Below are 72,089 nucleotides of genomic sequence, written 5' to 3' on the forward strand. Positions count from 1 at the left end.
CGAAATGGGCCGATGGATAGTGTGATATGTCTCCAACCAGCTTCCAACCTTATCAAGCCTCCAAGTTACTATAACAGGAAAAATAAACAAAGTAAGCTTTAAAGTTTAGTAAGTTTGTATAACATTGATTTTAACTTACCAATTAATTCACATTTAAGGTAAGCAAATAAACATGCTCAAACCAATTTGGCCAATTGCCTAGCACATATCCTCATCAAGCATGTTAGTTATGTAATTCAAATAAATACTAAGAAACATGAATGAGCTCATCAATATTCAATTTCCACGTACATGTATTTATCACTTCAAGTGTCCATGAACATGTACATATTATACCTTTGTATTTCAAGTATTTCTCATAGTAATTCATCTTGAATTCATATCATCTCATATCAAAACTTTACCCGTTGAATCATTTAAAATATCGATGGATACAAGGGTAGTACACATGAAGTGTACAAAACTGTAAACCGTCAATTCATATTCGGGAATGCTCATACGAGCACATAAACGGAAAGCTCTCTCTCGAGCCATATAACAGGAAGCTCATGTAAGCTGTATAACGGGAAGCTTATCCAGGTTGTATAACGGGAAGCTCATAAGAGTCATATTCAAGAAGCTCATGCGAGCTAATAATAGGTACCTCTGCAAAGCCATTAATCAAGAAGTTCCGAATAGTCATATATCGGGAAGTTCAAGCGAGCCATATCGGAAGCTCCGGAGAGCCATTAATTAGGAAGCTCACAAAGAGCCTTTAATCAGGAAACTCACGAAGAGCCATATATCGGGACGCTCATAAGAGTTGCGGTGTGGCCACAACACATGTAGGATCACAACCGATCGGGGCTCCAAAAAGCTATTAACGGAAAGCTCGCAAGAACCATATAACAGGAAGCGAGGTATAATATTGGAACTCTCCTTCGAGCTGTGATGTGTCCGCAACATGTGCAGGACTACAACCAATTCGGGAACCCTGTATCCATTGAAATTTCATCAATTCAAACGGAACTTAACATTTATTAGGATTTATCGGATATGTAATTAATTTCATATAAACAGAATTTATATAATTCACATATACAACATTAAATTTAAACATATAAATATACATAATTTAGTTACACGACCTTACCTTGACAAGTTTCGTGTAAGCAAAATATACAAATTCGACACTTTTTCTTTTCCGTGATCTAACTTCGTATTTGAGTTCTCTGGATCTATACGAATAAATTTAACATCAATTCATGTTCATTTCAATTTAGTTCAGTTCAGTTCACCTCTTTGGAAAAATTACCATTTTGCCCCTATATTTTTAATTAATTACAATTTCATCCCTAAGCTCAGAAAATGAAATTCATGTAATTTAATTCTTATTCCAAGCCTAACCGATTTTTACATATCACAATAGCAGTCCATGTATTTCATAAAATTAAGAATTTTTCCATGAATTTTACAACTTTTCAATTTAGTCCCTAAATCATAATTTTTTTAAAATTCTCTTTACAAAAGTTGTTTATCTATCAACAACCTTTCATTTTCTACCATAAAACTTCATAACTCAACTATATTCATCCATGACAAAACCCTAGTACTTTGATAACTTTGCAAATTAATCCCTGAGATAGCTAAATAAAGCTATTACGATCTCAGAAATATAAAAATTACTAAAAACGGGACAAGAATTCATACCTAATTAAGCCAAATAAGCTTGCTTGAGTTCAGTTCTCTTAGCTAGGGTTTCCATGTCTTTATTTGGGAAAGATGATGATAAATGATGGTATTTTTATTATTTAATCCATTTATTATCTTTTCATTTTTCCTTTCCAATTTAGTCATTTCCTTTATTTTATTTTCCGTGGATGAATCATCATATTTATCTATTAACTCCTCTTAATGGTCTATTTGTCATATAAGGACCTCCAATTTTGAATTCCATAGCTATTTAATCCTTTTAGCTACTAGAATTCAACTTTTGCATTTTATGCAATTTGGTCCTTTTTATCAGATTAGACATAAAATCGGTAAAATTTCTTTATGAAATTTTCATACGAAATTTCTACCATAATGCAAACCATGAAATAATATTAAAATAATTTTCTTACGGACTCGAATTTGTGGTCCCAAAACCACTGTTCTGATTTCACTAAAAACGGGTTGTTACAAAAATATCTTAAGAGCTTTAGCCTTAATTTAGTATTAGCTTTGACTACTCGCACAAGTCCGAATCCCTACTCAAAATTTGAGAGGGTATGAGAAAAAATATTAGGTCTGAAAAATAGGCTTAGGCAAAAAAAAAAATTTAACTCGTTTAGAGTATGGGTCAACCTCGACTTGAACATTCAAAGCTCGAGCTCATTTTCTATTTTTCAAATATTTATATCATGTTATTTTATATATTATATAATTTATAATACAAAAAATTAAATATAGAGTAATATATAATTCTTAATGTAACATTGAAAAAAAATGCTAAGTTGTCTATATATAAAATTTTAATAAAATATAAAATTATCAAATTGTAAATAAAATATATATATAAATATTTTTTAAAATTTTTAAAAATAATATGGTCGTGCCTAAAATGGCTTGTGTTAGCCATTTATAAATATGGGCGATCTTGTGTAAAATTTTAGGCTCATATTTCAGGTCCGATTGAGCTTGAGCAAGCATAAAGTTTGTCAACTGTTCTTTTCAAATATGTGGGGGATTATTAGAAATGAAGGGTATTTCAAAATTGCTTACCCAACATCACTTAGATAAACCTTTCGCCTTCGTTTATAAGTCATACTGAGTTATTGGTCTTGTAAGAGCTAATAGAAAGAAGCACTTATGTGCACTAGAACTAGGCTTGAAAGTTCAGTGTAGTGCAAATCGATGGATTCCTCCCTTACGTGTGAGAATATGGAGAAGCCCTCTTTTTATTTCTTAGAGTAAATTTATTTTTTACAATCTAGGAGACTTACTTTGAAAAGCCTATTTTTTTTCTCAATAATGTTTAAACTACCTTAATTTTATCTGGAAGTTCAATGACAATAACACTCTATACTCGACCTGATCGCCGGATCTGAGTTACGGGATGCCGCATCTGTTGCTGAAGCAACTACAATCGATTATACATAATGTAACCATTTACACATGCATATAAGTATATTACATATTCATAATATGATACAAAATCATTTTCAAGTCTTATACGAGATTACGAAAGCTAATTTTCTTAAGAAGGGAACAAATCTAATTTCGAAGATTGAATTGTTGCACCCTAACTCACTGAGTGTGGTAATTTATTTCTGCAAAATGAGTACATCTTGCTATTCAATTTGGTTTATTCAAATTTAAAATTTAAAAGGATCGTATTTTTAAAATCTTTTTAAAATTTCCACTCTAAGACATAAAACAATCAATTCGGTACCAATTTTGGGCGTTACGAGGGTGCTAACCCTTCCTCGTACGTAACCGACTCCCGAACTTACTTTCTCGTATTTTGCAGACCAATTTTTTTATAGTGAATCGGTCACACCTTAATAAAATATCGATGGCGACTCCTATTTTATTTTTAAAATTAATCCCCATTTTTAAAATAAAAAATGGTTTTGACAGCTTGGCAACTCCACTGGGGAGATGTAGAGAGTCAAGCTGTAAAATTGATTGTTTTTTTTGTCTTATTGTCGAAAATTGAAAATTTGATTTGAAAAATTATGATCTCATTTATGCATTTGTTTGTATGATTATTGTTTTATACCTTGGCATCATATTGCATAAAGATTATTTAGTCTTACCCCTTTCAAGTGGGAGTGAGAAGCTACTCCTTCGTGAGGTTTTCACCCCCGTGCAAGATAGTGGATCACTTTCGGGATACATCCGTACCTATGTCTTCGTGAGATCTTCATCTCCGTGCAGCCATAGGGAAATGTATTCCCCTAAACCGAACTCGGTCTAAATGAGCCTATAATGGGTGAGGATCGAGGAATCTGCTGGTTCAGGTACCTCAACTATTAGAACCAAATCACATATAGACAGCCTAGGAGCCCAACCTAGGTAGAATTCCCCCAAACCCTAGAGATTGCCCGTATAAATGTTTGGTTCTCTCGTATTTGCTACGAATTTTGTTTTTATGTTATAATGACTTATGGTGTTTTATTGCTATGTTTGCATGTCATTTCATATTCGAAAAAGTGTCGATTCAAGTTCGATTGCTAAATTAGGAAGTTTGTCATGGAGAACGACTTTCTTGATAAGGTGGAGGACAATGTCGTTGTCCGTATATGGTCAGAAGGAACACAATTAGAGAAGGGAGATAGTCTAGCTCAGGGGTACATGTCAGAATTATAGGACTACACCTGTATCAGCATGACGTAGAACAACCTTCAGGAGTTGAAAGTGATATGAGATTAGTGGAGTGATGAGATTAAGCAGTTGTTTTACTCTAATTATGGGGATTTGTCGTACTTATTCAATGTCAAGGTGGATGAACAGTTATTCCGGGCCCTTGCTCAATATTGAAACCCTGCATATAGTTGTTTTACTTTTGGGAAGGTTGATTTAGTGCCCATGGTGGAAGAATATACAGCTCTACTACGTTGCCCGAGGTTTCAGGTCGATAAAGCTTATTCTAGAGCATCATATGTCACAGCTTTTTGGAAGAAATTGATGAACATTATAGGAATGAGCGAATAGTGGATTACGGCCAGAATCAAGCAAAAAGGAGAATGTAAATATATTCCATAGAAGAATTTACGAGACTTGATTTTAGCACATCCAGATGGGAAAAAGAAGGTCGATGTGTTTGCCTTGAGTATCTACGGGTTGGTGATTTTCCCTAGGGCATTAGGGTATGTTGATGAGGCGGTCTCGGATCTTTTTGATCGGCTCGATAAAGGGGTCGCGCCTGTTCCTGCAATCTTGGCCGAGACGTTTAGATCTTTGAATGCATGCAGATGAGCTGGCGAGGGCAAATTTTTAGGATGTGCACAGTTGTTGTTAGTTTGGTTTCATAGTCATTTTTGGAAGGTGGATAGGATTTCATATCGAGTTTTCTCCGAAACGTATTCCCCGTTGAAAGAGTTAGTAGCCACACCAAAAAGAGATAATATATCAGAGAAAAATTGGATAGCACTTCTCCAAAACCTCCATGAGGAGAATACCAAATGGAGGGCTCCTTGGTTGATTCCTGATAGAATTCTCTACCGATGTGGGAGCTTTGACTTGGTCCCTTTGCTTGGAATTTGGGAGCCGTTGGATATGCACCTTTTCTTGTACTAAGATAATACAGTTCAAGGCAATTTGTACGGACGACACATAGGTTAGCACAGTGTGAATTCTCATACCAAAGAGATAATTATAAGAAAAAGGTAAAGGAAATTTCTCAAGCTCGAAATCAGGCTCGTAGGATGAAAAAGCTAGCTGTGGGCTCAATGACGACTCCTGAGTACAGTGAGTGGCGGAGCAAGAGAATTAATTATAATATTCTGAAATCAAATTTAGAAGATGCTTGACCAACAGAAGAGTACTTGCAAGTAATCCCGTCAGAATTAGAAATTATAAAGAAATACTTCGAAAGAAAAAATTAGGAGCTTGAAAAGAAGATAGGAAAGTTGGAAGAAAAAAAGATGCATTTGAGGTTAGATGCTGATGTTCAAAAGTTAGAGGCTAAAAAATTAAGAAAGGGAAAGAGTAAAGCCGAGGAAGACCTAAATAGCTTAAAAACGAATTATAAGAAGTTGCGTTTATCAATGAGAACAGTTGGGCTAGGGAAGACTTCAGAATAGTGGCGACAGGAGATTCGAGAAGAAAAGGGCAAGGCTGATAGATGGGAAAAGAAATGCCAAGAGACTCAATTGCAAAACGATGTCTTAGAGAGGAATCTGTTAGAAAGCTGGAGTGAAACGGATGAATTAAAGGCAAGAAAAGTTGAACTTGAAAGGTCTCTTCATCGTTACCGAAATCGTAATACCGCGGTGGAGCTAAGAGCGAGCTTGAGCAGGATTGAGGAGATAAAGAAAAGAGTAGAAGAATTAGAGGCGACATTACAAGACTATGAGATGCGAGTTGAATTTTTTGAAGCAAATGAAGAATGTCAGAAAGAGTAACTTCACTATTATTAGAGCAAAGTTAGAGACAAAGATCACATTAGAAGAGAAGCCGTGGCCCAGATACGGGAGGTAGCCGATTACTTACAGACCTTGGCAGTACAGGTTGACACTCTGAGCGTAAAATACGAGTTGGAATCAGACCGGGGAAAAGAGCTTGCTTTGCTATTTAGAAAAATTAAAGTTCTGAGTATTAGGGCAAAACTGTATATGTAATCTATTTTATGTAAAGAATTTTATTTTCTAAATGAAGCTTTCTAAATGGAATTGAATTAGAATCGATGCCTTTTTTATGTTCATGCATTGCATTACATTACATCATATGCATTAAAGTCCACCGAAAATACCCTAATTGGTTAAAATCATTACAGTTAATCTGGAAACCGACAAAAGCTCACCAATTAAGCATCGATACGGTACCCGTTAGAAAACTAAGAAAATGGACCAAAGATTAGAGAAACTGGAGGAAATGCAAAAGGATATGCAAGAACGGTTACAAGTGCAAATGCAAGAGCTGCTAGATAAAATCCAAGAAAACATAATGGAAAAATTGATCAAAGCTCAAAAAGATGCGATGGCTGAATTGACCCATCTACTGACGGGAGGAGTAGATAAAGGAAAGGGCCGTATGGCCAATCCTAGAGAAGGTAATGAGGATTCGTTATATCCTCTGGGTTTTACTCCACCAAATGTACAAACCCAAGCTAAAACATACCCAAGAAGACCGTCTGTCACAATTAGGCCGCAACAATTACAAACTAATGTCACGATCCCCATAATTTTCTAGGGAGGATTAAGTTTAAGCTCGGGAGATAACCCAATTAATCTTATCATTCCCGATTTTGATGAAGCAGCTGAAGAAGGAAAGGCGAACGCGGAATTGCCAAAACAGCGGGAAGATAGGTATAAGTGGTTGGAGGAAAAATTCAAAGCCTTGGAAAGCGATGATAGTAATTAGGGAATCGACGCTAAAGATCTAAGCTTAGTCCCAGACTTACTACTTCCTCCCATGTTTAAAATGCCTGAATTTAAAAAATACAATGGAACTAGCTGCCCCGAGGCTCACATCACCATGTTCTGTAGAAGGATGATTGGCTACGTTAACAATGATCAGCTGCTAATACACTGCTTTCAAGACAGTTTGGTAGGGGCAGCGTCTAAATGGTACAATCAATTGAGTCGTACCAAGATTGGTTCATGGAGGGAACTGGCACTAGCATTCATGAAACAGTACAGCTATGTAACGGATATGAACCCCGATAGAATTACATTACAAAATATGGAAAGAAACTGAATGAGAGTTTCAGGCAGTACGCACAAAGATAGAGGGAAGTTGCTATCCAAGTCCAACCGCCGCTCCTAGAAAGAGAAACTACGATGCTCTTTATCAATACCTTAAAGGCCCCGTTCATCACGCACATGCTGCGAAGTGCAACAATAAGCTTCTCAGATATAGTAATGAATGGTGAAATGATTGAGAATGCCATAAGAAATGGGAAAATAGAAGCAGGAGAGAGTAACAAAAGGTTAGCCTCGAGAAGAAAGGAAAAGGAGGTAAACAACGTGAATACGTACAACAAGTCGATTACGGTGAACCAGCCAAGAAAGGTGGTTGCTAGTCAACAAGGTTCAACAAGATGAGAATCTAGTGTAAGACAAAGTACTGAGAAGCCCCAGTTCACGCCAATTCTGATGTCGTATAAGGAGCTATATCGGAGTTTATTCAATGCACATGTTGTTTCTCCTTATTACTTGAACCCTTTACAACCCCCGTATCCTAAATGGTATGATGCGAGCGCACAATGTGACCACCATGCGGGAATTATAGGGCACTCAATAGAAAATTGTACTGCCTTCAAGAAGCTAGTTGAAAGACTCATTAGCATGGGTGTTGTCAAGCTTGATGACTCACCTAGCACAAAAAATATGATACCTAATCATACTAATAAGGGAGTGAATATGATGAGTGAAAATAGGGGAGAAGGAAGCAAGACTAACGTTGTTGAAATTAAAACTCCGTTGAAATGGGTCTGGAAAGAAATGGCAAGAAGGGGGTTAGTCATTTCGGGTTCTGAGAAAGGTTGGGAGACTGAGAATTATTGTGAATTCCATCATGAAACTGGACATGAAATCCAAATATGTGAAGAATTCAGGGCTCTGGTCCAAAGCATGATGAATAACAAAGTAATGGAGTTCTACAAAGAAGCAGAGGAAAGAGGAAGCATATGCGCGTCGGACTCAGTGACGAGAACCTCGAAAATAAATCATCCTGTGGTCATCATCTCGTGCCCTAAGAATAATGAAGCTAGGGTTCAGGTGACACCAAAGGTCATCATTCAGAAGCCTGCAACGTTCTCTTACAAGAATAGCAAGAAAGTCCCATGGAAATATGAGTGTAGCACAACCATCCCAAGAAAAGAGATTTCAACTGGTACTACAGAAAAAGATCAGGGTATAGGTTTTCATACGCGTAGTGGGAAGCGCTACGACTTGATAAACCTTTGAGCAGAACCAACGAAAGTAGGAGCTTCGACAGAAAAGAAAAAGAGAGAAGAAGCAATCGAGATTAAACCGTTGATCAATGAGCCAATAAAAGAAGAAGAAGCTAAGGAGTTCTTAAAATTTCTGAAACACAGTGAGTACAGTGTTGTGGAACAACTGCATAAACAACCAGTGAGTATATCAGTGTTAGCTTTGCTCTTGAGTTCAGAAGCACATCGAAGTGCGTTGATGAAAGTATTGAATAAGACGTATGTAGCTAATGACATTTCAGTCAATAAGTTAGATCAGTTGGTCAACAATATAAGTGCTGACAATTTTATCTTCTTCAATGATGATGAAATACCTTCTAGAGGTAGGGGCTCAACTAAAGCTTTACACATTACCACCCGTTGTAAAGGGTACACGTTACTGAGAGTTTTGATTGATCATGGGTCTGCATTGAATGTATTGCCCCTGTCCACCCTAAATAGACTACTTGTGGATAGCTCACATATGAAGGCATGTCAGAATATAGTGAGGGCATTTGATGGAACTGAAAAGAGAGTTATGGGAAGAATTGAGATACCATTGATAATTGGCCCAACCACTTATGAGGTGGACTTCTTGGTAATGGATATCAAACCTTTCTACAACTGTTTGTTGGGAAGACCTTGGATACACTCGGCAGGGGCTGTACCTTCATCACTTCATCATAAGTTGAAGTTAGTGACAGAAGGTCGATTGGTGACGATAAGTGCTGAAGAAGATATCATCGCGACAGTAACTAATGATGCCCCGTATGTGGAGACTGATGATGAGGTACTGGACTATTCTTTCCGATCCTTAGAGTTCGTGAACGTAACATTTATTACCAAGAGAGATAGAGTCCCGATACCAAGAATATCCAAGACCATAAAGATAGTCTGTAGTTGATGGTAGGAATGAGAGCATTGCCAGGAAGAGGTTTGGGAAGGCATCTGCAAGGAAGAGTTGAGGTGCCAGTACTGAAGGATAAGTTTGATCGCTTTGGTCTGGGCTACGGACCAGATATGAAACAAAAGAAGAAGGAAATAGAAAGGAGACAGGAGAGAAGAAAGGCACGTTTGAGCGGAAAAGAAGTCAAGTGGGAGCCTATGACCTTTCCCCACATATCTAAGGCCTTTGTATCGGGGGGTTTATTCATCCTGAGCGAAGAATGTCCAGAGAAGAAAGCATTGCAGAAATGTTAGGAAATGTGCATATCAATGCCCTACATGAAGACACGAGTGAAGAGGGGGTTCTGTTAGATATCCGTCCTTATGAACCTAGGAGTGTTATAAAAAATTGGACTGAATAAGAAATACCTGAAGTTTTTAGAGCTTTCTCAGAGTAATATTCAGAACATACTTGTTTTTTTAGCCTAGAGACAATAGGAAATTCTTTGTGAAACAGGTATATGTTCAAATATCATTATTCTAATGAAATACACCTTTGCAATTATTTTTTAAGGTTCTTTCGAATAATCATCTTGGATTCTTTCGTTTCTTTTCAGATCATTCTTTCATTAATTCATGCTATATAAATAAATATTCTTAAAATTCATGTTCCATTTGTATATTCCTTGGTACCTATAACAGGTCCCCAGATATTAACGACGTTAGTGACTCTGCTAAGGACGCAGAAAATCCTTTTGAACGAGACATGTATTTAGAGGGATCTCAGGACTCCAAAGATGACATAGATTGTAACTTATCTCTAGACTTGTTGAGGATGGTAGAATAGGAGGAGAAGCAGATCCTACCTCATAAGGAAATAGTGAAGATTATGACCCTAGAGGAGGGAAAAGTAGTAAAAATAGGAACGTGCATAACCGAGGAAACGAAGCGAGATTTCATCGAGTTACTTTGAGAGTTCAGAGATGTCTTCACATGGTCATACCAGGATATGCCTGGGCTAAATACCGACATTGTAGTACATCGGCTTCCTATAAAAGAGGGTTGTAAGCTAGTTCAGCAAAACTCCAAAGAATGAGGCCTGATGTTGTACTCAAAATAAAGAAGGAAGTGTAAAACCAGTTTGACGCGGGGTTTCTACAAGTAGTCAAATACTCAGAATGGGTGGCCAACATCGTACCCGTCCCTAAGAAAGATGGGAAGGTACGAATGTGTGTAGATTATAGAGATCTAAATAAGGCTAGCCCAAAATATAATTTTCCCTTGCCTCACATCGACACTCTGGTGGACAACACGGCAGGGCAGTCGCTATTTTCCTTCATGGATGGTTTTTCAGGGTATAACCAGATCAAGATGCATCCTGAGGATATGAGAAAAACCACGTTCATAACCCTATGGGGAACTTTCTGTTATAAGGTAATGCCATTTGGGTTGAAAAATGCAGGAGCCACGTACCAGAGAGCCATGGTGACCCTCTTCCACGATATGATACATAAGGAAATTGAGGTATATGTTGATGACATGATTGCAAAATCCCAGACCGAAGAAGAACATGTGCAAGTCCTGAGAAAGTTATTCTTAAGGTTAAGAAAGTTCCAACTCAAACTCAACCCGGCCAAATGTATATTTGGGCTAAATCAGGAAAGCTTTTGGGGTTTATAGTTAGTGAAAAAGGGGTCGAAATTGACCCGGATAAAGTCAAAGCTATTCAAGAATTGCCTCCCCGCGTACGCAAAAAGAAGTTAGGGGGTTTTTAGGGAGACTAAATTATATAGCACGGTTCATTTCACAATTAACTTAGAAGTGTGACCCTATATTTCATCTCCTTAAGAAGTATAACCCAGGTGTATGGGATGGAGATTGTCAGATAGCTTTTGACAAAGTGAAGCAGTATTTATCCAATAACCCAGTACTGTCACCTCCTAGTCCGGATAAACCGCTGATCTTGTATCTGACAGTGTTTGACCGCTCCATGGGATGTGTGTTGGGCCAACATGATGAGACGGGGCGAAGGGAAAAGGCCATATATTATCTCAGTAAGAAATTTACTTATTGTGAATTGAGATATTCGCCTATTGAAAAATTATGTTGTGCCCTAATCTGGACAACGCGGAGATTGAGGTAGTATATGCTTTACCATGCGACGTGGCTAATTTTAAAGTTAGACCCTTTAAAATATATGATAGAGTCAGCCGTGCTGAATGGAAGGATGGCCAGATGGTAGATTTTACTCTCTGAATTTGACATAGTATACGTAAATCAAAAGGTTGTAAAAGGGAGTGCGATAGTAGATTTTTTGGCTAGTAGAGCTCTAGAAGATTATGAGCCTTTAGACTTTGATTTCTCGAATGAGGACTTGATGAACGTGGCAACTGCTAAAGAGGATTCTCAAGAAAATCATCCTTTGAGGCTAAACTTCGACGGAGCATCAAATGTTGTAGGTAATGGGATTGGGGCAGTCCTTATATCCCCTAATGGAGATCATTACCCTTTTACCAGTAAATTGGGGTTTGATTGCACTAATAATATGGCCGAGTATGAAGCTTGCATTATGGGTATACGGGCAGCCATGGAGTAAAAAATTAAGATACTAGAGGTATACGGAGACTCGGCATTAGTGATATACCAGCTCAAAGTGGAATGGGAAACTAGAGACCCAAAATTAATTTGCTATCGGAGATTGGCTTTAGAGTTGATCAAGGAGTTTGACAGCTTCACTTTTTGTTATCTCCCGCGAGAAGAAAATCAGATGGCTGATGCTTTGGCTACCCTAGCCTCCATGATCCAAGTGAACAAAATAGAAGACATGAAGCCTATTCAAATCAACATTTATGAGACCTCAACTCGCTGCTACAGTGTTGAGGATGAGGAAAATGATGATCATCCTTGGTACCAAGGTATACTACGGTATGTGAAGAATCGTGAGTACCCTGATCAAGTAACAGAGAGCGATAAGAGGACGTTGAGGAGGCTCATCATTGACTATGTTTTCGATGGAGAGATCCTATACAAAAAGGGAAAAGATCAAGTATTATTGAGATGCGTGAGTACTGTCGAGGCCAAGAAGATTTTGGAAGAAATCCATGAGGGTATCTGTGGAACACACGCCAATGGTTTCACAATGGCCAGACAAATCATGAGATTCGGGTATTATTGGTCCACCATGGAAAGAGATTGCATCAATTATGCCAAGAAGTGCCATAAATGCCAGATCTATAAAGACAAAATACACGCACCTCCTTCACCTCTTCATCCTATGACCTCTCCATGGTTGTTCTTCATGTGGGGTATGGATGTTATTAGGCCAATATCACCGAAGGCTTCTAATGGGCATTGCTTCATCTTCGTGGTCATTGATTACTTCACCAAGTGGGTGGAAGCAGCTTCATATGCAAATGTCACGAAGTCGGCAGTTAGCAAATTCTTGAAAAAGGAGGTCATCTGTCGATATGGAATGCCTGAGAGAATAATATCCAACAATGCGTTGAATTTGAACAATAGCACAATAGCGGAGGTTTGCAACCAATTTAAGATCAGACATCATAACTCGTCACCGTATCGCCCAAAAATGAATGGTGCAGTGGAGGCGGCCAATAAAAATATTAAGAAATTGTGGGGAAGATGACTGAAACTTACAAGGATTGGCATGAGAAGTTATCACTTGCTCTCCTTGCCTATCGAACATCTGTTAGGACTTCTACTGGGGCAACACCTTATTCTTTAGTTTACGGGATGGAGGCAGTATTACCCATTGAAGTTGAGACCCCTTCTCTACGGGTGTTATCTGAACTACAGCTAGATGAAGCCGAATGGGTCCAATCGCGATATGATCAGTTGAATCTAATAGAAGAAAAGAGGTTAAGAGCTATTCGCCACGACCAGATGTACCAGAAATGAATGATGCGCGCTTATAACAAAAAGGTTTGTCCTAGAGAATTTCATGAAGGGGACTTAGTGCTAAAAAAGATCATTCCTCTATAAAAGGATTTTAGAGGGAAATGGATGCCAAATTGAGAAGGTCCTTACGTTGTAAAGAAGGCCTTTTCTGGAGGAGCATTGATTTTGAGTGAGATGGATGGTAAAAATCTGCCAAATCCTGTAAACTCAGATTCGATCAAGAAATTCTTTACCTAAAAAAAATGGAGAGGCTGAGGTGAAAACCCGTAAAGGGCGCCTTGAGACCAAAGGGGATTTTAGTTTAAAACCTGAAAAGGGCGGCTCAAATATTGATCAAAATAAGGCATGACGTGACCAGAGTCATTCAAATGTTGATCAAAATGGGGCATGCGGTGAGCCCGATACACCTGAATCAGCAAGAAAAGGTACGCGACATCTTGGGGCATCGACAGAGTAGTGTAGATCTCCTAAACACGTCAAACTTAGAATGATTTTCAGAAAGTTTGTACAGAGAAGTTTAAGCTGCGATATCTTGGGCACCTAGTCTTCATACTATTGCTTGTTCTTGAAATACTTCATTCTTTATAAAGATACGAGTCAATTACTTTTTTAGTCTCAATATCTTTGATAATGTATTCATTTTGAGCTATACTCTCAAATTAATACTATTTTATTCTTTGTTTTGTTATTTTTGCAAACGTGTTGCATTAGAATAATGATTAATGGACTAAAACTTTCACAAGGAAAGTTTTGCATATTACTCTAGAAATTTCTAAATAATACAGTAACCTGAAACAGGACTATTGTTTAGAACACACCAAGTTTAAAGGTTGAAATATCTAAAATGGAAAGGCCTAAATCAAGACTATCCCTTTGAATTTTGTTGTCAAAACATTTGATTGACAAGATGACGAGATGCTGTGTTGGTGATAAAACTTTAATGAACAAACAAGCAATGATCACCGGGTAATAAGAGGTTTTCTTAGAGAAGAAAGTTCTACAATTGTGTAGAAACATTTGGTACGACACCTTGAGAATGGTGTAAAGTTGAAGAGACTCACATTTTGTATCCTTGAATTGCAGTAGGAGAGGATTGAGAAAGAGCCAGATCTTATACTCCTAAATTACAGTGGGAAGAAGATAATTCAAATTTTATGTCCCAAAGGTTACAGTGGATTGAACCTTGAAGATTACAGTGGGGGCAATCCGATTAAGTAAGATATGAGTGTTACCAGGCAAATAAGATAACGTTTTGACGTGTTGGTAATAAGGCCTTAATGAACAACGGGCAATAACAACTCAAACATTAAGATATCATTTTCATGATATTTTTACATTTATGCATGCACATTTGGTTAGGAGGTGTTGATTCATTTCGACCATAACATCCTAATCATTAGACATAGATAGGCAATGTAAGAAATTTTACAGGTCATGTTCCTCAGAGAACAGATCGGTGAAATCACAAAGCCTTATCTCCCTGAGCAACAGTGGAGTAGGTTGAAAAATAGCAGATCTTGTCTTCTTGTATTAACAGCGAAGTAGATCGAATACCCCAATCCTATCTCCCTAAAGTTACAGTGGCGCGGATTAAAACTACAGATCTTTTCTCTCTGAAGTTACAGTAGAGCAGATTGCAACCAGTCTTATCTCCCTAAAGTTGTAGTGGAGCAGACACAAGAAACCAATCATATCTCCTTGAAGTTGCAGTGGAGCGGATTAGAACCGCAAATCCTATCTCCCTAAAGTTGCAGTGAAATGGATCAAAATGATGGATCTCATCTCTCTGAAGTTGCAGTAGAGTAGATCACATCAGACTTATCTTTAAAGTTGCAGCAGAACAAGTTGAAGCTACAAGTCTTATCTCCCTGAAGTTGCAGTGGAGCAAACCAAGTATAGAAAATTTTGTTCTTTGAGAAACTACAAGTTACAAATCCTATCTCCCCGACGTTGCGGTGGAATGGATCGAAGCAATTCCTATACCTCTAAAGATGCAGCAGGATGGAATGAGACTACTTGAAAAGAATAGCACTAAGACCCAGCACGACTGGGCAAAATTGGCCATTTTAAAGTCTTTGCTCCGTTCCCGTTACACAACAACGAGCAAAGAGGCGCAGCTGTAATACCCAATTTGCCCGGCCCAATAGATAAAAACAAAATTTATTAAAGTTCATTTACATTGGCCCAATAGCTTAAAAACCAAATAAAATAACAGTCTAAAAACAACCCAAATTACCAGCCCAATCCGGCCCACTGGCCTAAATACCCAATGACCCAAATTAGCCCAAAACACAAAACGACACATGAAAACCCTAAAGGATCCGGGTGCCGCAGCCAAGCTCTCTGTACATGACGAGCCTCCTTACACATACCCCTTCACCTCCGTACATGCCACGTCCCCAGCCCCGCATGTCGTACCTACAAATGGGAAGAAAACGCAGCAAAGAAAACAGAAAAATTGTATTCTTTTATTTATTTTTTTTCTCAGCCTATAAAACAAGGGCAAAAACCTTTCGTAATCGGTTACAAAAACACAAAAACACACACGCATATTGTATACAAAAAATATTCAGAGAAATCAAAAGGATAAAGAGTTCGAAAGGTGATTTCTCTTTATTTTTTCGGTGATAGTTCTTGTTTCCTTTTCCATATTCGTCTTCATTTTTTATTATTGTGAGAAGAAAGTAGAAAAGAAGAGAAGAGAAACTTGCCTTTAAGGTGGGAGCGCCGAATCCTAGTCCAGTCCATCGTAATCGGAGTTTGAACGGGATAAAAAGGGGTCTGAGGCAGCGCGACTTTTGAATAGAAGGAGATTAGGTTTTTTTTTAGGATTTTTTTCTTTCTGTTTAGGGTAGCTGATGTTGGTTTTAGTACTAGCTTAAGGGGAATGGTGAAACGTCACCGTTAGGGCCTAATTCAATGGCTCTGAAACGATGTCGTTTTAGGCTGCGACCCGATGACCTGACCCAGACGTGGCTAGATCCGCGTGTTCTGACATAGGAAGGGATATTTGCGCAACCAGTCCATCCCTTTTCTGGTATTTTTAAATCGGTGGTCTTCTTTCTTTCCGATTTAGCCCCGCATTCTACTTTTGTTTCATTTCAACCCAGCTTGCAACATTGCGTTTTGGGGAAGCGGGATATTTCCCAATCGGGCCCCCATGTAATACGCGTGTTGCAGCATGGTCCCCCACTTTTCTTTAATCTCAGTTGTTCCCTGTTAATTCGATTTTGTTTGTGATTTAATCTTTCTCGTTATTTAGTTTTTTTTATTAGGAAATTTATTGTTATTTTTATTATCATACTTATTCTTATTATTGTATTATTATTATTTTTTATATATTTGTTTTTTATATATATATAATTAACTTTATATTTTTATAGAAATTTAATTTCTAATAATAATACTTTATATTTTTATATATATAGGTATATAATATGGATTTTTCATAGTATACGTACGTATATATAATAATATATTATTATTTTCAAATGATATTTTCTTATGTATGAAAACCTTATTCCTTTTAAATTTGTTATTTTATTCTATTTATTTAACTTTTATACATTATTACTAGGTATATACTATTATTTCTACTAAGTTTTATTTATATAAATTAGAATGTAGATATTAATTTCAAGTTATTCACTTTTATTTTACTTCATTTTTTATTTCTTTGTGATTTTAAAATCTTTCATTAAAATTTATTTAAACCTTTTATTTAAATTTTTTTATTCCCTTACTAAATTGTATCAAATATTTGTATTATTCATCGTTATTACTGCCTTTTTTCTGTTTTTAATTGATTATGAATTTATGGGTTGCTTAATTTTTAATATGGATGTTTGCATGATATGATTAAAGTCAATGTTTAAATTTGCCTATTATTTGTTTAATTGCTTCTAGTTTAAGTTTAAGTTGTTATTTATCTTTTAAATTGTGTGTAACGTTATTTAATCATGTTCCTTTTTTAAGAGTCGAATTTTATTAAAGCTTCATAATCGTTTTATTTCATAATCCTTAAAAAGGCTTGGCGTTCATAGGTTCTCGAGAGAATTGTGCCCTAACTTACTGGGCTTCGATTCTTCTCGATGAATTTAGATAATCAAACGTCCATTCTATTAAAACCATACAATTATTAAATAAAGTTCTTAAGATTCCAAAATGTTTGATCCTAACTTACTGGATACAACATTTTGTTCTCTCGATTTCGAAATAAAGGCAATGCTTGATGTTTAAGAATTTCGAGAAATTGAACCCTAACTTACTGGATTCGGATTTCTCGATTGACTTAAATAATCAAATATCCTTCTTAAAACACATGATTTTCTTAAGAAGGGAACAAATCTAATTTCGAAAATTGAATTGTTGCACCCTAACTCACTGAGTGTAGCAATTTATTTCTGCAAAATGAGTACATCTTGGTATTCAATTTGGTTTATTCAAATTTAAAATTTAAAAGGATCGTATTTTTAAAATCTTTTCAAAATTTCCACTTTAAGACATAAAACAATCAATTCGGTACCAATTTCGGGCGTTACGAGGGTGCTAACCCTTCCTCGTACGTAACCGACTCCCGAACTTACTTTCTCGTATTTCGCAGACCAAATTTATTTATTTTATCGTGAACCGGTCACACCTTAACAAAAGATCGGTGACGACTCCTATTTTATTTTCAAAATTAATTCCCGTTTTTCAAATAAAAAATAGTTTCCACAACACTATTTTAATTTTTTTTTTATCTTTTACTTTCTTTTTGTTACCAATTCCAATGCCATTCTTTTTTGTCCCTCTCTTAGTGGATTGTGTTATCTTTTTTTATAACACAAAATGTCCTTACCGAAATAATAAAAGAAATTGAAATAAACTTGAAATGTTTTGTTAAGTGAGTTGTAAACCAAATCCAAGACTTTGTTTATGTATGCCTTAAATATGATATCAAAATCGCTTACTCTCCATTTTAATTAAGATTTATATTTGACATATTCACTGTTTATAATTTATAATTATTTCGAAAAATTTTGCTTTGATGAAATTACCTGATTTATTCATCCCATTAATTTCAATATCTTTCCTCTTTCCTTTTAACTCATTATTGAATACATTGAAATTGACAAATGTTCTTTTTTCTATTTTCAGGAAATTTAATGAGCAACGAAGCTGTTTGTTGAATCTGTTGAGCGTTGACTTGTTAGTAAACTTTTAATTTTACAAATTCGCACTCTTTTTTTTTATTGTTTTATTTGTTGATTCAACCCACAATTGTGTTAATCAAATATCACTTGTATATTTTAAAAAATAACTTACTAAGTAGGCTTAATGTTAGCTCTAAATATTTTTTTTTGTGAATTTAGTTATTATCCCTTTTAAAAAAATCGAATTTGATTATTAATTTTTAAAAAGAATCGATTTTTTTAATGAAAATAGGGATTAAAACATTACATGTTTAATCATGGTGGCTTATATGATAATCCATAAGTTTTATGACATTTTTTTTTGAATTTTTTATAATTATTTTTATTTTTTAATGTTTTTATAATTTTAAATTGTTTGTTGACATGATATATAAGACAGATAATACCATGTCAACATGAAGTACACATGGATTGTCACGGCAATATCATTAAAAATTAATATTTTAGTCAATAATTTTATTAAAAAATGATTTTAACTCTTTTAAAAGAATTAATAATTAAATTTAAATTTAAAGAAAATAAGAATTGAATTAATAAAAAAATGTAAGTATTGAGAGTGAATTTGATATTAGGCATTGAAATTTTATAGGAGCGTAATTTTTTATAGCTGTAGTTTCAAAATAAATAAATGAAATGGAATTCAAATTAAAACAATTAAATCTTAGACATTAAGGGTATCTTTGGATGTGTGGTGTGTTTATCTATGGTTAATATAAAAATAGTGGTGACGAGTGTGAGACAAAAAAAAGCTAAACACATCGCACTAGAAATAAATGCCCATCCAAAAGGGTTGTATAGATCAAATTAAATTCAATATTGAATGTGCTATTTTCCACTTGCATGAAAGTGAAAGCCACGCGCCACCGCAACTGCCACAAACTTATCCTCATTGCCCTAAAACAATCATGCGTATCTTTGGGACCGTCAAGTTACAATGGTCCATAAATTTATTTCACCGGTTGTATATCAACCGTCTGACTAAACAAATATTTGGGCCAAGACACAGACGTGGCATTCGGATCTAGCATCACCTTCGTCATCCCTTTATTCATAAGGAAAAACGAATTTTTTTTCTTAAGTTCAAGTATAATTATAAAGATTATATAGCTTTTGAATCATTACCGTAAAATTTAATCATTAAAAATATAATAATTTAACCTAAAAGAACTTTTAACACCATCCACACGCATATTTCTTTTCTTAATTCCACTTACTCACCATTTTACTATTATTAGGTAAATTATATTATTAGTTATTTAAATAAAAAATATCACAATTTGTTCATTGAATTATTCGAAAGTTTTTATTTAAGTTATTGAACTATTTAAAAGTTTTTATTTAAGTCAATGAACTGTTAAATTTTTTTTTTTAAGTTCTGATAATGAGCTCTAAGCTACAATTTGATGATCTGTACAGTGAATCAGTACCTAGCAACAAGTAAAAAAATATACCTTAAATTTAAGTCGATCTAATGGTTAATGTCAAATATTAAAGAAAAAAGTGTTTGACATTTAGTTTACAGATTTTTGACATCCACAACTATTTCGTGAAAGAAAAATAAATTGTAAAAGAGTATAAAAAAGGAATTTTGAAATGTTACAGTGAGCAATGAAATTGTAAAATTTTAATTAAGCAATACCCAGTAACGTTATTGTAATTTACAGCTTAATATTTCACCTTCATCAATACAACCAAAACTCAGCAAAAAAATATTTTGAACTTTTTCCAAGGAAAGTACAAATAGAGAACAAAGTTATATATATTTAAATTAATTAATAAAAATACTCAAAAAAATGCTTTCTCTCATTTGTCCAATCATCCTTTGAAATGTCAACCAAAATTTGACAATTCATTTAGCAGAAATCCGCATGGAACCGTTTCATATATAAATTGACTTGTTTTAACTCTGAAGGAGAGAGCTCTCATCTTCTAACACAAGAAACAAAGAAAGATCTTAAAAAAAGATTTGTGGGTATGGCAGAAGAATTTCATGCTGGGATTTGTAGAGGAACGTGGTGGAATTCGACGAAACCCATGTTAACAGGGTGTTCTCTGCCGCCTTCTACGGAGCTTGTCGACATGGGAAACTTGGGTTATGACACTGATATGGTGGATATTAGGGCAAGGACAAGGTATTATGAAGAGTCGACTAAAAACCCAGTTTATGGTGTTAGCTCCACAGTTTTCCAAGGTCATCCTCATCATCAAGCTGATTCAGATAGTGGTGTCACTAGCAGCAGTCTTTTGATTGATTCCACTTTACAAATGATGGGTTTTGGCCTTCCATCTTCGACAACTTCGGACTGGAACTTGTCTTTGCTGTAAGTTTGATTATGTGTTATACTAATAACTGGTTTTAGTATTCATTTTCTTTAGTATGATTAAGTATGAATTTTTATGGTTGAAGTTTCAAAATTCATATACAAGGACGACCTTGTAGCCCAAAGCTTCAACCACAAGTTCAAAAAAGAAGAATATTTAAGACTTTTTTTGGTTCCCTAGGTTTGGAAAAGGAAGTCAATATGAGCAATCAATTGAACACTTAATTATTAGACTAAAATTCTCTACATGTACTGAATATATACTTACTGTTTTATATATATATATCCATGATTGTTGCAGTCGGAGTAATGGGCGAACTGAGTTTTATAATTCGATTCTTCAAGAAGATATAGATTCAAGGTTGAATCATCGGCAAGAAACAGGCATGGGTTCAGCTCAAATCCTTAACTACTGGAGCCCAAAGAGCTATTCAGGCCCTGGGAAAGATTCTTCCATCACTGTTTTCGAGCCTATCGATCAAGATATTTCATTGAATTCAGTAACCAGCTCCGGTAATAGTACACCAACATGCCAGGGCTTGTCAGCTAGGTTCCCAATGGCTTCATCATCGTACGGGTACCCATCAACACTGTTACATAGTTTGTTTCAATCTGATCCTCAAACTTCAGAACAACAATCACTTTTCAATAACCGGTCAATCAACTATATGTCGTCTGCAAAATCTTCATGGCCAAAGCAGCAACCTAGTAGCTTGCGCTTCTCCAACAACACACCCTTCTGGAACGCCTCTGCCACTGGCATAAACGATGTTAAAACCGGCTTCTTACCGTCGCCAGCATCACAATTTCTAGTACAAACATTCGAAGAGAAGGCTAATTGCCCCAGCTCGACGACAAAGGTATAAATCCAACACGTTCATGCCTCGGATCCAGTGCTCTGACAAATTCGATTCATTTATTTATTAGATTTTATTGGATTGTTATTATAGACTAATTCTACAGAAGTTGGAAAGTCGGCGTCAGGGATGAAGAGGCCAAAGCTTGAATCACCATCGCCTTTACCAACTTTTAAGGTACTAGAATATAAATTTGACCATTTCTCTTTTTTTACTATGATGGGATGTTGGAGCTTTTGTCTGCAAGTTAGTGAGAAGTAGATAAATACTTGATAGCAGTACTTATGATCAGGTCCGGAAAGAGAAGCTAGGGGACCGAATCACTGCGCTCCAGCAATTGGTTTCACCTTTCGGAAAGGTGAATTTTTGGAATTTTCTTTTTTATTTTTCAAAGTGTATATTATTGAAACCCTTACTTTTTATGTTTGGCCCCTTTGGGTTAAATCTGTACCTCGCCTTTTGTTTTATCAGACGGATACCGCATCTGTTCTCCATGAAGCCATTGAATACATCAAGTTCCTCCATGATCAAGTCAATGTATGTTTAGCTTCACTACCTTCCTCTTTTTATTCCTTTTCTTTATATAAGAACCCTAACATATGCATTTACATAATTTCAGGTTCTAAGTACTCCATATATGAAACAAGCAGTAGATTCCATACAACAAGAGGTATATTAAAAATAGACAAAAGAGGACTTTTGTGATAAGTGGTTATCTTTTTCTGTCTGCTAATAGTACTATTTGAATTGTGCAGTAATTGTCATATTCTGTACTTTATTTTTTTTTCTTGCAGAATATTGATAACTTGAAAGATCCTGATGAGCCAAAACAAGACCTAAAAAGCCGGGGGCTTTGTTTGGTGCCAATATCTAGCACATTCTCAGTTACAAATGAGACCACAGCTGATATTTGGACGCCAACTTTTGGTGGAACATTGAGGTAAAAGATAAAGACAAATAATAAAGCTAAATGGAGTTGTACAGTTACCACCAGCTCCGGCCATAACTTCGAGTTCGGAGAAAAAACGAAAAGAGATGATGGAAAACGTAAAAGCTACCCAATGCTTTTCTGTATCAGTGTTGATAAAAAAAGCTAAAGAAAAAAGAAAAGGAAAGGAAATGACGGTCCAAAGATGGTCGACAGAGACAAACAAAGTGTACTGAACTGCTGGGCCAGCTGCTACAAAGAGAATGATGTAGCGCTAAAGAAAAAACAAAGAAAAGATTACCCCATTCCATGGTGTGTGTTTTTTTTCTTTGAATAACGGAAGTTTTACGTATTAGCAACGGGAACAAGTGCTAAATTCAGCGAAAATCGACATGAATTAACTCATGTTATACTTTTATTTATTTTATTGTTGCTTGCTTTGTGTTAGTACCTGAATTTAGCAGATTCTAGACCCCCTTTTGTTCCAGTTGATTATATTTGTATAAGGTAGCCACCGAGAAAATGAATAAAAAAAATTTGCATTAGAATTTCTTCGTGTTGAAGGCAAGTTTTTCGGTTTTTTTTTTTTGTTTATATATTATTAATTTTGGAATGTGGTAGCGGAAGTCAGAGGGCGGCGGCCCCACAGTTGCGTTCTTGCTTTTACGGGTTTTTCATTATTTTGATTGACAAAGAGAGGCTAAAGGGAGGAAAAAAAAATACTCGTAAGGTTTTCATTTGTGTTTGAACGTGTGGAATAAAAAATAAAATATGCATAAATCTTCGAATTTTATATTTAAACAAATTTTAATTCTACCTCTTACAAGAAAAATAAAAAAAATAAAAATGGAAAGATATGGGTTTTGTTTTTAGCTCTCCAAGTAGAAATAACCTATGACTTTTCTGATACATATCAAAGGTATACTCAGGGGAAGCCTCAAAATCAAGTTTTAGAAATTTATATTTTAAGTTAAAAAAATTAAAATTAAATATTTCATAATTAAAAGAGACTAAAGAAGATATTTTATTCCTTAATTAAGGGGGCCAAGGCCAACGCTGCTGCTTCCCTCTATAGCTACACCCCTAGATATAGTTTTGATAATTGACTGTTCCTTAAATCTTTACACTGTGTTTGGTTCGCCGTATTACCCAATCCATTACGCCCCGATTACGTGCGTATTACATTACGCCCCTATTCCGGCGTTTGGTTCGCTGTAATAGGTATTACGCGCGTAATCGGTTACGCCCCTAATCCCCAAATTCCCGTGTTTTCCAATCCCTTCCCTTTTCGCTGTATTAGCTATTACTTCCGGCCTCCCTCCCCATCTCCCTGTTTTACCCTCCCTCCCTACCCGACCCTCTCCCTAATCATTTTCGCCGTCCTTTCTCTTCATCTGGATTGAACAGCTACGAAAGATCTACCACTAATTTCCCTTCTTTGATCCTCTCAATCAAGTAATTCTCAAATTATTTTCCTACTGTTTTTGGGTTTTTTTAACCTTCTGTTTCATTCAGTCTTTTGTTAATTCCTTTAATTTTCCATATATGATTATCAGGTGATGATAAACACTGTGAATTTAGTGTTAGAACAGCTTTGATTTTTATGGGTCTGATTTATTTTGACTGGCTTTTTTTTTCCCTCCGTTTTTTTCTTCCTTCTCTGTTTCATTGTTTTTTTTGTTAATTTTGCTTATGTGATTATAAACACAGTGAATTTAGTGTTGGGATAGCTTTGATGTTACTGGGTTTTATTTATTTTTACAGTTTCTTTTCTCTTTTTTTCCTACTGGATTTTATGCTGCGTTTGATTGAATCTTTTTGTTAATTTTTGCTTTACTTTCTATTCATATATGTTTATGAGTGATGATAAACAATGTGAATTTAGTGTTAGAACAGGTTTGGTTTTAACGGGTTTGATTTCTTTTTGCTGTCATCCGAAACAACCCAGAGAAGGGTCTTTTGTTGTTAAAGGATTGCTTGAGTGATTCTGGTACATTGCCTTCTTCTTTTACTTTTTGCTCGTTGATTCATGGTTTTGTATCTCAAGGGAATATGGATAGAGCAATTGAGGTGTTGGAGTTGATGACAGGTGATAATGTTAGATACCCTTTTGATAATTTTGTTTGTAGTTCAGTGATTGTTGGTTTTTGTAAGATTGGGAAACCTGAAGTTGCAGTTCGGTTTTTCGAAAATTGTATGAATTCAGGAGCTTTAAAGCCTAATGTTGTTACTTATACAGCTCTTTTAAGCAGTTTTAATCTGTTGGGTAAATTTGATGAGGGTTGTGAGTTGGTTTATAGTATGAAAAAGGAAGGGCTGGCTTTGGATGCTATTCTTTATAGCTGTTGGATTTTAGGGTATTTTAGAAATGGGTGTTTAATGGAGGCTTTGAGAAAATATAGAGAGATGGTTGAAAGAGGAATAAACCCTGATACTGTGAGCTACACTGTCCTTATTGATGGGTTTTCGAAGGAAGGTAGTGTTGGGAAGGTTGTTGGATTTCTGAAGAAGATGTTGAAAGACGGGGTGATGCCGAATGTGATTACGTATACGGCAATCATGTTAGGTTTCTGTAAGGAAGGGAAATTCGAGAAGGCATTTAGGTTGTTCAAGGAAGTTCAAGATATGGGGATTGAAGTGGATGAGTTTATGTATGCAACGTTGATTGATGGAGCTTGTCGGAAAGGAGATTTTGATTGCGTCTTCCATTTGTTAGATGGAATGGAGAAGAAAGGGATTAAGCCAAGTGTTGTTACTTATAACATAGTCATCAATGGTTTGTGTAAGGTTGGGAGGACATCTGAAGCAGATAATGTATTCAAAGAAGTAGCCGGTGATATTATAACATACAGTACTCTGTTGTATGGTTATACCGAAGAAGGGAATATAAAAGGAATTATTAAGACGAAAGAAAAATTGGAAAAATCTGGTCTTTGTATGGATGTTGTTGCATGTAACATACTTATCAAAGCATTCTTTATGGTTGGTGCATTTGAAGATGCTCGTGCACTCTACCAAGCAATGCCGAAAATGGATTTAAATGCAGATTCGATTACTTATTGCACAATGATTGATGGCTACTGTAAAGTGGGCAGAATAGAGGAGGCACTTGAAGTATTTGATGAGTATAGGGTGTCATTAGTTTCTTCTGTTGCATGCTATAATTGTATAATAAGTGGGCTATGCAAACAGGGAATGGTCGATATGGCCATTCAAGTGATTATTGAACTTGGTGAGAAAGGTTTCATTTTGGACATGGGTATCTCTATGATGTTGATCCGGGCAGCTTTTTCTCAAATGGGTGCAGTGGGAGTTATGAATTTTGTTTCTTATTTGGGTTTCAAAGGAGATCTGCTCTTCCTTATTTGAAGGACTATTTAAGGAGATGAATTGAGAAGAAATATATATTTATATTTTCTTTTCGGTGTAGATTGAGAGACATGGGTCTTTAGGTAGACAACAGGATAGTATACTTTATGCTTGGCAATCTGCATATTCGTATTGATTTCGTGTCATATTCGTGTTTTAAGGTATTATAGGTATACAAATTTGAACATTTAAATAATTTCTGTTATATGGATTGTGGTACATTTGTGTATTCATGTTTTTTTTAATACCATATTATATACATATATACAGTGAAATTTTGCCTTGCGGACTTCATTTAAATTAAGAAAGCTTACAAAAGACACTCCCTTTCCATTTTTTGTTATTCTTTGCTATGAGTTGGAGAAAGAATAAACAGGAAACTGTTTGCAGATTTTGCTTTGTTTTTTCTGTACAGTAGTGGATTGTTCTGTTTTGCTGCTGCATTGTTTGGTTCGTTTGTGCACTGATTCTTTGTTTTGGTTGGCTTTTTCGATTTAGATTTTGTTATTGTCCCCTAAAAGTTGGGTTAAGTTGTTTAAGGTGTTCTTTTTTTTTTTTGCTGGTTTATGGCATTTTGATGCCTTTTCTTATAAATTAAATCTTCAAACTATTGCCGAGGAAAAAAAACGTAATGGTTAAGGTGTTTATAAAGTTGACACTAGGCAGAAGAAAGAAATTCATCTGCTACCTTTTATACAATAAACTATCGCTTTTTGTTACCTTTTCATTTGTTATTTTCTTAATTTTTCTTTTTTTATTGTTGATTTTGCATATTTTTGCATATTTTCATCGATATTATATTTTAACTTAAAAGGTGATTGTTGCATAATTGTAAGTATTGATGATTGGTAGGCAAGGGGATTTAATAAACTATCTAGATACTGTTTTGATCGATATCATATTTAAAATATGGCTCATGGATGATGATTGGTGTATGGTTGTTCTGTGCTTTGATATACTATATTTAGCTATAGCATAAATATTTTCCCCAAAAAAAAAAGGTTGATCCGAGCACTTTTCTCATTACAGGTAACATTTTTCCAACACTTCCACATCGCAGTCGTCCCAGATTTGAGCATTACAGGTTAGTATTGATGTAGTAGGTTCTGTTGTTTCCCAAATGAATATGGTTTTGTTTGTATGTTTGTAATGCTCATTAAAGCTTTTGTTTGTATGGTTATGGTTATTGCTGCATGACCATTGTTCTTTTTGAATTTATCAGCCAAGTTATATGTTTTTACTATTAGGTAACATTTTGTTTAAAGAGCATTATGCCTACAAATCTTTTATGAGATAAATTTGTACATGTAAATGAGATAAAAGTTATATATTTTTTATGAAATTATATTACCATTTAAAATGTTATTATCTAGTTTTAAAACTTCAATTTCATTATTAAACTAAATTAATTTTACCTCAATTATACATAATATATTAAAATTTAATATAAGTTTTTGAAGAAATTAAATGCTCATGGATTATAATTAACCTTTTATGCACGCAATACATGTTATTTAAAACAAATGTTAATTGATTCAAACATTATTTTTCCCCTATAATGGAAATAATGTTATCTTAATTATAAAAATGGATAAATGGACTGAAATTTATTATTGTCTAATTCTATCTTAGATTTTAAGTCAATTACATTATACATAAAATATTCCTCATTCATAATATGATTTCCCTATAATACATAAATTATAATTGTGAAAGTGTAAGGAAGTTTTTAAAATTAACGTATATATAATATGATAAATAAAATTATACAAATTTAGTCGTCTAATTTTTTGCTTCGTGTGTTCTAAATTTGTGCTGTTTATTTTTATTCGATAATGTGTAATTGCAACTTCAATTCTTTGATAGTGTGTTCTAATTTTAAAATGTCGCAGTAATGGCTCGTCTGCCTTTAATTACACAAAGTGTGAGGCGTAAAAGAATTAGTATTGCTGTGACAATATGGTTGGAAATCTGTAGAATCGCGGTTTGGTTCTTATTTAGAATGGGTGCCAGCCTTAGCCTACATAGACCAAGGATTAGGTTCTATACCGTAGATTTTTATGCAAAACGGGATTATGTGAATAGGCTTGTATATGCTAGTGACGAGACCTGTATTGAACAAGTTAGGATGAATAGAGCTGCCTTTTTTAAATTATGTGAGATGTTAGAATCGATAGGGGGATTGAAGTCGACAAGGTTCATGCTTGTTGACGAGCAAGTAGCAATGTTTTTACATATCATCTCCCATCACCTGAAAAATCGAGTTATCAAGCATCACTTTAGAAGGTCCGGGGAAACTGTTAGCAGAGCATTTCATAGTGTTTTAAATGCTGTCATACGCTTGCAAGATGTGTTATTTAAAAACCCGGAGCCAATTACAGCCGATTCTTCTGACATAAGGTGGAAATGGTTTAAGGTATAGGACTAAGTTTTATATATAGCTTCAACAACATTTACTTGATTTAGATTTAAATTAGTATTCTAGCTCAATGTTTTATATCATGTGATATAGAATTGCTTAGGTGCTCTTGATGGAACCCACATCAAGATTAGGGTTCCAACAGTTGATAAACCTAGATATCGGACGCGAAAAGGTGACATAGCAACAAATATGCTAGGTGTTTGTACACCTGAGATGCAATTTGTTTATGTTCTTCCTGGTTGGGAAGGTTCAGTTGCTAATGGACGGGTTCTTCGAGATGCCATTAGTAGAAGACATGGATTAAAAGTTCCTCATGGTAAAGTGTATAGTTAGAGGACTTTGATTTATTCATTAAGATCACACTTTGTGTGCTGAATTAATCATTTTTTAATATGAAACTTATCCTATAGGTTGTTATTATCTAGTTGATGCTGGATACACAAATTGTGAGGGATTTCTTGCACCATTTAGAGGACAACGATATCATTTGAACGAGTGGCGTCAGGGTTATCAGCCAAGTTCTCCGCAAGAGTTTTTTAATATGAAACATGCCTCAGCACGTAATGTCATTGAAAGATGCTTTGGCTTATTAAAACTTAGATGGGGAATACTTAGGAGTCCATCGTTCTATCCTGTAAGGGTGCACAATAGAATTATTATTGCATGTTGTTTGCTCCATAATTTTATTCGAACCCATATGAGTAGTGATCCCATTGAAGCGGAGGTGGGAGAAGGATTACCTACAATTAATGTGGTGGATGACGATGAACCGAATATCACAAATATTCATCCATCGGATGCTTGGGCTACTTGGAGGATGGAACTAGCCAACCAAATGTTCGATGAATGGCAAGCATCTAGAAATTAGTTTGTGAAACTTTTGTGAAACTTTTGTATTGATTTTTGTATTGTACTAAACTACAGAAATTATAATATAATTTCTTCTAATTCAGCATGTGTTATAATTTTAAATTTTTTGTGCTATGGAACTTTTGATTCATGATATTCAACTTAATTACTAGATTTTATAAAGTGTTGACCTTTTGAATCATGATATTAAAATAGTAATTAATATAATTTATTTATTTTTTGTTCTTAAGATCATTATGTCAGGTGTTCCAGAATCAAATGCTCAAGCTTCTCGAGGAAGCAAAAGAAAATGGGTTCCCGAGGAAGATGCAGCATTAGTTTCCAGCATGGTGGACCTGCACAATGTTGGAACATTTAATGCTGATACCGGGTTCAAAGCCGGTTATTTGAACGAGTTGGAAAGAATGCTACAAACGGTTTTACCAAATGCAATGTTGAAGGCGAAACCTAATATTGAATCAAGGATTAGGTTACTTAAAAGGGAGTGGTCAATCGTCTACGACATGCTTAATGGCCAAAACAATAGCGGTTTTGGTTGGGACGAGCATAGGCAGCTCGTTGTTGCTGAAGATGCGGTTTGGGAGTCCTATTTAAAGGTAGGATTATTTCAAGTCTTTATTATATTATTTTTACCAAACTTACGACTAATATGATTTCCTCATTTTTTTAGAGTCACAAAGAAGCCGCCCAATTCAGATTTCGTACTTTCCCTTACTATGACCAGCTTACTACCATATACGCAAGAGATCTAGCAACTGGGAGAGATGCTCAAACAGCTGCTGATGTTCTTGAAGAAATACATGCTGATGATGAACGTACTACAGATATGAATGAAGAGAGAAACACATTCTATGACTGCGAAGCTGACGTCTCTTTAGATGACATGGATGTTTCTGGTACGGATCCACGAGGAGATCGAGACCAAGGGGGTTCCTCATCTTCAAACAAGAGAAAGAAGAAATCTGATGCTCGTGATAATATGTTTTCTTCATTTAATGAGGCTGCCACTTTGTTCGGGGAGAAAATCCAGGCCGTTGGCGATCAAATCAGTAGGAGTTTTGCCTCCGAGGTGGTAGTTCAGCAGAAGTCAGAACAACATATGGAAGAGAGAGCTTCAAATTTATATTCAGCCTTATGGTCAATTGAAGGTTTAACCGACGATCAACGATATGATGCATTGAGTAAAATTCCCGACCATCCAACTCAAATGATCGTTTTCTTTAGTTTACCTTCAGTTGCCCGATTGGAATGGGTTAGGAGATTTCTTTCTTACCATTAAATATCAATGTTCAAACTTTTTGATGTTGTAAAACTATATAACATATGGATTTTAATGTACAATTTCATTTTCATCTAACCTTTTCTTAATATAAGTTAATTATGTTTATGCATAATATAATTCTCAAGTTATATATTGATTTTAGTAAATTCATATAAGAACATTTTATTATTAAGAATTTTATGAAATTATATATCACTATATAATTATATTAATATTAATTATTTTAAATTGTATAAATTCATATAAGAAAATTTTTATTATCAAGAATTTTATGAAATTATATATTATTATTAAATTATATGTAATAATTATTATTTTAAATTATACAAATTCATAAACTATAATCATATTAGTTATAATAATTTTAAATTTTATTAAATCATATATTTAATTAAATCATATTAGTTATAATCATATATTATGATTTGAGTAAATTCATATAAGAATATTAATTATTAAGAATTTTATTAAATTATATATTTTAATTATATTATATTTAATAATAATTATGTTATTTTATATTTTACAGTATCATATTTAATAATAATTATGGTTTGAGTAAATTCATATAAGAATATTAATTATTAAGAATTTTATTAAATTATATATTTTAATTAAAATATATTTATAATAATTATGTTTAAATATGATTAAATTATTTATTATTGATATTAATCTTATTAAAATTTAAATAAAATAATTTACCAAAACAAATTTCTGCTAATTATTAAGAATTTTATTAAATTATATATTTTAATTAAAATATATTAAATAATAATTATGTTTAAATATGATTAAATTATTTATTTTTGATAATAAATAATCTTATTAAAATTTAAATAACAATAACAATAATCATTTACCAAAACAAATTTATGCTAAGGGTATTCTGGTCATTTTAGTTTTCTCCATTATGCTATTACACCTCTATTACATTCAACCAAACACAGTTTTACTATTACGCCTCTATTCCATTACATTCAACCAAACAGTTGATTTGCTATTACACCTCTATTCCATTACACCTCTAATCCAATCCAATACACCTCTAATCCAATACAGCGAACCAAACGTGCTCTTAATTAATTAAGAATACGTAGGTCACTGCAAAAACTTGTTTAACACTTAAGTATCTCTTCCTAATAATTAATTATGTGCTTAGTTCCACCTTTTGTTGGCATAACTTTTCTTCAGTTGACATGCGGAAATTTTCAGCAACTTTACCCTGAATTAACGACCAAGATAACTAGCATAATTCAATAGTAACCATATATAGATTTTTTTTCAAACATTCATTTCTTTTTAACAATTAACAGTAAATTTTATGTAATTGATTCACCCCATGTTCATCTTTATAACAAATAATCAGATTTGAATTATTATTGTACTAAAAAAAATTACCCTAAACTCTGACCTAAAAAATTAATAATTTATATTAATGGTTTTAAAATCAAATCCAAACATGATAGAAGACAACTACGATGATTTAGGCTTTGTTTAGCATTTTGTTTAAAAAAAAGTACTTTTGACTTGAAAAATACTTTTAGAAGAAAAGTTGTATTAAACAATATGCTTTTGGCTGAATTTTTTGGCTTTTCAAAAGTTCTTCTACTGAAAGCTGTTTTGGTGTTTAATTATTTTTTCACTCCTCCAACAACATAGTACTTTTTTTTCTTGGTACTTAATTACAAATGTGTTAAAATCATTAACTAAAAATAAAAAAATATTTTTTTAAATAATACAAATGTGTTAATATCTAATCTAATTACAAATATTTAATAGTTATATTTAATTATTTAAAATATAGTTTATATATTCTAATTAAATTTTATAAATAATCAATATTTATTGCTTAAAAATATTTAAAATTTATATTTTATATATTAAAATATTAACAAGTTATAATAAATTATTTTATATTCTTACTAGAATATAATAATTTTAATTAATTTGAACATTATTTAAATACATATTTGTTACTTGATAATACCATGTCTAAAATGAACATTTTATTTCTCAAAAATACTTTTTGACATCAATGCTAAACACTCAAATCTTAAACCAAGCTTTCCAAAAGTAATTCTCAAGATCATTTTTCCAATGCACTTTTTAAAAGCACTTCTTAAAAGCAATGCTAAACTAGCCCTTATACTTTCAACACCACTAATTGCGTTAGTTTTATTTTTTTCATGAGTGGAAGAGGAGTGGAGACTCTCCCTACAATCTCTGTTAAAAGTTAATTTGCAATTTCTATTGAATCTAAATCATTTAAGTAGTTTTGTTAAGTGAAATGAGTCAGACCATTTATGATATTTCTAGAGAATTTAAATAGTTGGGTTAAGTGAATTTAAGCTTATTGTAAGCTATGTAAGTGTATTAAAGAAAGTTGTGGATGTAAGGCAACATAAAAAGAAATCACCTCCTTAATATCAAATCAACTCTTCAGTTAAGTATAATCCTTGGTCTGCTATCCTCTGTTTTCTCCAACAAATTTATTATCAAAAGCCTATATGACCACTTCAAAACCTTTAACATTCTTCGCCTATTCCCCGAGTCAAATACCCATATTCGAATGAGAACACTATCAGTATTAGAGCTCCCAAATGGAGACCATCTTCGTTTCTCAATATTTGTGGAATGTGGTGGACAAGGATATGAAGCCGAGTTTGAATCAGATGCGGAAGAAGAACTACAAAAGCAATTGAAGGAGAATACAAAGAAGAATGTAGCAACTTTGCGAATGATTTAACAAGGGGTGAGTAAATCCATCTACCCCATGATTTTTGGCATCAAAAGTGCCCAAAAACCTTAAGACGTTCTAAAGAAGAAGTTTAAAGGGGCTAATAAAGTAATCTCCATTAAATTGTAGAATTACTGGAAAAGTTTCAAGAATTTATCGATGAAGGAAAATGAATCCATTAAAGACTTTTATTCAAGGGTGGTTGAGATTGTCAACCAAATCAAGGTCAACCTCAAGGAAAAGAAATTTGATGCGAAACAAGAACAAAGAGGAGTCCTGTTGGATCTAGTGCCCTAAATATAGTATTTTCGTCTATGTACACTTGTAATTTTTCAAACAAATTGATTAATCAAATTATCCATAAATTACATTAAGACTTTATATATTGTCCTCACATGGTTTTTGTATGTAAAGCAAAATGGAAGAAAATACTGCTCATTGGTTGTCTAAATGTTTAACTAATACTAAAAGGTATTATGTGGTCAAATCGTAGTACGGAAAGATAACTTATATTAGTAGATTAAATTAAATATATCTTTAGTATAACCGAAAATGAGCAAACTGATTAAAAGACTAATATGTTGTCTATCAAGTCCAATTGGAGAGATGCATTGTCTTAAGCATTAGAGTGGATGAATCCCAAAAGATAGAGACATAGATGTGACTGATTGGACTGACAATACATCTGATAGGGCCCAAGCAGAATAGATCCTAAATTTTTTATGAATTTATTCACTTGTAACATTCATAATGTGACGTACCTAAATCTTGAGTGGACGGTGGACTATGTATGTGTGAATCGTACACTTTGATGTGAGTAAATGCTCGAGTTCAAATAGATAAGGAACCAAAAGCTAGTGCGTTGGATGTACGACTTCTGTAGTATGTAGCATCATTCACAACAATGTAATTCATATCCCAATGCATGGGTAAATGATATCCTCTCATTGGCATTACTTGTTGATGAAAAGTAAACGTGTTCACGGGTGATCCGTCTTTGTGATGGATGACTTGATCACTATTTGATAGTGATTGATTTTTCATAGAGGATGTAATGTATATATATCATGGAATAAAATAGGATCATATTGGGAGAATGAATATTATCTCAAAGAGATCAATGATATCCTATAAGGGTAACACACTTATGATAAGGTCATTAGATAAACACTGAATAGTTACTTTCATAATGGTATGTCGTTGGGGGGAGCTCAGTCACTATACTATAGTGGAATGACTTTGTGACTATATGAGTTTATAATTAATAGGCAAAAAGTCAAAACTTAAATATAAATAATTTGAGCATCAACTATATATATATCCAATCAGTCCCTCCACTAGCTCATTGAAACTAGAAATGAATTGCGTTTCTAAATAGAAATAAATTATATGAATAGGAAAAGAGAAATCAGAAACATTTAGGAATGATTATGGTTTTCTCCAAAATGGAGGAATGAAATAATTTAGAAATTAATATAGGTTTTCAAAAATGGAAATAGAAATAGAAATAGAAATAAAAAAGGAAATTATCCATTTGCAATCCTATATGGATTACTTAAAAAATGATTAAAAGAATGAGTTTATGTTTTTTGGACTGTTTTGAAGTTCAAAAATGAAAATAAACCATTCAATCATAGTGAAATTAAACATATTTTTCTTGAAATTTTACCAGGGGCAAAATTGTCAAAATTTTACCAGAGACAAAATTGTCAAAATTTTATAAGGGTAAAATTGTCAAAATTTTATAAGGGTAAAATTGTCAAAATTTTACAGGGGTAAAATTGTCAATTTTGTTGAGGGGTAAAATAAGGACGGGAAAATTGTTTTATATATAAATATTAAAGTTTATTTTGGGAAATAGAAAAATTGAATAGGGTTGGATCACATCATAGAGTATTGGGTCAAAAAAGCTCAAAAAATACTCGTAATTGGACCCGATGTGAGAGATGCCTAAAAACCCTTATGAACATGAAGAGGGCGATAACCCTTGTAGGAATACTAGGGTGTGATGTCCACCCTAGTCCTATTGTAAGTAGGATGTTGTTTTTCTATTTGAAATAAAACACTACAACCCAACAAGGGTTCTACCTTCTTTTTCTATAAATAGAGATTATTATTCTACCAAAAAATAGAGAGAATTTATTCTTAACTATTACATATATTTTTCCAAAATAACAATTCTATCAGTTTCTATTAAGAAGAGAGAATTTTTATTTTCACCTCAAAAAAAGAGAAACTTTTTCTAGTTCTGTGTTTTGATTCAATTAGTTCGAGCCCGCACTCGAAGCAATTTATGGTATAAAAATAGCAAAGAAGATCGTTTGGTTGAAATCTGGGAACAACGAACATCTGCTAAGCAAAAAACATAGATACGAATTCAGTTAAGGTTTATTACTATAAATATCATAAATCGGGTTAGTTTTCAAAATTTTAATTTTCCACTGTGCAAGAAAATAATTTCCAAATTGAGATTCTTCCAATAGGTCTATCATCCAATTGAGGATCATCGAGCGAAAGACGATGAGGCTTGAGTCAAGGCCGTGGTTGGGGACATAAAAGGAAGTCATTTTCAGGTGAGCATAGGTCGGATTCATAGTGTCGTATCTTTAAAAAGCTCGATCATGAATCAAGAAATTGTTGGCATCGTTGCACTTGGTGCAAAGTTCCCAATCATTCTAAACAAGACTACTGGTTTAAAGAGAAGGGTGAAGTTGTAGAATTTAAGGTGAATTTTATGATAGAAAATGATGTTGAGAAGCTATTTTATTCATCTATGGATGCCAAACGTAGAGCCAAGGAAACATGGTATCTTGACAGCGAATGCAACCACCACATAATCGAAGATTGAGAATCTTTCATTGCGCTAGATAAGAAATTCTCCATGCAAGTGGAACTCAGTGACAACCAACACATGAAGATCCAAGGGAAGTGAGTTGTTTTTGTCCTCATGGATAGAGGTAACAAAAAGCATATTCACGATGCCTATTGTTCTCCAAAGATTACGTCTAACTTGTTGAGTGTTGGGTAAATGATAAAGAATGGTTATAAGCTGCTTTTTATAATGATCATTGTTATATCATGGATAAGAAAAATAATATGAGAGTGGATGTTGTGAAGATGAATGTAAATTATTTGTTTCTATTCAATATAATGAAGTTGCAAAGCTATGCTCTCAAATGTGGAGACATTGATGAATCCTACCCATGCCATTTGAGATATGGACACTAAAACTTTAAGAGTTTGCTGCTTGTGAAGCAAAAAGAGATGGTGGCTAGACTTCCTATGATTCATCCAAGAGAAAGAGTTTGTGAAGGTTGTGTGTATGGGAAGATGTATAGTTTCTATTGTTGAAGACAACTTGGACAGTTTGAAACCCCTTAAAGCTTGTCTGTGCTAATATATGCGATCTAACTTGAAATTCTTCACTAGGTTCCAAGCAATAAATTATTCTCTTTGTTGATGATTTTATGGGGATGATCTAGGTTTATTTTCTTGACAAAAGTCCTATGCTTTTAGCTCATTCTTGCATTTCAAAGCTCTTGTTGAGAAGTAAAATGGATGTTCAATCAAGACTTTCTGAATCAACTAAGGAGGAGAGATTATATACAAGCATTTTCTTAAGTATTGGGAGGAGAACGAGATTAAATGACATAGTATTTTGAGGCACACCCCTTAATAAAACGTAATTGCTGAGACAAAGAATCGAACAATTAAAGAAATGGCTCGTAGCATGCTTAAGGGGAAAGGTCACCTGAACAAATTTTGGGCGGAAGTTATGAATACGACGGTGTATATTTTGAATCATTCTACAACAAAGGTGATTTTGAATAGGACTCCATTTGAGGCCTAGTATGATCGGAAGATGGTTGTAAGAAAGCTCAAAGTTTTCGGGTGCATTGCTTATACACGTGTTCTACCACAACATTGGGAAAATTTTGATGAAAATGGAGAAAAAAATATTTTTATCGGCTACAGTAATGATTCCAAGAGGTATTTTCTTTATAACTCAAAAACTAGTTAGTTGATTCTGTTGATGATACGAACTCGTCCAAGGGCTCAACCGAATCCGTTCATGATCCAATCGAGCTACTAGTTGGTCCAATTACTTGAGCTCGAGCCAAGCAGTTCAAAGAAGCAATTTTGGCCTTAGTTTGAGCGAGTTTAGGAGGAAGCTTCAATTGGACTTGTCAATCTAGCGTGGGATGGCTCATCAAGTGCCTCGTGCAATCTACTTGAAACCAAATTTAAATTTAGCTAGCTAATTTAGCTGCTGAATAAGACTTAAATATTCTTAGTTATTTCAATCATATTAATTATATTTTAGTTCCATATAGCATTATTACATGTCCGATTGTTTAGTTGTTTTAAGTCTATTAATTGTGTCCATTTATACAGCATTAAGGCATGTTTTTAAATCAGACTTCTTAATTGTGTCTTAGCTTAGTACACATTAAACGTCCTTTTGATAAACCAAAAATGTTGTTACTTAATTTTATGATCAGGCAACAAACGACTCAATTTCGTCTACGAATACGAGTTCGTATCATGAAGGATGCAATTTTTGACAAGTTTTTTTGGAATAAGTATCATAAGGGATGCAATTTTTGGCAATTGATTGCTTGGAATTGGGACAATAATGAATCAAAAGTTGTAGCAGTACTCAACAGAGTCGGGATAATTCCACCAACTGATGCCCCTTTACCAACTCTGAGGACACAAAACAAGACAGAAGGTGAAAGTTCTAGAGTTGATAAGTCAAGTGACGAATCAAACTCAGATTCTCCTCAGAGGTATCGCTCCTTATCTAACATATATGCTGCAAGTAATTTTGTTTTGTTTGCTAGAGAACCATAAAACTACGAGGAAGCTGCAGAGCAAGAAGTGTGAAAAGTAGCCATGAATGAAGAGATTGAAAGCATCGAAAAAAATCAGACGTGGGAATTGGTTAATTTTCTGGGAGGAAAGGATGCAATCAGATTGAAATGGATATTCAAGATGAAGTATAATAAGGATAGAAGCATTAAGAAGTACAAGGATAAAGTGGTCGCAAAAGGATATTCGCAGCATCTAAGAGTCGACTTCAACGAGACATTTGCTCTGGTTGTTCAAATGGAGACGATAACAACTAATTTTCACTTTGCCATCCCAGTTAGAGATGAAGGTGTACCAACTCATCATCAAGTTAGCCTTCTTGAATGGAGAGTTAGAAAAAGTATATGTAAACCAACCCGAAAGATATGTGGTAATTGACTTCAAAAAGCTTTTTACAGGTTAAAATATGCTCCTCGAGCATAGAATAGCAAGATTGAATCATACTTTTAGTAGTTTGGTCTTCTCTGGAGCCCGAGCAAGCCATCCCTCTATGTAAAGGTTAGAGGAAATAGGAACTTTCTAATAGTGTGTCTTTACGTTAATGATATGATATATTCAAAAACCAATATGAAGATGGCTGAAGATTTTAAAAGGGCCATTATGAAGTATTTCGAGATGTCTAATCTCGGTCTTATGAAGTATTTTCTAGGTTTTGAAGTCAAGCAATCAAGTATTGAAATTTTTATTTTGCAAGTATGTGGAGGACCTATTGAAGAAGTTTTAGATGTCGACTTGTAAACCGGTGCCTACGCCAATGGCACTTAATAAGAAGTTACAGCAAGAAGATGGTTGAGAGATGACTGATGAGAAGCTTAATAGAAGCTTAGTGGGATCTCTGATTTATCTCACTAATACAATGCTCATTATTATTAAGCACGTAAATGTTCTTCCGAGGTTCATGAGTAAGCCGAGCAGGTTTCATTATGTTGCTGCAAAGAGAGTAATCGGGTACTTGCAAGGAGCGAAGAAGCAAGGGCTAAGATATATGAAAGAATCGAGCAACAATTTGGTCGATTTTACATATAGCGATTGGGAAGGTTCTGTCGAAGATAAGAGGAGCACTTCAGGATATCTTTTTTTTCTTGGGATCGAAGTTGATTTCCTAAAGCTCAAGGAAGCAAAACACAGTGGCTTTATCATCTGCAAAAGCTGAATATGATACAACAAAAAGTGCAGCTTGTAAAGCAGTTCAGTTTAGGCGAATTTTGGTTGATCTGCAGTAGAAAGAAGAGATTCCAACTACCATATTTTGTGATAATATGTTGGCAATCGCGATGACAAATTATTCGAATTTTCATGCCTAAAGTAAGCACATTGAGCTTCATCACCATTTCATTCGAGATTTGGTAAGCAATGGAGAAATTTGCTTGAAGTTCGTTGGGACCAACGAGCAACCTATGGATGTTCTTATGAAGCCTATGTCATTGAAGAAGCTCGAGAAGTTTAAAAACTCAATAAAAATAACAAATTAAGGGGGGCGTGTTAAAAGTTAATTTGCAATTTCTATTCATGAATCTAAAAAATTTAAATAGTTTTGTTAAGTGAATTGAGTTAGTCTATTTATAATATTTCTAGAGAATTTAAATAGTTGGGTTAAGTGAATTTAAGTTTATTGTAAGCTATATAAGTGTGTTGAAGAAATTTGGGAATGTAAGGCAACATAAAAAGAAATTGCTTCCTTTATTTGCTATCCTCTGTTTTCTCCAACAATCTCGAGAAAGTGTAGAAAACATCTTTCGAGGAAAGCTATAGAGAAAAAGAACCTTCAAACCTCAAACATGACAACACTTGAGACAAAATGTGATAAGAAGTACAAGCCCATCTCATAATCAAAGTAAGAAATGATAGGAAAATCTAAGTGAAAGAAGAAGGAACACAAAGGGGGGAGTCTTAGGATCATGCTACAAAATTTAGTTTTTAGACACCAAAATAGTGTCATGCCATCCATTTTCAAAGATATAAAAAATATTATTAGGTACTTACCTATATCTAATATCTTCTTTACCTTAATTTAACTTTAAGTGATTATATTTGATGTGTTGTCAACATATACATCTCATATACCATAAGTGAACCATGATTAGCTACCTCTTTAATAATGAAGTTTCATTGTTTTAATTATGTTTAGATAATTAAGTTTAGAAATGTTTATTTATATGATTTTCAATATCACTTTAATTTTATTTATTGATAAGATGGTTGATTATTCATGAGATTCATACACTGATAATGCATCAAATAATCCCTTATTGTATTAGCACGCAAGGTTTTAGATGATCTTGATATAAGTTATTTCATATATATATATTACATAATAATTTTACAGTAAATTTTTTTTACGGTTAAATAATGGTTTAAACCCCTCTATAATACTAATATTTTGGATTTAATTCTTATATTTAGATTTCACATAATTTGATCCTCTTATTTTCTTTAATATTATTAGTTATTATTATGATTGTTAATCCGCTTTAAAAATTTTAAAACTAATTAAGAAGAATACATTATTTCTTAATCCCACTTGTTGAGAAACTACCACTACCACTACCAACGTGTAAAATAATAGTCATTAGTATTAAAACGATGATATTGATTTTTTAATAAAGAATTTAGATATTATTTGAATGTTTAAGTGTGCTTTTAAAAAAGTTCTAGGCAAACAACTTAATCCAATAAAATTTTTACATATTAATCAAATGCTTAAAAGTATTTTAAAAAATTATACCTTTTTAGAGAAAAAAAAACTTTCATTAAAGAAAAAACAAAACAATCAAGAGAAACAAAGAAACGAACCATTAATCCAAACCAGGAGAGGGGTGGTAAGGTTCCTGGTCCCTCTAAAATAGAAAATTTTCTATTTACGTCTTTTGAAATTTTTAAAATTTTAAATTAATAAAGATAAAATTATACTTTGAGCCCCTAAAAATCATAAAAATTTAATTTAATCCTTAAAAAATTATAAAATAGAGGCTATTAAAATAGTAAAATTATATTTTTACTATCGTAAAAATTATAATTTAGTTTCGGCCCCCTAAAAAATTTTCTAGCTTCACCCTAACCCAAACTAATAAACTTAGCTCATAAATCAATTCCTATTGCTCAATATCTTAATCTACATTACCGTGACGAACATAGAGTGAAATCTCTGAAAAAGAAAAAAAAAAGGAGAAAATTATCCTATTTCATGTTATTTATATGTAACAAGATCACTCAAGCCAACCAATCAACAGCCTTATTAGTAGACTGACGAGTCCAACAAAAATATAAGCGCTGAAATTGTGCCATCATGAGTAGACAATTGTAAACTAGAATACCAAGCTCAGAAGCATTACTCGACTCACACCACAACACATTAACTAAGAGGGAACCTCACAGATCGCAAACGCTTCCATTCAACAAGGACTTAAAAAGGCAATGCAATCATGTAAACTGCTGCAAATCCGACACCCCCTTCCCGCTCAAACCGTTGGTACTAACACTTTACTGAAAATAATTAATAATATTAACAATTTAGATTAATTAATAATATTAAAAAATAAACAGACCAAATAAAGGAAATTTAAAAAAAAAATCTAAATCAGAAGTTTTAAAACTTGACAACCTTTGAATTTAACTTTTTTTTTCTTTTAATATCACTTTATTCATAACATATATTTTAAAATACACTTAGTATAGATTTAAACTTGAAATTAGAAAATAATAAGTAAAAATTCTTGTAAAAATTAAGGTATCTTCAAAATTAACAAAAAAAAAATTCTTCTCTTTACTACAAACAAGTTATACGAATGACTAAAAATTATGAAATGTAATTGGTGTATTATTAATTTATGTAATAAACATGTAAAAAAAAAATACTTCCAACAAATATAATTGATATCACTAGCTATTAATTAGCATTTCCTTCAAATTAAACTAATCTAGGTTGTGAATTAAATCAACATAAAAGACTTGATCTTCAAATCTATGCCCTGAATTTAGGCCATTTGAAGCCATTATTTCTTCAATTTGGTGCTTATTATTATTCAAAGGTTGTTAAGCAATGTGAAAGAATGAGAACAAGAGAAAAGAGGGATGAATCAAGTACCCAAAACTCTGAAAGAAGCTTAATTCTGAAGAATGGGGTATGGCAAGTGACTAATCATCAGAAATTTACAACTATAGCTAGATTGGCATATATCGTCTTGACGCTTGCTTTTTCATTTTATTTACTTTTGGTCACCTTTTGATTGATCGGTTGATGGGTTTTATACCATAACTTCAAGCATCTGGATTACTACTCCATGGAATTCAATTCTTCTTCTTATTTTTCTTTTAAAAATTTTATATTTGCCTTTTGCTTTTCGGCCAGGTCATGGAATTCAAGAATCTATTTTTCTTTAATATTTTAATTCAATTTTATGCAATGCTTTAATTTTACATATGTACATGTTATAAAGTGTTCTAATACCCATTAAAATATATTAAATAATTATAAAGCAAATGAGAGGCGTTTATAGCTATCATCTATATTATTATATCTATACTATTATAATAATATTAAGTTTGTTGTCACGTACGTTTCTTTTGCGCATAAAGAGCAATGAAAATAAAAAAGAAAATTTGAGGGTCGAGATTAAGTTACATATTTTTATGAGAGTTAAAATGTAATTTTATCATTTTATTGAGTTATATCTTTATGATTTTTAAAAAGATCTACTAATTTTAGGATAAGTTATAATTTTACCACATATTAACTTATGATATTTTAAGCTTTTTGGGGCCTAAAAGTAGAATTTCCCGGATTAAGGTCCCGCCAGCCCTTCCCTTCCTTCGCCCCTTGCTTTCATTTATTTTAATCTCACCAAAGCGTCAATTAGAGGCGGTTTGAAAGAAACATGCCTCACCAGATCACAAGACAAAATTACTCTAAAATATGAAAATTTTAATAAAAAACCAACTCGATTAAATAAAATTAGGATCGAAACTTGACAGGTTGAATTGATTTTGCCAACCTAGGCTTACTGAGAAATACAAAAAAAGAAAGAAAAAACAAAAAACAAAAATACAAAATGGAATACTAAAAAGGAAAAGCATCGATCTAGGCATCATTGCTGATGTTACTTCAAAAAATAGGAGCCCCAGTAGCCTATGATCAATCACTTTAATAGAATACTTTCCTTTTTTCTTGTTTTGGCAAATCAAAGGAAAACTCAAACAATAGCTATCTTCTACTTCAAGTTTAGTTTAGTGTTTTCTTTATTAATATTTTTTTATATAGTTGAAAAAGGGTCATTTCTTTTCGCTTCTTTGAATCTAATCTTGTACCCCATTAACGAATCAAACCATATGGCTTATAATAGCCTTCCAAGGAACCTGTTTTGTTACACCATTATTACAGATTCTTTCAATTTTTGTGTGTTGATTTTGAAAAAGCTTTGTCCCCAACTTTCATTCCTTTTTCTATTGTTTTGTCAAGCTCTGTTTGACCTCTCGGAGATGACCCCGTTTTAATGGACCTTTCACTTTCATTTCTATTGTATTAGAATCTTGACCCAAATTGCATTGTTATTATACATTCTTATCAAGAAAAGTGAGATCTAATTTACTATAGGATTGGTCAAGATCATTAAATTCTGTGTTTAGGAATTCACATATTTCATTCTTACAAATTCGATATCAAATTTGTCTTCCAATTACACATTCAACTGTAACTGATTTTACTAATTAAAAATCTAAAAATTTAATATCAACACTGAAATTGGTTATGTAACGTTTCAAATTTCAAATTTGTTGCTGCAAAGTAATCCTAGATTTTGCCCGTCTAATAAGTCACTTTAATTTGCTCCAAAACACCGCTGCCTTCTTTGCCAATTGTTGCACCAAGCATCCATACCTTCAATCAGTAGTCAACCTAAAATTTTATTGTTATGTCCGTCAAAGCTACTACAATTTTCATTGTTTCACCATCATTGCAACTCCTCACTACCCGCTTCATTGATTTTAACAGCCTGATCACAGTAATTCCTTTGACACATTTTTGCTGTCGATTGCCTCATACAATTTTCCGATTGTTGCCGACCAAAATAGTTTCTTGTTAAGTGTCTTAAGGCCAAAAATCAAGCTCATGAATGTGATGGGCTCAAATTTCCTCAAGGCTCAATAGAGAGGTCAAAGGCCAACCAAATCCGAGCAAGATTGAACAGGACCATCCAAGACTTCGTTAACAAGACGTTAAATGCGCACACGACTGAAAAAGAAAATCAAGATTCACTTTCTTATTTTCAAGAAAATCAAGAAACTAAATCTTGGTCCAATTTTGTTGTTTCGGACAATTTCAAGAATTAAGAAAATCAATATTTCAAATCTTGGAAATCTTGGTCAAAAAAACCGAATCTTGCAGCCAAGGCGCATTGGATTTCATGTACAAGCTTGAACGAGCCAATTTCGAGAGCAAACGGATCACAAGACCAAATTCTTAAAAAAAACGGCCCATTAAAATGTTACAAGTCCACCCTAAAGTTTGGAAAGTAATTTAATTGAATATCAGGTCAAATTATCAAAGTGACCCAAGTTTTAAAATATTTAAACTATAGGTCCAATTTTATTTAATAGGTGGATCATCATGTAAGAATTATGTCCAAAGAGCCCATAGAAAGTCCATTTAATTCCTTTGGCTGAATTCCATTAAAAGTCCACATTTAGAATTTTTTTTATTTGATGAGTTGTCATGTTAGGTATTCTATTAGGGTTAGGAAAACTTATTTTGGGGGCCTATAAGTAGTATGGACGTTCACCCTTATACACACACAATTGATTTTTGTTTTTTTGAGTTAATAATAATTCTCTTTGAGTTTCTTTTAGAAGCTTGTTTAACAATCATTCAGGTTGTGGGAATCATTTTCAAGTTTTTTCTTGCCAAGATCTTTTTCTTGGAAGGGGAATAAGGGCCTTGAAAGGAGTTATGAATTCTTAATGTTTCCAAGGCTTCTTAGGACGTCATATTCTCTTTTCTATCTTTAATTTATCATTTCTTGGATATTTAAGTTAGTTCTTGTTGTTTTGGCTTGCTGATTTTATTGATTTTCGTTCTAGGTTAAAGTTGCTTCAAGAAAGCTGTTCTCCTATCTTGTTCCATCAAGAAACACATCAAAATTAAGAGTTTTAATCTTTTCTTGTTATTTCAAAAATTATTGCACAAAATAGTTTGCTTTTGTCTTTAAAATCACTTCTAACAAATCTATTTGTGTTTTGTTTTTCCAGATCTCGTTGGGGTGTTTTCTTGAGGTCCAAGGACGGTTTCTTTCCATCCAAGAAACCCTAATTCATTCTCTATTGGGCTCTTACCAGCTGGTTCATCTTTCTTTTGTTTTAATTTCGTTTGGCTCTCATTTGTAACAATTAATTTATTTTTGTTGTTTCTTATTTTAGCTTACGTTCGTCTAGAGGTCTAGGTTAAATTTGTTACTTTGACAAACTTTACGATCCCCTTCCGCCTTCATCCACATCATTCTTCATCATTTGGTATTAGATTTGGGCATTTTGGGTGTTCATGGTTGATTCCTAAACTGATTTCCATTGCAAAACAGCCTATAAGCAGTTTTTACCCAGAATGTTTTTCAAAAAAAATATTTTTGAGTGGGTAAACGTTTTTTAATTGATCTAAAATTTTATATACTGATACTTAGCACTATATTACAACATAAAAAATATTTCCCAAGAATAAAACGTGATGAAAAAGTACAAAAAAAGAAAAGACAAGGAAAATAAATTCTATGGATTGAATTTTTTGTCGAAACTTTCCAGATCTGATCTATAGTACTTGAGGAGGCTCCAGTTTAAATTTCATGATTTTTGGAAATTGGGAACACCTCAAATGAAGTTTGTGAAGTTGCTTCACAATTTTTCAGGTTTTCAGGTTTCGGCAATTTTTATTGATTCTTAGTCTTAGGTTTTCATTTGTTTTTACCTTTTATTGTTCTTATACGTATTCTAACACTTTATTGTTTATTGTGTTAGTAGGTTAAAGCACATTGCACATTCCTTCCACCATGCAACATAAACTGTTGGAGTCTAGCCACTTTTGGACTCCTAGTGCCATTGGGATATTTTGTAGCTAGAATCTTTAACATTCTGATTGATTTTCATAAATACTCCTAAAGGACTCACAAGATTAATTCTTACCTCATTGAGAATTTGATTGTTATTTCTGAGTGCATAATAGTGAGGTTTGTTTAATTTTTCTTTTCTTGAGTGTTGTGTTCTTTTCAAGCTTTCACAATGATTCGCGATACTATGATTGGGAAGTTGCAAAGGCAAGTAGAGGAACTATTAGACAAGGGGAGATGGTCAAACGAAAAAAGGAGTACGATTGATCTCTCACCTGTTGTGAAATGTTATTAGTGTAGTTCAAAAGATCATGAGGGTTTCCGATGTTCAATTAAATATCCAAATAGAAAGAATAAGATTGACTTATCACCTTTTGTGCAATGTTATTGGTGTAGTTCAAAAGATCATATAAAAGTGTCCAATGTCCAAAATATCCAACAAGAGAAGAAAGTATGAGTTTGTACCTTTTGTTGATGCTTACTTTAGTGGAAAAGAGATATGTGATGGCGAACTTTGTGAACCAGAAAAAAATGATAGTGAGAATTTTTTCCTCGAATCTATGGAGTTAGATGAGATAGAAACATCATGTTTTCCTACTGAGATGTATTGTACTGAATTAAATATTATACTTGTGAGGGGGATATGGGAAGTGAGGAAAAATCATGTGAAAAGACCGTGAGAAAAGAGACCTTAAGTGATAAAAGTCTACTTGATGGTCCAAATTTGGTGAGTGAAAATCCATATGAGGTAAAATTGGAGAGTTCTCGAGAGGAAAAAGAATATGAAAAGAAAGAAAATACCATACAAAAGTGAGGAATGGTTATGTTTTAATTTACCTTAACTCAAATTTGTTTAGTGGTGTTTCTTTATTGTAGGACTTCATAGATCCATTGATGAACTCTCAATTATATTACTCTACCATCGATAGACGATTTTACTTGTGGGAAAGAGGTAAGTTGAATATTGATAATTTCCCACAAATGCTACAAGGTAAGAAAGGTAAAGAAACATTAGAAATTGATTTAAAAAGGCATACCTTGAATGTTTTTTATAAGTATGCTACTGGTTTTGTTTGTAAAATATTTCCTTACAACATACTTTCTCATTGGTCAAATTTCATTAAACCTTGGTCTAACAGTTCATCTGATTTTATGGGTTTATCTAAATTTGTAAAGGTTAAAAATAGAAATTCTATTGTATTAAATTAGTTTTTAAAGCATTTTACACATTTTCTCTTGCAAAATTTTTTTCTTTCTTGACCTTTAACGATGAATTTTTACATAATAATATTAAACTTCTTGATTTTTATAATTATGTGAAATTCTTGACTCGTCGTTAGAAATTCTTATAGATGACCATGCATATTAAAAGAAAGTTACAGGTTATTTTTTACTTGAAGATCCATGTACTTACACTTCTTTGTTTAGTATTTATACCTTGGTTTTAAAGGATACATACAAGACCAAAGCTAATTTGAAAGATCAAAATAATCTCTTTTATCCTAAAGATAGTTTTTGTGCACAAGAAAGCTTAGGTAAGTATTTTTTTCATTTTATTATTTATTCTAATCCTTTTTCTTTTTATGCAGCTAGGGACGAATCTTCATGATGAAGGGGGGAAGATACGAGTAGCTTGGTCCAATTCAAAGGCCATAATAGAGATGGGCCTTTCCAAGTACTCAAGCAGATCAATGACAAATGCCTATCAAATAGATTTGCCCAGTGAGTACGATGTATGTTCTACTTTTAATATTGTTGATTTATCTCCCTTTAACGTTTCAGATTCGATGACGAATCTTTTTGAGGAAGAGGGGAATGATGCGAGTCTCAAGGCCAAAAATCAAGCTCATGAATGTGATGGGCTCATATTTCCTTAAGGCCCAAAAATGAGGCCAAAAGCCAACCAAATCCCAGCAAGATTGAGCCGGACCATCCAAGACTTCGTTACCAAGGCTCTAAATGCGCACACGATCGAAAAAAATCAAGATTCACTTTTTTTTCAAGAAAATCAAGATTCACTTTCGTATTTTCAAGAAAATCAAGAAATTGAATCTTGGTCTAACTTTGCTGTTTCGAACAATTTCAAGAATCAAGAAAATCAATATTTTAAATCCTGGAAATCTTGGTCCAAGAAATTGAATCTTGCAGCCAAGGCGCATTGGATTTTATATACGAGCTTGAACAAGCCAATTTCGAGAGCAAACAGATCACAAGACCAAGTTCTTGAAAAATTGACCCACTAAGATGTTACAAGCCCACATTGAAGTTTGGAAAGTAATTTAATCGAATACTAGGCCAAATTATCAAAGTGACCCAAATTGTAAAATATTTAAACTATAGGTCTAATTTTATTTAATAGGTGGATCATCATGTAAGAATTTAGCCTAAAGAGCCCATTAAAAGTCCATTTAATTCCTTTTGCTAAATTCCCATTAAAAGTCCACACTTAGAATTAATTTTTTTATTATTTGATGAGTTGTCATGTTAGGTATTCTATTAAGGTTAGGAAAACTTATTTTGGGGGCCTAAGTAGCATGGACGTTCACCCTTATACACACAATTGATTTATGTTTTTTTGAGTTAATAATAATTCTCTTTGAGTATCTTTTAGAAGTTGTTTTAACAATCATTTAGGTTGTGGGAATTATCTTCAAGCTTTTTCTTGCCAAGATCTTTTTCTTGGAGGAGGAATTAGAACCATTCAAAGGAGTTATGGATTCTTAATGTTTTCAACGCTTCTTAGGACGCCATCTTCTATTTTCTATCTTTAATTTATAATTTTTTGCTTATTTAAGTTAGTTCTTGCTGTTTTGGCTTACTGATTTTATTGATTTTCATTCTAGGTTAAAATTGCTTTAAGAAAGACATTCTCCTATCTTGTTCCATCAAGAAACACATCGAAATTAGGAGTTTTAATCTTTTCTTGTTGTTTCAAACATTCTTGCACAAAACAATTTGCTTTTTTCTTGAAAATCACTTATAACAAATCTGTTTGTGTTTTATTTTTCCAGATTTAGAGTTTCAGGTTTAGGTGGTCAACCCATCGAGGTGGATTTGTTTTTTGTTTGGTTTGCTAACTGACCGGAAAATCTAGGTAACATAACTCATGCCGAAGCTTCGAACATATTTGACTTCAACTTTCCTTCTAGCCAGAGATTACCGTTTTCCTTTGGTCAAGAAGCGTCGCAGCAACAGTTTTTGGCTCTTCAAGAATATATGAGGTTGATAAAGTATCAAGTAGCCCTACAGAATGTAAGATTTGAGTAACAACAAACATTTCATTAGGAAATCTTGAAGCAGAATGAGGAGCTCAAGAGAAAGGTACTATTTAACAACTTCAATTTTCATAATAATATAGCCATGGAAGAGGAAGGGCCAGATGTGCATGCAAAAGAATGATAGAATGAGATGGATGCATTGCGACGAGATGTGAGGGCTTTACATACCAAGTCTCAGGACATGGATTGGCTTTTTTGTTCCAATAATTCTTTGGCTCCAGAGGTAGTAGGAGAAGGTTTACTAGCTATTTTTAAGGTCTTGAAGGACATGTTTAAAGGAAGGAAGTTTTCACAAGCTCATCTTATGCAATATAATAACTACATTAATGTGTTGGCGGCTTCAGATCCTACGTAGTGTAAGGCTTTCTCCACGACGCTCAAGGGGGTGTGAAAGATTGATACTTATCTCTCCCCCAAGCATCTATTTGAAGTTTTTCTCAGTTGGGCTAGATGTTTTTGGGATAGTTCAAAGTATATAGGACAACTATGAGCACTCTTATGGGTTTGATGTTTGTGAAGAAGAGGGAAGGAGAGTCTCTATAAGACTATGTAAAACATTTCCAAGCCACAAAACCGAACATAAAGAATCTTGAAGATTAGTGGGCTATTGATGCTTTTATTATGGGAGTATAGAATGAGCATGTACAATACTTCTTCACCAACAATAGGCCTCAAAGTTTGGAAGATTTCTATGAAAGGGCCCACAAGTTCGCAGAAGTAAAAGAGAAAAAAAAGTAATACGCGGCACGTTCTAGAGGGAAGACAGATAGTTCAGAAGTAAAGATGGGGCTCGCAACAGACAAGGGCCACCTCATCAGTCCTTGCGTGTACAAAATGAGAGACAATAAAGAGCACAATCACAAAATTAGTCACCTAGGGCATCTCAGAGAGCCTAACTAAAGTGCATGAGGAGGTACAATGCAAGACGTTCAGAGTCGAGAGGCAGGTGTGATTTTCATATTGATAGAGGACATAAGACCGATGATTGTTTTTCTTTAAAAGATGCTATTGAAGAAGGGATGAGAAATGACGAACTCATAGAATTTGCAGCTCAAAGTACTACCCAGTAGGGCTAGAGCTCGCGTGCTGGGGCCAAGGGCATGCAGATGGTAAGAGGTATAATACATGTAATTGTGGGCATAAATAAGGATTGGGTGACCTCCAATGCAAAGAGGAAGGCTCATATGAGGAGTGTAATGTTAGTTAATGCGCCCAAAGGGTTATGTAAGCAAGGGAAGTGGAATTTTGAATTTAGTAATAGGATGAAGAGTTGTGTGATAAAGAAGGAAATGATCCAATGGTTGTTTCTTTAGCGATTACGGGTTTTGAGGTTAAGAGAATACTCGTGGATAGTGGAAGTGCCATTGAGGTTTTAACTTGGGAAGCTTACCAAAAAATAAGATTAAAAGAGCAGGCATTGTCTAAGGCCAGCATGTTGTGTGGCTTCACAAACCATCCTATTGAGGTTTGAAAGTATTACGTAGAAAATGCGAAAACAGAAACTAAAGAATGAATTCTTTGAGAGAAAACACTACTGCTTCATTTATCTATTTCAGTGTTTATTTACATATATGATGGAAGTAAGGGAATAACTACTGTTAACAACCTTCATAATAACTTAACAGATCTTAACCAACTTCTCTTAACAAAATACTTTAACATTCACCCATCTTTTCGAGAGGTAAGACTCAAAAGAGATTACAAAATTGAGTAAAAATAGAAGTTGACAGAGGTTTAGTGAGGATATCTGCAACCTGATCAGAAGCTAATACTTCGCCAACAATAAAAGAGCGATCAGCCACACTTTCCCGAACGAGGGACAAATCCAACTCAACATGTTTAAACTTAGAATGTAATACGATTGGCAGCAATTGCAACGACACTGGAATTGTTACACTAGAGTAGAAGTATCAACAGAGCGAAACCATAACTCATGCAATAAAGGCATTAGTCATGTGATCTCACTAGTTGTCGCAGCCAGACTTCTGTACTCAGCCTCAGCTGTATAGTGAGAGATGACCTATTTCTTTTTAGAGCACCAAGAGACAGGTGTATTCCTCAAGTAAACATAGTAGCCAGTTGTAGAGCGCTATCATCAAAATCCAATCCCCAGTTAGCTTCTGCGTAGCCAACCAAAGATAGCCTGTTGGATGGGCGAACAACTAAGCCATACTCAACAGTGTCACATAAATACTGTAATATCCTATTTAATGCAATAAAATGAACAGTGGTAGAAGCATGTATGAATTGACAAACTCGATTCACCGCATACCCAATGTTAGAATGAGTAAGCACGACATATTGTAAAGCACCGACAAGACTGCAATATTCTATAAGATTAATCAGATGGTCGCCCTCATCTTTAGACATCACGAAAGAACTGATCATAGGAGTGAGAACTACCTTAGCATTAGTTAATGAGCTTCTGTCAAGTAGATCTAGAATATATTTTTGCTGGCAAAGATGAAGACACCCTGTAGACAATTGGGTAACTTCAACTCCCAAAAATTAATACAAATCACCCATATCCTTCAGAGAAAACTCATTATACAACTGATGAACAAAGTCATCAATACTAGTAGAAGCACTTCCCGTAATGATTATATCATCAAAATATACCAACACATATATACAGGAGGTATCTGTTATTCAAACAAACAAAGAATCATAAGATTTAGACAATCGAAAACTAGCAAAGATGAGATATTTTTTTAACTTGTCAAACCATGCTCGTGGCACTTGATGTAGACCATATAGAGCTTGACCATATTGCACATATCTAAGGGTTGATGCTTGTATAACTCTTCAGTGAGATCACCATTAAGAAATGCATTGTTGACATCAACCTGTCGGAGTTGCCAGCCGTTGGAAATAGCAAGTGATAAGATAATCTGAATAGTAGCAGGTTTAACGATTTGATTAAATGTTTCCTTAAAATCACACCCAAGTACTTGAGAGCACCCTTTTGCTACTAAAATAGTTTTACGACGAGCTACAGAACCATCAATATTCTTCTTTACTTTGAACAACCACTTACAGCCAATAGCATTCCGACCAGGTGGTAAAGGAACTAGTGTCCAAATGGAATTACGCATTAAAGCATCATACTCAGCTTGAGCAACAAGTCGTCATTCCGGACTAGCAAACGCTTTTGTAATCGTGCGTGGCTCAAAATTAGTAGCTTCAACCGAGAATGTCTTGGGTTTAAAAACCCCGACTTTAGATCGAGTAACCATGGGATGAATATTTCCCATATCCGGAAGGTCACATGAAGCAACCAGAATGGCAGGGGACTGAATAGGAGGGCTAGAGTCATCAAGCGATTCAGATAAGTCATTTTGCGCACAAGCTATATCCAAGTTAGCTGGAGTTTCATCAAGGGTAACAAGATGGGATGCAAAGCCATCAGTCTCAGTATGAGTCAAGGAGGCAGGATGTGCGGAAGGACTAGACCTAGAAGTGAATGACTGAACAAGGGGAACACGAGTGGAGACACACCCACTAGGTGGAGAGAACGTCATAGTGTGTGTAGGAGACAGAAACTGTTGTTCATAAAATACAACATGATGAGAAACAATTATTTTACCAGCTAAAGTAAGACAAAAATACCATTTATGTTGAGAACTATACCCGAAAAATGTGCACGACAGAGAGCAAAATTCTAACTTATGATTATTAAACGAGCGCAGATATGGAAAACAACAACAACCAAATACATGCAAGTGATCATATGATGAGTCTTGTCTATAAAGAAACCTGTAAGGAGATTGAACTTTCAACACTGGCGTTAGTAACCTATTTATTAGATGAACATCACAACAAAAAGCATAACCCCATGGGTAAATTCGCTTGAGCTAAAAGAGTAAAACCCATCTCAACAATGTGTCTATGCTTACGTTAAACAACACCATTCTGTTTGGATGTATATGGGCATGAGCACAAATGAATGATCCCATGATTTGCTAGAATTTTTGAGAAAGCACGAAACTCATCACCCCAAATCACTCTGAAATTGTTTAATTTCCTTTCCAAACTGTGTTCTGACCATCTTCTGAAAATGAATGAAACAATCAACAGCCTGGGACTTACGAAGTATAAGATATATCCAAGTAAAATAGCTACACATGTCAACAAACAAAACATAGTACCAATTATTCCTACAAACAACAGACATATTGGAAACAGGGAAATTTACACATTTTTACATACCCTTTTAAACTTAAAATCATACAGTTTCGATAAAATTCTTCTCAAAAAAATAATTAATTTTTAAAAATAATTAAAGTTCACTTAAAATATGAACATGTTGAATTTTAATTAATTTTATAATTAATTTTGATGAATTTTGGTTATTTTCGACAGATTTGCATAAAGGGCGATAAATGGCTCGCTATACACTACTAGAAGCACAAAACCAAGAAGCAATTTGAAGTATCGAGGCGAACTAAATTTCAGCCTAAGACCGTCCAAAATTATATGTATTAATTTATAATATAATTAATTTTAATTTATATCCAATTTAATTTGGGTTAATAAATTATTATTAATTAATTATGAAAAAGTGGTCCAGTTGAACTGAACCGAGTGAACCGAACTGACCAAGAAATGGACAGCCCAAAAACCGTCCCAAGAGCTGCCCCAAATCAGCTTATTAGCTGATTATTTAAGCTTGCAAAGAGGCCCTTGAACACTTGTTCAAGTTGCATTCAAACCCCTCCACAATTGGTTGCTTTATAGATTTGCCCCAAGCCTAAATTAGAAAAGTTGAAACTATCAACCTTGCCATATGTGTGGCTGGCCAAGGGAGGGATCTTTGGCTGATAATTTTAGCTATTTTTAGCAGCCCTCCTTAGCTATAAAAACCCCCTTAGGTGGTCATTTTAAAAACACACCTCAAGCATTCACATCTTTCCTCTCTTCTCTCCACTTTTTCTCTTCTTTCCATTCCAAAATTTCCTTGCTCTTTTGCCGATTTCTCCTTCTAGAAAAGGGGCATTCATCAGCTATTCGGAGTAGCAATTAAGTGTTCATGGCAGCCTTGGTCGACGAGGACAAAGGAGAAGGAAGAATGGAGCAACTAGTCAAGCTATGGAAAAACACCGGATTTGATTCTTGTTCCCTATTTCTTTAATTTTTGTTGTTGTTATGCTGAACATATCTATGAATATTTATCTTGTTAGAAAGGTTAATTTAATCAATTTAGCTTGAATTTAATTCGTGTTAGGTTGATTGTATTTTGTTTTTTAAAAATATTAAAATTGTGTTTATGTTGTTATAGGCCTCGGTAAGATGCTTGATTAAGTAAAATCATGACTAAGTTATTCTTGCATTACAATTGTTAGGTAACTAATGAATTAATTATTTAAATGAATTGAAATTGTAATTAATGGACACAGTACTTAATCAGTGGATGTTTAATCATCTAAGGTAGTTGAGGGTTAGATTAGCAAGGGTATCTGACGATACATTTGCCTTACATAACTTGCAAGATTATTGTGATTAAACTGTTTCAAGGTAAGGATACTTTGTTACCTCACATAGTATTTTATGTGCTTATTAAATCAAGTTAATTGTTTGAATTTACATAGGTATATGTACAAGAGATTATTTTGATTTAATAAGTATGTATGTGCAAAAACATATTTACCTATTAAGATTTGTTTAATCAATTGAATTGGCATAAGAATATAGTCTAGAGATAAATGGATTTTGGTAGGTGAGTATGTTCATAACTTAACAAATTATTGAGTTGCTGTGAACTTATTCGTAACAATATAAACATGAGTTTAATAAATCTATGTTAAGAAATGTAATTAATCTAATACAATTATGTCATCTAGATTAAAATCGTATTTTGAAATCGTGCATTTGAGATTTATTTATTTAGTTTACTTAGTTTAAAATCTTAGCTTTTAATCACCCTCTTCAAACAAAATATTTTTCTTCACCAAAGTGTTTTAAATAGCATTCATAAATAATTCTTTTCACAGTCCCTATGGGTATGATAACTCGACATTTACTAGTATGGGTATGATAACTCAACATTTACTAGTCACTTTATTACTTGTTGCGATTGTGTACACATGCACATTTTCGTCGTTCCACATATGTCCCCATAGGTCGGAGACAACCAAGGAAAATGAATCAGTATATTCAGTAATAGACTTTGAAAAGGGTAATTTATGAAATTTTCCCTTTTTGCAGGCAATACACAAAACATCAAAAACCTTCTTAGATGGCACAATTTGACATTTATCCAAGACAGATTTTACAATTACATCAGAAGGATGCCCAAGTCGGCGGTGCCATAAGGTAAATGTAGCGCAGTCATCAAATGTAGACAGAAGACCAGTGTTGTGAATATAAGGAAACTCAGGAATCGGAATAGGAGCAATAAGGGAAAAATGATAGAGTCTATTACGAGTGTGGCCCCGTAGCAAGATTTCCCAAGTTTGTATATCCTTAATAACATAGTAAGTCAGACGAAACTCAAAGAACGCATTATTTTCTTTAGCAAATTTAGAAACAGACAGCATATTTTTTTCGTATATTTGGCACACACAACACATTTGATAAAATAAACAATTTATTTTGCGTAGGCAAGACAAAATCCCCAACACACGATATATTTGCAGGAGTTCAGTCGCCCATTAAGAGAGAAGAAGTACCTGAGTATGGAGTGGACGCATTCAAGGCAGAAGCTTCCTTGTAAACATGATGCGTAACACCTAAATCAGGATACCATGAAAAAAGTCCCTACAAGCATAGGAATATACGAGTCACTATTATCAAAATTAGACCTATATTGGGTCGTGTTTACATTAGATCCACTATTGTTCGAGAAGTCAAATGCATGCAGATTGAGAATTCTAAGTAACTCAGTGTAGGGTGAGGATAAAAAAATAGGAGCTGACCCAAAAATAACACGTGCCCTCGGTTTCGTAGACCATAGTAATCGAGACCCAGTACGCAGCTTAGGAACATCTCCAGTGGGTGACCTAATACCTTGGCCAAAATCAGACAGTCCCTCAAAAACAACACAATTGGCATTTGGCCCAATATAGCGACCTGTACCAAAAAACCCAGTTGCACCATTAGCAGGCCCAACCTGCTACTGCCCAGCAGTAACATGAATAGGTCTAACCTGTTGATCTGACGCAAGGGGTCCATAATAATAGCCTAGAGCAGTCGGCCTAGTGGCACCAGCGTATAGCTTGCCCCAACTAGTCCAACAACTCCTCCAAATGGCCCAAATTGATGGCCTACATCAGTATCCCACAAAGTAGGAGGGTTGGAAGAAACCTTAGGTAACTTTATTCGGAAGCGGCCGCATGAGAAGGAGCAATACCCACCAACCACCTAGACCAAACCCTGGCGGCGCCGTCAGAAAGCATGACTCGACCTAACTAGGAAGAGCCGAGGGCAAGCATTACTCACCACAGGCACACCAAACCCCGCAAACGAACCACACGCAGCATCGGCTATTGGCGCCAGAGTTGTCGCCAGAGGAGAACTATCAAATTTGTGATTGAAACGGTAAAGAAACCGTTGAGCCACATGGCCAAATCTGCCACAAATCTGACACTAAACACGGGGGCGAAGACCCGTCCCATGGTCACCAGTGGAAGTGCAACCACTATGCACATGATCTGTCGTCGATGGCACTTGAGCAGCCTCCACTAGATGAGTGTGAATCAGTGTTTCTTGCAACACATGAGTCAGATGAGATTTGTATTCTAATAAGACATCTACCAATTTTTTCAATGGAAGTGGTGCAGATGAGAACGAAGCAAGTGTGAGCACAACATTATACTCTGACGATAGCCCTGCCAAAATAATCTCCACTTTCTCCACTTCTGAGATCTGCGATCCAGACGTGTCGAGCAATGCACAGGTATTTTGAATTTTTACGACATCTTCTTTGATCGTCATGTGGCCTTTCTTGATGGAGTGGAGCTCATGATGAAGGCGAGACAACTTCATGCTGGTAACAGCGACGAACGGACGAGTTATCGTGCTCCAAACATCACAGGACATTTTAGCATCTGTAAAACACGATAAAAGAGATCCACTAATGGTGGATAGCAACCAAGACACAAGTAATTTGTCTTATTGAAGAAAAGCTAAAGCCTTTAGATTTGGAACCAGAGGGCCTTCCGGCGACGTCCCAAACCGCGACAAAACAGGTAAACTGCCTTCGATAAACCCAGTCAACTCATAACCTTCTATAATCAATCTTATATGCTGCTGCCATTGAACAAAACTAGATTCATCTAACTTGACTACATCATGCCTAGGAAAAGATTGGACTAACCTAGAACCGACGAAGGACGAACCAACACGAGAGACAGAAGTAGAATCAAAAGTCGTCATTAACACACACAGTAGAAACAATCCCCTAGAACTCAAGCGACTGATACCATGAAAGTATTACTTAGAAAATGCTAAAACAGAAACTAAAGAATGAATTCTTTGAGAGAAAACACTATGCTTCATTTATCAATTTCACTGTTTATATACACAGATGAATGGAAGTAAGGGAATAACTGTTGTTAACAACCTTCATAAAAACTTAACAGATCCTAACTAACTTCTCTTAATAGAATACTTTAACAAGGTTAAGGGATGTATCACTCTTCCTGTAACACTGGGTGATAGCGAACACACAGTAACTGAGTATGTGTGGTTCTTTTTAGTCGATCACCCAATGGTATACAACACCATATTTGGTTGATCGATAATAAGAATGGCCAGAATAGTGATTGCTACCTTCTTTTTGAAAATTAAGTTTCACATGAGAATAAAATTGGGTTTATGTAACCGTGTGTCATTAAACGATCTCTTGAGGTTAGCATCATCCCTCATTATTGAATAAGGGGGAAGATCTTGTTGGAGCATAGGGAGGTCTGAAGTTATGATATGGCGCAAGTGTATAGTCTAAGCTAAGAGGGAACTTGGATGACTCCAATCGTGCGAACTCTACAAGGAAATGATATTCAATTGAACAAAAGAGAGTTTTACAAACTCTGACGCAAAGTTACAAGGTGTGTTACTATCAATTATATCTCAAGTGAAGTCCAATAAATACATTATCTATGAATTGTTTAAATCTCAGCTGCTAAAGTGGTTTGTTAATTATAACTATTAGATATACCCTATTGAAGGGTGTACTCTATAGAAAAGGGTATTGTCAACCATTATTGTGATGCTTGTCACCTACAAAAGTTGAGTACGTAATGTGTGATATACATGAAGGAATTTGTGATGATCATTTGGGATGCAAACTCCTTGCACAGAAGGTGTTTAGACAGAGGTATTACTTGCCTATTGTACAAAAGGATGCACACCATATAGTCCGTACTTGTGACTCCTGCCATAGGGATACTTAGATACAGTGACAACTAGCAGAGCCGTTACAAGTTATGTCGAGCCTTTGTGTGACACATCGAACCTGACCGAGACGAACCGGCCAAATTTGAAGCATTACATTAGCCACCTAAGTGACTCTCCAGCTATCGATCATCCAAAACACACTCCGACCTTATAACACCTCAATTTTATCTAGTTATTAGTTATTTATTAATGCAAAAGCAAATTATGAGCCAAATTTAAACTTTTCCTAGGTAATTTAACCTAAAGGCATTTTCGTCATTTTACCACTTATGGTAAAACTAACTCGATTTTAGTTCTAAGTGTTTACCGACCTTTTTTTAGTCAAATTATGCAAGACTAAAAAAATCAGCTTAACTTGAGTTTGTTTACTATGTCTAATTCAAGTTTTATTATTAGGGACTAAATTGTAACAAATGCAAACTATTAAGACCTATTACAAAATATAAATTAAGTATGTTTCTATCGAATTTTACCCATTACAAGACTAATATTAAAATTTTACCAAGTTTCTTTATCATCTAAGGCTCTAATTAGACTAATCAATTTTCATGACTAAATTGTAACTTAAGCAAATTAGATTACGAATTTAAAAAGACAAAAATTCAAACCTTCAAAATCCCACATGGCTGTGTTCCCTAGATCATGTCTCAATAAATGATCGTGTTCGCGTCAAGAAAAACTTTTATGCTGATCGCACACGTTCGTGTGTGATAGCTCTAGTCTCCACACGCTTGTATAAAAACCACTACACCTATTTTTGCGAAAAACTCATTTTAAAACCCGAATTTGCATATTTTAATAGCCAATTAAACTTGATTTAACTATGATTAATTAACATACATATACATATATCTTCCATTGAGTTTATTGAGATCAATCAAGCCTCAATTATATAAAATTAGACAATAAATTTCATGCATAACAAACACTGAATAAATCAAACAAGTGGCGTACCTTAGTCGCTAGTAAACCATTCCATGGAAGCTTCATTTAAACAATCATTAGAATAAGTTTCATGCCTCACATACCGTGTTATCAATCACCGTGTTATTAAGCTTAATTTAAACAATCGTTAGAATAAACTCTTAAACCAAAATTGATTTCAAGAGGAAAACAAAAAAGTTATGTAAAAACCAAAAGAAAGATAATTTTAATTCTACTCTTAAACTACTAGTGTTTTTGAAAGCATCTATGACGACTTAGTTACATCAAACCCCTAATGTCCTTTTTCGAGAAGTGTTGGCAGCCCAAATTAGGTCTTGGTACGTCTTAGGCCTTCGTATAAAGTTGATTGTCCAAACAAAAATAACCCTGAATTACTTGGGCATGAAGTCGACCTATGTCACGTCACACCATATCTATGGCATGACATGACACCCACAATCTACCTTGTTCCGTTTGTTTTGTGCTTTAATGTTCTAAGAAGCTTGTGCATAACTCGTTTAAATCTTTTAGGGGTTTTTATATCTTTATTTCTTCATCTTACACACCCATTTAGACATATTTGTACTACCTAAGGCTCGTGTCGGCCTACTGGATCATAAGACTTAAAAAATGTGTTAAAAAACATTTATTTTATTAATATTTATTCCTAAGGCCTAAATACTAAAAAAATTCTAAATTCTAAATTGCATAAAAAATAAGCTCCTTAAGTGCGAAATTGACTTGAATTAACTACTACATTTGACGACAGGTCAATAGTGTTGCTCTATGAAACCTAATAATCGTTGTCACAGTGTCACCCTGAAGGACCAATCGGTCTCATTTCGTTTCAAATTTAAACATGATGCTCAAACACCGAAGTGTCCCCTCTTGAAGGTGTGGAGCTTCGCACATCAAGGTTTGCACTTAACAACACCAGATTGTGGTATTTAATGGAAATTCCATTTTCCATATCCATTCGTTCATTTCATCATTTCTAACCTTGATGTTCAAACACTGCAGTGTCCCCTCCGTAAGGCCCGGAGCTTCACACATCACGATTTGCACCTAACAACTCCAAATGGTAGTAAATGGAAACTTCATTTGCCAAATCCTAACTTCATCTAACCCATCAATAATTTCCCCTCTGTACCTCCATGTTATAATCATGAAATGCATGCATTATCTTGGAGACTCTATCTTTTTAAATATGGAATCATAACAATTTAATGCATGTTAAACTACTTTGGTAGATACCCTTATACCAAAATAATATTATGCATGCTTAGCATTCGCAATCAGTGGTGTTCATACATCATCATAGAATCATACCAACCACACAATAGTCCAAGGGTGGAATACAGAAACTCACCTAATGATTCTTTTCCCACTTAGCTTAGCTTTTCCAAACACCAGAGCTTCCATTCTCCTAACAGCTAAGCAGGTCAACCAAAATCATGGATTAAAATTTGAAATTTCAACTTAAAACTCAGTTTTCCAGTAACATGTGGAACCCCTAAAAGGTTCTGGAAATTCTTAATTTCATTTTTTAATCCTACTAACACCAAAGAACATAGAACCTTACCAACATCATTAGATTCTCTACAGTTCTGACTCAAACCTCATGATCATTGCTCCATGCAGAGCTTTCAATAACTATCTCTTCTTTGGAGCAACCAAGGCAAAAAATGAAGAAGAGAAGAAGATGAAACAGATGTGAGAAGAATTCACCCTGGGAATTCACTTCCAATTATTTATAACCCTTCACGCACAGTCTTCAACTGTATAGAAACCATCAATTGATAATCATTTTGTCTCCTACTAAGGAACCAAATAATTCTAATCCAACTAAACCAGATTTAGACCTCGACTATGTCCAAATAAGCTTCTCAATTTTCCTGATTTTTTAGATAAGGTTGCGAACTTATAACTTTCTTTAATTTAACCCCTCAATTATTCCTTAATTTTTAAACTTAGAGGAAACTGGGTGTGACACATTTGGCCCCAAAGCTCCAATTCAACCATTTCATGTATTCAAATATGCCAAAAACATAATTACTAAAGCATCCACCTTACTTATATGTATGATTATACCACTTTTATAGAATCACAACTTACATACAAACCATTTTAAAGCATTTCTAGACATTAGAACAACTATTCCCTAGGTATATGCCTTAAGACCAAAATCAAGCACAATTTACAAACATTTTTAAGTTCTAACAGTTGTTTAGATGCTGGCTTTAAGTCCCGGGGCTTTGAGAAACACCTGAACTTGTGTAAACCGTACATTCAGCAATAGGCTCAGTGGTACTTTCATAATTCAAAATAAAAAGCATAACATTATCAATATATCATTATGCATACAACATGTAATCTATCCATATATGACTATTAATACTAAATATTGCATATTCATCTTCACCTTAAAACATGTACATACCAAATGGCAATATAACCTACTCAACCATTCATCTTATTAAATCAATTTTATTCATTTGTTAATTACCGTTCAAATAGCCATTTAATACCTATTCTCAACCAGAATTCAACATTTAGACATGTATAACATTGGCATCAATTCATTCAACTTTCATAGTGAAACTATTTTACTTAACAATCTATCCTTTCCTAGGGTCTATTGAACTCATTTATATTTATTTTGGTATCATATTCTATTGTCAATCTATTTCCCTACATATTCAAGTTTTTCCAATTCCAATTAGGATCTTACATCTGATGGAGCCCTAATAAAAATGGACTCAGATATATGGGTAAACTACACCACACTAGATAGCTTATAGTAGCTTAAACTACAACACGCTAGGGCACCGAAGTGCAAAGCCCTATGGCATCAAATGCATATTCATATACTAATACTCCCTCCACCACACCATATTATACTCGATAATCCGCAAAAAATTCTAGATCCTGGTATAACCTGTAATGATCTCAGTACAAACACATACCCCGTACAAGTCATATACGACTCTATTGTCAATCGTATCCTAACCTTATACTAAGTTCATGGGCATCAATTACATATATTTAAACATTTCCATACATGTAATCATCTTGCTCATATATTCATTTACTGTATTCGATCACATATGCATTTCGTTTTCTATATATTGTTCTATCGCATAACAATAATTTTGCAACTTAGTACATATATTGTTTCTCATTCAAGTTCACAACCACAACCTCATTTCATCATCAAAAACACATATTAAATATTATAAGATATATTTCAATATAATTTTCATATCACATATAATAATTTAAGTATTTTATATCATTTCCTATTTTATTCATTTTAGTCAACCACCTCGATGTTCTATATCAAATTCAATCAAAACATTTTATATTATCATAATAGGCTCACATAAATTATTCTACAATGAATAACATGCATATAAAATAAAAAATTTCTCTCCCAAATCATAAAAGTACAAACTGAGGTTTCGCGTGTCATTCATTGACGATTTTCGTTTTTTCTTTCCCTACCAATGATTCAATATTGTTGTTAGATATGAACAATCATAAAATATATCAAATTATTAAATTCAAGCCAAATCATAATAAAATACCAATTTTTTTAAAATTTTTAAAATTATTGAATTTAGTCCCTAAAATCGGGACAAGCATAACTTTTAATTTAAGGCCTCATATTAGAATCCAATTTCACTAAAACTCATTAGGGACCCTCTATTTTGTATCCCTGAAAAAGTTCATGACAATTTTTTATTTTATTCAATTTTGTCCCTAATGTACGAAACTAACAATTAAGTTTTACAATTTAGTCCTTTTCATATACTAAGCTTAATTTCTAATAATTTAACACCAAAATAATTCAATTCTTAACCATGGAAACTTTTTAAAACTTTAACAGTTTCACAAATTAATACATGGGTTAGCTAAATCAAGCTCCCACAATAAAAAAACCATAAAAATCAAAGAAAAATGGCTAAAGACTTACTTGTAATTGATGACCAAAAGCTAAAAGAGTTTTCAAGCTTTTCTCTAATGAGGGACGGTTTGGAGGTTGAAGAAGATGGTGCTCATGTATTTTTTTCACTAACATTTATATATATACTAAGACTAGTTGTTAATTAAGCTTCATTAATTAAGACTAATTAAGCTTAAACTTTTAATTAACTAAACTAATGACCCTTTTACATCATCATCCACTAAAATACAATTAAAAGAGGTTTATTTTCTATTTTGGTCCTTTGGATAATTGTTATCTAAGTCCTCAAACCTTAATATAATAAAAAATTTATAACAATTAAACTATTACAATTTAGTCCCTGAGCCATAATTAGTCACAATTTTGATTAAATCACTTAACCAAATATCAATTCATCAATATGATAACCTGTCAATATCTCTATTAAATATTTACGGACTTAGTTTACAAAAACAAGGTCCTGAAATAATTTTTTTCTGACACCACTAGAAATCGGGTCGTTACAACTTTTTTTCTTATTTAATTGGATTTGGTTTTTTATTTTATAAAATTAAAAGCTTGTTTTTACCATTCAAAGAATAATTTAAGTTTTTGATAATTGATGGAATTTCTGCTACTACCAAATACACTATATTTTTTTCCTATATTTTTCATTATATTTTGAAAATACGAGTAAATTTACCATTCAATTCGTATGTGGTTGAATTTTACTACTAAGCTTTGAATTCTATTACATTTTTCCACCAACTTTGATTATTTAATTAAAATTTACCACTCAATATTAATTTTGATGATTTAAAAACATAATTTAATAAGAAAAGAAATCTTTCAAAATTTTATTTTAATTATTAACAATAATTTAACTTATAAATATTAAAATTAATAAACTAAATTAGAATTTTTATTTAATGAAGGAAAAAAATTGGAAAATAAAAATACAATTATAATAAAATAAAAAGTAAGTTTATTTTTATAAAATAAATTTTAGTTAATTTTGATGTTATATTAATTAAATTATTATTTTTAAATATTAAATTAAAATATAAAATATTTGTATTAAATTTTGTCTTCAAATTGTTTTAGATTAAAATTGAATACAAAATTTCAATTAAAAAATTAACTTTAGTGGAAAAATCCAATCAAATAAAAGTAAAGCGGCAAAATTCAATATAGATTTAAAGTATAGTGGGATAATTTATCTTTAGTTCATAAGGAAAATGATAGATATAAATTAAAGTAAAGTATAGTGGTAAATTTTAATTTCCGCTTAAAGTATAGTGTCAAATTTCCATATTAACCCTTTTTATATTTATATAAAATATGTATTTGTATACTATAAATTCTATAGACGCGTATTCATATGAAAATTACATATTTAGAATAGAGGTGTACGTTTAAAAATAGCATACTATAAATATTGATGCATAATGTTTGAAACTAATAATAACAACAAATATGCACTATATACAAAATTAGAATAAAAATTTGTTTAAATTGTGCGTAAAAAGAAATTCAAATAAGTAAATATATCAAATTAAAAATATTAAATGCACTCTAATTGTTTGTCATGATAGTGTCATGTTTCTTGTGTTGACTTATGACATCAACTCAATCAACAATATTATTAAATTATAAAAATGATGTGGGTAAACAATTTTGTGTAATAATATTGAAATAGCAAAGAAAAGATTTAATAGATGGTGATGGCATGGGTTTAGATCTCATTTTATGCATTTTTTACTGGTTTTATGGAAACAATAAAAGAAAAGATAGAAGTATCGTCATAATAATATCAATTATTTTATACACAGAATGGTATTTTCATAATTTTCTTAATCGAGCTAGTGATTGGTTTGCTTGTGACACTAACTCAATCAAGGGTTTAAATATTAGCATAGATATTTCTATCATAAATTAAATTTTAGATTACAATAATGGTTAAAAAACATGCCATAAGGCCCTATACTCTTCACAAATTTGAAATTTAGTCCATGCACTTTAATTTTAGAATTTAGTCCCTTTACTTTTTAAATTTTAAAATTTAGGTCCAACTATTAACACCGTTAATATTTTTTGTTAAATTTGTTGGTGTGAAATTTGAAACAAAAAAGAATTTCGCTGGTAGCGCGTAATTAAAAAATAATGTTAACAATATTAACAATTGGACTTTTTGTAATTTTCTAATTGTTCCAAAATCTTATAAGTTGAATTAATCAAATTCAATTTTTCTCGTTCTATCTCAGAGTATCCATTCACTCGAAACTGATCCGCCTCCATTTCTACTTTTCGTAAGCGGGCCTGGGCCTTTTCCAGCCGTTCAATACCCCCCCGCGTAGTTCTTCTGAATTTCGAATAGTATTCAAGATCCTATCTTTTTGATAATCTAATAAATCACTTAATGAAAGTAGATTATCTTTCCATTCATTTTTTTTATTTCAAAAATTCCATGATCCCTTCTCGAACCAAACATGAACCTTTCGATTTATTTGGCTATCACGCTCAATTATTTCTTATTTATTGGGAATTAATTCTCAATATCTATTTGAATTTTAAATTTTAAAAAGTAAAGGAACTAAATTCCTAAAATTAAAAGTATAATGATTAATTTTTAAATTTACAAAGAGTATAGGAACTTATAACATATTTTAACCTATAAATATCCTTATTGTTTATTATGATTTGAATTTGGTTTGGTAAGATGTAATGTAATGGAATTTAAATACAATGTTAATAACAATTCTTTTAATTTGCTAACTACTTTTTTCCAGATTTCGATATATACAAATTCATTGAAATAAAAATAAGAAGTAAATAGAATATACTAAAAATAAAATATAATGATAGTAGGCTTTTAATGTTGGTGTCGAGATATCCAAATTTCATAAGGAATTGAAAGCGCATGCATAAATGTGAAAGTAACACATTCTAAAAGTTAATTCCAAAATAATAATATTTTGAAAAACGCAATTCACTTGAAAACAATAGTTAACTGGGTACTACATATTTCAAATTGACTTCACTCCGGGAACCAAACTGTATTTAGAAATTGAAAGATGGATTAAAAATCCCCAGAAAGTAATTTGACTTTATTAATGACATATTCAGATCCCAGCTTCTCCCTTCACCAGATCAATATACCCTTCTTTCTTATACAGAGCCAATGATGAATGCTTGTTTTCTCCACGCACCATAAGGCAACATCACATCATCAAAGATATAAACAAGATGATAGTCTCCAGTGGCAAGATTTTTGCTCCTAGGTTATTAGTTTTTAGGGTTTGCTATTATGAGCACTTTATTGATCATCACTCTCTTTAACTAGAAAATTGAAATGGTAAAAATCGCATGAATTGGATCATATTCTTTTTTTCTATTTATAGGAGGATAGATTGTTTGATCCCAGTGATTTGAGCAGGATATACTTCCTTTCTTATTTAATTGGATTTATTTTCTGATTTTTTATGAAAGTAAAAAAGAACATGATATTACCATTTAAAGATTAATTTAGGTTTTGATAATTGATAGAATTTCTAATAATTTTTCTGTAATAATAGAGATGAATATGACAATTGTGCAAGAAAAACGGCTTCTCACTTACCAATCTCATTAAATTGCAAGAGAAATTAGTTTTCAACCGAGTCTAAGATGTTGATTTGCCTTCTATTCGGAAACGTTAAGAGGGTTTATTATAGATTATAATTTTTTGAGTTTGGATTTCAAATTTAATTTTACATTTTAATTTAATAATTTATTTTACTTTTATACAATGCTAATTTAGCACGTCTCTGTCAAAATCAACCCATGAAGACATCAAAGTATGGAGTGGGGAGGCAACTGGAGACTTTTCAGTAAGGAGTGCCTATAAACTATTACAGAAATCTACAATAGATCCTAATGTTTATTTACAGACCAATACTAAAAATTTCTACAGGAAATTGTGGAATCTACACATGCCCTCAAAAATCAAAATTACAGTGTGGAAAATAGCGTGGAATTACATTCCCACTTTTTCCAATCTAAAGCTAAGGAGAGTGATGACTGAGAACCGATGTCGGAGGTGTGGTCAGGGAGAAGAAGACAGCACTCATGTCTTCCAAATGTGCCCTATAGTGAAAGAAATATGGAGTCACTTAAATTTTTCTTGGATACTTAACAATAGTCAGTTAGATTTGTGGAGTTGGCTTACCTGGGTATTCAGCCAAGGGACAAATGAACAGTGCAGGGGGTTTTGTTGCGGGCTCTGGTTAATCTGGACAAGCAGAAATAAGCTATTATACGAAGGCAAATCAAGCACCAGTTGGGAAATATCCAAACAAATTAAAAGTTACATTCTGGAACTAGAAGGTATTAAAGACAAGGCACTTAACTCGGAAACCAATGTGAGGCCTAGACAAAGGCTACAAAGGGCAAACCCGGCCATCTTTTTCGATGCGGCTTTTGACTCAGAAATTCAGATCTGCGTCAGGCCTAGTAGTTAAAAATGAGGAGGGTAGAATCGTTGCAGCAAAATCGATCCTTCATGACAATGTTGCATCTCCGTTTGCGGCGGAAGCATATGCAGGATATCAAGCAACAAGGTTAGGAATTCAGATGGGCTATCATATTTTAGACATAATAGGAGATTCAAAAACAGTGATAAAAAAATGCAAAAATACAAATCGAGACAAATCAGAAATAGGAGCAATCATCAGTGACATTCAAAGCCTAAAGGATTACTTTCAAGAAGTCAGATTCCAGTTCATCCCAAGAGTTGAAAACACAGAAGCCCACCGATTAGCAAAAGAAACTCTCAAGAAGGAAGAAGAACAGTACCTGGAGGGAGGGACCTTAAGCCTTCCTAGAGGAGAATCGGAGCCAAACCGCCTGGGTTCTTCAGAATAAAAGAAAAGGGGAAAAGACTTTGGTTTTCGGCATTGTGGTGAGACGTTTGGAAGAAAGGATGCCGTTTGAAAAGCAAATAAAAAAGCAAAAGATTTGAAGGGATTTGCTTTTAAATCATTTATGAAGACTAGCTGGACCGTTCGGCTGGAGAACACTTTGAAATTTCCTTTATTTTTTCTATTGTTGTTTTGTTTCGGATGGGCTAAACTGAAGATAGCCTGCCTTTGCTGCCTTCTTTTATTATTCTTAGGACTTATTTGTTGGGCTCAGCCCAATGAAGGTTTCTTGTTTCATAATTAAGTTTTAATCCAGTCGGATTTTTTCCAAAAAAAAAAAAAATCTTATAAAACATAAATTATATATATTTAATAGAGGTCTTTTATGTAAAATAATTAAAAATGTCCTTTGTTTGTAAATTTTATTATTCTATGATGTTGTACGAATTAACAAAAAAAAATGTTCATTATAATATTATATTGATAGTTGAATACTTTTTTTTATCTTTCTTCTTAAATTTACAAACCTAATATTTATATTCTAAAATATTTATTTCAAAACTCAAATATATTACACTAAATCCAAACTTAAAATAAATTAATTAACCCAAATCTCAAGTCTAAACTAAAAAGAAATTAAACTTAATACTCAAATACAATTTGTAAAAATTTAAGCCCAACCAAGATGTAATTTAATAAAAATAAGATTTTATTAAAATATTAAAATTTTAATAATATTTTATGTTTTACTAATTATAATTATAAACATCAAAATATACTAAATTACACATAACTATTAATAATGTATATTTTATTATAATCTATAACATAATAATAATTACAAATAATATTATTTCTGCATAAAACATTGTATTTTATCTCTACCGAGCATCAATCATGGTGAGTGTCACTTCATTTATAGACTTAGTTCCTCCACTAATTGATATCTCGTCGCTTTTGTGAATTTTCTTCGCTATAAATGCAGGTTGTTCTGGCGATGGAAGAGTGGTTTCGTTACTCAACATAAAAACAACTGTCAACATTGTTGGTCGATTTGTTGCACATTCTTGAACGCACAATAGCCCAATTTGAATGCACTTCAAAATTTCATCGGTAGAATATGAATCAGCTAATGAGGAGTCAACAACTTCCATGGCTTTCTCTTCTTTCCATAACTCCCAAACCTGAAATAACGTTGTTTGGATAATCATTTGAATGTCTTAATTGTTAACACTTTTACAGAATTGTACTAAAAATTTGGTTACTTACATGTCCAACCATATTCAACGACGGACTATTGGGAAAATAACTGCTGTTCTTTTTTCCAGTGATGATCTCTAACAGCAATACTCCAAAGCTATACACATCGGATTTCATTGAAAAGTGTCCATGCATTGCATATTCAGGCGACATGTAACCACTAAAATCATACGACAAAAATGAAATAGTAAGAACACGTTTGAAACCTGTAGCAGTTCTCTCGAAACTTTGCATACCGAATTCTTACTATGTTCCAACTACACGTCTGGTATCCCCTTCCATTTGGTCTCCTCCAAATATTCTAGCCATGCCGAAATCAGAAATTTTCGGATTCATTGCATCATCTAGTAATACATTGCTCGCTTTCAAATCCCTATGAATGACTCTTAACCTGGAATCATGGTGGAGATACAACATTCCTCGGGCAATCCCACAGATAATTTCCAAACGCTTTTTCCAATCCAATAGTGATCTTTTTGAGTCATCTAAAATCAAAAGTCAAAATTTAAAAGGAATCATGCATAACTTAAAACAAAAGTTGTTAGCATAAGTAATCAACAATTTGAAAGAAGCTATACCGAAAATGATAAAGTCTAAGCTTTTATTTGGTAAAAATTCATAGACTAACATCTTCTCTTCACCCTCAACGCAACATCCTAGTATCCTTACGAGATTCCTATGCTGAAGTTTTGCAATTAGCACAATTTCATTCTTAAACTCTTGTAGTCCCTGACTTGAGGAATTTGATAGTCTTTTCACTGCTATTTCTTGGCCATTTAAGAGCACACCCTGCAAATACAAAGAATTTTCCTTCAAGTACAGATAAGGAGTTTTATTGCACGTCCACATCTTTTTTTTAGAGAAAAGCTACCTTGTAGACAGGGCCAAAGCCACCTTGCCCAAGTTTATTATCAGAAGAGAAATTATTAGTGGCAGCGGCTATGGTGCCCAAATCAAAGTAGGGTAAATCTCCATTTCTTCTGCTCTCATCAATCTCTTTTTCACCTAAAGAGTCCTTGAATGAGGTAAAGCTAAAGATATTTTTGCTTTTTCTTGCTCTTCCTGCTGTCAATTCAATTGCAAATTATATCCTAATATAATTTAAACTCTATCTTATTTGGCAACGATTAAAAGTTGAATAAAAAAAGCTGGTACAGAAAATGTGAGACGTACCTCTTCTTTGCCTTCTTAGAAAGCAACGAGAAAGGGCAATTAGTATGAGAAGCACTACAGCCAAAGAAACTATTATAATCGCAAGCACTCCCCTGTTGTGAAGTAGACCTTTCTTTGTATACCGAGCTAACAAGTTGCACATATGATTGCATATGAAAGAAATCAATTAAAAATTAGAACACAGAAAACAAACAACACCACGAGAGTAAATAAAAATCTTTAAAGAGATCAATACTTTTATTTAGGATTAAAATGAAATATGGTCAAAGTTGATACTCATATAATTAATTAACAGGTGTCAAGTTATGTAAAACCAAGTTATGCACTATTAATATTTCAGTTATATCGTTATATTTTAAAATCAGCATAAATAAATGCATGTAATAATAACCCATACTTTTTCTTTCTATGGTGCACCTAATAATAACCTTCATTAATTTAGTGCTTACCTATCTCATTTTTATCCACTCGTATGTATAGGTCTTGTCCCGTATAGGTATATTTCCTCGCATCCATCAAATCTCCATGCCAAGTCAAGCAACCAATCCCTCTTCCAGTCTCTGAGTTAGCACTAGCATAAGCCATGCAAGAACAATTTCTCAAGCACTTTTCCTTGCATTGCTTCAATCCTATACTCATGTTTACAACTGCCGCAGAAGTGTCAGGCACCTTCGCATGTGGAAACTTGACGAACCCTTCTCCATTTCCACACATGGAGACACCTCGCTTCCTCACGCATCCTCCTGCCGAATCTCCTATGAACCATCCTTCGGGTGATTTGGGTTGGAATCCTGGGAAGCATGTACATTCTAAAGCACCTGCGAGATAAGGGTTACAGTAACCATTTGGCCCACAATACCCGTAAAAATCACAACGTT

The 72,089-nt window shown here is 33.5% G+C and overlaps 3 protein-coding genes across 5 annotated transcripts in view; 2 read left to right on the forward strand and 1 right to left on the reverse strand.

Moving 5' to 3' along the window:
- The first annotated feature begins 20,435 nt into the window (after positions 1 to 20,435).
- On the forward strand, positions 20,436 to 23,248 carry LOC107901782 (transcription factor bHLH103). The gene is made up of 7 exons (XM_016827927.2): positions 20,436 to 20,915; positions 21,217 to 21,775; positions 21,866 to 21,949; positions 22,065 to 22,130; positions 22,244 to 22,309; positions 22,392 to 22,442; positions 22,567 to 23,248. The coding sequence occupies exons 1-7, from the start codon at positions 20,569 to 20,571 to the stop codon at positions 22,714 to 22,716; spliced, it is 1,323 nt and encodes a 440-aa protein (XP_016683416.1). The 5' UTR covers positions 20,436 to 20,568; the 3' UTR covers positions 22,717 to 23,248.
- Positions 23,249 to 24,617: 1,369 nt separating this feature from the next.
- On the forward strand, positions 24,618 to 26,084 carry LOC107900128 (pentatricopeptide repeat-containing protein At5g57250, mitochondrial-like; the record flags this gene model as incomplete). The annotated part of the gene is made up of 1 exon (XM_016825833.1): positions 24,618 to 26,084. A coding segment is annotated over one exon (1,452 nt), but the record flags the coding sequence as incomplete, so codon positions are not given.
- Positions 26,085 to 69,580: 43,496 nt separating this feature from the next.
- LOC107900129 (G-type lectin S-receptor-like serine/threonine-protein kinase RKS1) overlaps positions 69,581 to 72,089 on the reverse strand; it is an 8,632-nt gene continuing 6,123 nt past the window's right edge. For 2 of the 3 annotated variants that reach the window (XM_041095878.1, XM_041095877.1), the window contains exons 2-8: positions 71,661 to 72,089; positions 71,212 to 71,337; positions 70,910 to 71,103; positions 70,617 to 70,827; positions 70,286 to 70,523; positions 70,048 to 70,198; positions 69,581 to 69,962 (exon numbers count right to left, since the gene is read on the reverse strand). The exon at positions 71,661 to 72,089 is cut by the window's right edge. In XM_041095878.1, the coding sequence (XP_040951812.1) occupies positions 69,660 to 69,962; positions 70,048 to 70,198; positions 70,286 to 70,523; positions 70,617 to 70,827; positions 70,910 to 71,103; positions 71,212 to 71,337; positions 71,661 to 72,089 (1,652 nt within the window). In that variant the 3' untranslated portion in view covers positions 69,581 to 69,659. The remainder of the gene's footprint in view (positions 69,963 to 70,047; positions 70,199 to 70,285; positions 70,524 to 70,616; positions 70,828 to 70,909; positions 71,104 to 71,211; positions 71,338 to 71,660) is intronic. The other variant, XM_016825834.2, reaches the window with a different exon arrangement.

The sequence above is a fragment of the Gossypium hirsutum genome, chromosome D06 (genome assembly GCF_007990345.1).
Source record: "Gossypium hirsutum isolate 1008001.06 chromosome D06, Gossypium_hirsutum_v2.1, whole genome shotgun sequence".
In the NCBI taxonomy this organism is placed as follows: Eukaryota; Viridiplantae; Streptophyta; class Magnoliopsida; order Malvales; family Malvaceae; genus Gossypium; species Gossypium hirsutum.

Bases quoted from the DNA above. Each gene is read 5' to 3' on its own strand.
- LOC107901782 (XM_016827927.2), top strand. From the start codon at position 20,569: ATGGCAGAAGAATTTCATGCTGGGATTTGTAGAGGAACGTGGTGGAAT. The intron at 21,776-21,865 runs GTATAAATCCAA...TTGTTATTATAG, and splicing joins GCCCCAGCTCGACGACAAAG to ACTAATTCTACAGAAGTTGG. The intron at 22,310-22,391 runs GTATGTTTAGCT...ACATAATTTCAG, and splicing joins TCCTCCATGATCAAGTCAAT to GTTCTAAGTACTCCATATAT.